Genomic DNA, 72,089 nt, shown 5'->3' on the forward strand with positions numbered 1-72,089 from the left:
ATCCAGTCCTTCACAATGGAGAACTCTATTACTGCTGACCTGAGTCAAAACATAATTCAGTCTTTGGTCCCTGCTCTCTGGAAGTTCACGTGCTGGAAGCGCAGGGCCTGCGTCTGTAGTTGCTATGGGGACTCCACAGAGAGGCTCCGCCAGCCACGAACACCCCAAATCCCGAGCTGCCGGTTGTTCTTCCCACTTTGAAATAACAGTAACGCTTAGGAGTAGTTTGGAAATTGCCCCCACTGACTGTGGTTAAGGCTGCACGGGCTGGTGCAGAGAAGCCAGAGGGCCACCACAGGTCCGAAGTTAACTTCAGTGTCCCTGAGACAGGGTGGGGGAGGGGCTAGTCTTTCCAGGCTTCCTGGGAGGTGACAGCCTGGCCTGGAATCCAGGAAGCAGATTGTCCATAGTTTGATGCCCAGAAGATGGAGAAAACCTCCACATCGCAGAGGCTTTAGGACGGGCAGCACTGTCAGAGGAGGTTAGTTCATTTGTTCCTTCATTCATGCAACAAATACGCACTGAGGACCTACTATGTGCAGGACTAGGGATGCAGGAATGATCAAAATAGGCAAAACCCCCTGCCTTCATGAAGCTTCTATTCAGGTGGTGGGACATAGACAATAAACAAAATGTTTATCTGAGGCTAAGTGCTATGGCAACAGGAGGCGGGGGTGGGGCAGGCTGTGCTGATGGAGTGCCTCTGTGTGTGTGTGTGTGTGTGTGTGTGTGTGTCTGTGTCTGTGTGTACCTCTTTAATTAGTGTGATCAAGGGATGTATGGGAAGATAAAGCATGACCATGGACTTGAAGGAGGACAGGGACGGAGCTGCACGGATATTCGGCAGCGAGGACAGCGAGTGCAAAGGCCCTGAGGCAGGGGCATGCTTGGAAGGCTTTCAGAACAACAATGGGATCTGTGTGGGCAGAACAGGAAAGCCTGCGCGTCTGAGCAGTCTTGTAGGGGGTGTGGAGGGGAAGACAAAGTAGCTCATGCAGGGTAGTGTGAGGATGTTGGAGAATCTGGGACGCAGGAGAGATTTGATCAAGTTCAGGTCTGAAAGAAATTACGGTGAGTCTATGCTGGGAACTCACCACCCAGCTTTAGAGGGAGTGTGGTAGGTCTGTGTGTTGCTGCGTGCTGGTTTGCTTAGTTGACTGATTCATTCCTGTTTTGTTTTGTTTTTTCTTTAACAAATATTTGTTTGCCCTCTCTGAATAAGGTCTTGTGCTAGTGGCTGAGGATGAAATGGTAATTGGAACATCTGTAAGCTCTGACCTCAAAGAGTTTACAATCTAGTAAAAGAGCCAAGTTAAAAATAAGGAGGCTATAGTAAACAAACGAACGGAAAATTCCACTCCTTGGCATCTACCCAAATGATTGAAAACAGGTGTTCCTACAAAACTCTGTACGTGAATGTTTATAGCAGCGCTATTCACAATAGCTAAAAGGTGGAAGCCACCCAGGTGTCTGTCAAATGGATAAAAAAGGGTGTATACATATGATGGAAAATTATGCTACAATGTGGATGAACCTTGAAAACATGATGCTACGTGAAAAAAGCCAGAATCAAAAGTCCACATAGTGTGTGATTCCACTGATATGAAATATTCAGAATAGGTACTTGTAAATCCATAGACAGAAAGCCAGTCAGCGGTTGCCAGGGGCCGGGGCAGAGGAAAGGGGGTGCGACTGCTTAAGGGTCGGGGGTTTTCTTTTGAGGTGATGACAATGCTTTGGAACTAGATAGAGGTGATGGATGCATAGCATTGTGAATGTACTAAATGCCACCGAACCACACACTTTCAAATGGTTCATTTTATGTTACAGAATTTCACCTCAGTTCAAGAGAACTGATAAATCATTGTGCCAAAAAGTAGAGATTTTGTAAAGTGCTGTGAAGGAAGAAAATAAGATGATGCGATAGTAAGAGGGATGGGGAGAGTGGGGAGGCTACGATGTATTGTCACTGAGAGAAGCAAAGGAAAAACTATATGTTAGTTTGTTTCCATTTGGAAGTCGATACACTCATTTATATACAAATGGAAGATGAATGGACCAGAAAGCACAGGCAGTTGTTATTGGGGAAGGGAGATAGGGATCTGATTTGGGGTCAGAGAAGGAAAATTTACTTTTTGTTCCTGTAGGTCTCTTTGTGTTATTTTTAGAGAAAAGTCTATTTTGGACAAATATTAAACCCACACAAAAGTAACAGAGTATCATTACTCAGCTTTGGCAACGTTCATTCATCTCCAAGCTTGTTTCATCCACGCATGTAACTTTGAAGCAAATCCTATTTTGTTTAGACATATTCTAGCATGTCTCTCTAAGAGACAAAGATTTGTTTTAAAAAATGTAATATGTGAAGTGTGAAAATACTGGGGTTAATACTAATAGTTTTACTTTTTATGGCGTATGTATCTGTAGTTTTAATATTTGATTAATATGATTTTTTAAAATGTTGTTTTGAAAGGGAGGTGGGATCCTTTTTGGGTCTTTGGCTCTTCTTTCTGACTGTAATCTGCTGAGGTGTCGAGTGCAGTGATCCATCTGGGTGCCTGCGCGCGACCCCCTTGGTGGGCGCTGTGGTTAAGAACATAGCGTGAGGTGTCAGAAAATGCTGCCTGCAAACCTCACCTCTCCCACTTGTCCTTCATCTGACCTTGGACACAATCTTGACCTTCTTTGAGCTGTACTTTCCTCATGTAACGGGAGCATAATAAGTATCTAGCTCATTGTGAGAACTGAATGAAATTTCGCAAGAAAGCCTTTCGCATGGTGGTGAGATAATGCACACTCTATACAGACTTAGTACTTTATTTTATAAATGGCTGTCCTGTACATTTTGGTTGCCAGTTTGGATTCTGGAGCCCATATCCTCATCCACCAGCTGGATAATATTTTTTTTTCCAAAGGGATGAAAAAGTGCATATAATGAGTTCAACTCAAAATATGGTAACTATAATTATTACTATGTGCTTAGTACATAACTGTTCTGTATCAAAAAGTGTCGATGGGTGCTAGTTGAGGATGGAAGAGCATAAAGCTCCCCAAAGATGTTGAGGTTCAGTTCCCACAAATAACACTGTCAGATTGAAAAATAACGACGCACATTCACTCTTGACTGGACTCTATGCTTGAACTCGTAGTGGAATAAGGGAAGAAAGGACCCGCCCGACTCCCACAACACCCTAACCGGCTCCCATTTTCCTCGGGGGGGAAGGGTCAGCTCAGGCAGTAAATGGAAGGACCTTTTTCTGTGGCTTTGATGTTCAAAGGATGGAGTGAAGCTATAACGGCTGGAACGTCTGGAATTCTGTTGAACAGTAAACTTCAGGAAAAAGTTTATCTTTTTCCTTTCTTCCAGCATCATCCCTTTTACATCCAACCAATCATGGGGGCTGCTTGTCAATTGGAGGATAATAAGATTACCCATTAGAGGCATGCCTGTAGTGAAAGGATGTGTAAAAGCACTGAACACTGATGCAGAGTGCTCACGTAGAGAAAAATTACTTGCTGTTTTAACTGTTGCTGCAATCATGGTAGGTACGTGGGTATCTATGACACAAGGCAGTGAGCAATAAGCATCTTATGAAAATACAAATGAGCCGGGGTGGGAGCTTAGAGAGGAAAGGGTTTGCTTCCAACTTGAACGTGAATGGCAAAGGTCTTGAGGAAAGGAAATAAGAAACGATGCTAAGAGGAGGTGGAATTAGAAATGACCCCAGAGTGGAAGTGTCGACATGTGATGTAAGGAAAAGGGGGAAGAAACCAGTGTGAGCAGAGGTATTGTGGGGTGTGTGTAAGAAGTTTGGCTTAGCTGGAGTGTGGGTTCCATGAAGAGGGGTTTGTGGCATTAAAGTGGGAATTACAGATCATGGCTAAGTCACCGAGGGCCTTGAAGGTAAGGCTGAGAGGTGTAGGATTTAATCTCTGGGTCAGTGGCTCATAAACTCCTGTCTTGACACACCTGATGGATGGTGCTCATATACACAGCTCTTCCCTACGGAAGAGCCAGGGTGTTGTGTCCTCCAATGTAATTTCCTTCCTTCCTCTTCCACTCAAGGGAACGTACCAGAAAGCAAATGAGCGAGAATGATACTTTCATAGGGATGGATCCCATCTGATTCATTTTGAACGAATTAGTCGTTCCCAGGTTTGGGGATTCTAATTATAATTTAGAGACAGTCGATTCTATGGCAGTTAAGAAGATGATCTCAGGGGCCAGATTGCATAGGTTTGAGCCCTGACGCTTCTCCCGAATACCTGGTGACCTCGGGCATGTTACTTAATCCCTCTGTGCGTCTAGGTCCCCATCTGTCAACTGGGGAAAACCATACCACTCATGTCACAGGGTTGTCTGGAGGATTAAATGAAGTACTGCACGTGACATGCTCGGCACAGAGGAAGTGCTACGGAAGTATTAGGTGTGAGAGCTGGTAAGTGACTGACCCCTCACAGGCAGTGGAAGCCATTGCGCTCAGCGGGAGGGTTAGGGGCAGGACGCAGGGAAGGTGAAAGGCGCAGCATGACTCAGCAGCACGTGGGACACTGAGTCTGGGCTTGGGATTCAGCAGTGTTCCAGCCCTGACGACCACTCCGGGCTGTGTGTCTTTGGGTAAGCGGCATAAAACCGCAAAGCGTTGGGTCCCTTCTGTATGGATGAACTCATACAACAGCAATACTGCCTACTGCACAGACTTGGTGATGGCTTAGTGAAATGATGCGTGTGAAGCACTTGTCACAGTCCTCGGTGAGTCTATCAGGGGTCCACTGCTATGGAACAAATTTCCACAAACTGGGGAACGTCAAACAGCAGACAGTCATTATCTCACGGTGTCTGCAGGGACTGCCTGGCTCGGGCCTCTGCAAGGCTGCAATCAAGGTGTCGGTCAGGGCTGGGTTTCCATCTGAAAGCTTGACTGGGGAAGGGCACACTTCCCAACCTGCATGGCTGTGGGCAGGACTCAGGTTCTTGCTGGCTGTCGGCTAAGAGCACCGTCCGCTCCTAGCTGGCGGTTCACTGGAGGCCTCCCTCAGGGACTTGACACGTGGACCTCCCCTGAAATGACCCCACGCTTGATCAAAGTCAGCAAGGGACATCATCTTTTCCGAAGTGGGCGTTGCAATCTTACGTAATATAATTGTATCCATGCAGTCACCTCATTCTGTCACCTTTGCCAGACACTATTGGTTAAAAGCAAGTCACAGATCTTGCCTGCACACATAGGTAGTGAGCACACACTGGCTAAAAACGACGATGTAGTCAGTCTCAGATCTGGTTCTTTATGGGAAGATTCCTTGTTGAGAAATCTGTCACCCATGAGCTTCTCAGATTGTTTTTATCTTCTTGACGGTAATCTCTAACATTTTAATATCCGGACTCACTTTTCTGAGCTTGAAGTCAGTGGATAGAACCCCCAAGGTGAAAGTGGTGGTGTGGCCATTTGTGTGAGTGCCCCCATGTTTCCTCCTACCCTGCACGCGTGCCCTTTGCACCAACTTTGCAGCTCTTTCCTCTGAAGGAGCAGAACACATTCCCCTGCCTTGGACCTGGGGTCCGCCTGTGTGATTCACTTTGGCAAACGGAATGTTAGTGGGCAGGGTGAGATCAAAGGTCTGGGCAGTGCTTACGTGCTTTGACTGGCCCTCTTGCACCTCAGCCACAAAAATCCTATATCTGGGCGCCTGCGTGAAATGGAGTCAGACTGCCCTCATCGATTTCAGTCTTGTCCTGCTGAGTCCAGATGTGTGAGTGAGCTCAGCTGGGGTCAGCAGTCACCTGGCAAAGCCAGGACCCACGCACTGTGAGAATAAAAGATCAGTGGTTTGTTATGCAGAATCACAGTGGGTGCAGTGAACCAATCCAAGCGGTGATGAGAACCATTGGTATTTCAGTTTATTCCTCTATTCCCCCCACTAATAGGATTAGATGCATTCTCTGTGGGAAGCCCTGGCGTTTTGAAAAAGACATGTCGTGAATAAGCCAGCACAGGGTCCCTGACCTCCTGTCACTGTCTCAGCTCACTCACCACTGCCCAAACGTCAGCGTCTGGAACCAACGTGGAGCAGACCTAGTCTTGAGTTAGACTGCCTCAGGTCATCTCTTTGTGGCTGTGTTTAGTCAGGATGTTTCCGATGGCAATGGAAGAAACCCCGTGAAATGGACGTCAGCAAAAGAAACAAAAGGACTTGCTGGCTCATGTAACTGAGAAGACTAACAAGGCACCGCTGGAGTCAGGTGTCACGGAGACTAACCGTCTGTGCGCACAGGTCCGGGCCGCTGCTGCTCAGCTGTCAGCCGTTCTCCGCCTGGCTCAGGTTGCAGGGTGCCTTTGGCAGAAGCTCCTACAATAGTCTTGTCATGAGGCAGACAGGTATGATCGGCTCATCCTGGAACCAATCAGAGAGGCCGGTGGCAGAGTCTAGAATGTGTGTTGATTTCTAGAGCCCGGGCAGGGTGGGGTCAGCCCAGCAAACCGCACTGCCTAAGAGTAGGCCAGAGGGGTTCCAAAACGGGGTGGGGTGGGGGAGGAAAAGGAAGGTGCGGGTGCTGTAAAAGAGAGAAGGCGCCCAAGAGCCGCAAAGCCCATGACATCCACCTGATTGGAACATCTCGCCAATTTAATTATGCAAATGTATGCATTTCTCTTTAGCATATTTGTCTCTCCCACTAGACTACAGTCCTCCCAAATGGCAGAACGTGCACCTATTTGCTCACTTCTAAATTTCCAGTGTCCTGTACAGGCTGATATGTAGGACGAGAGCCATTAGTATTCCTTGAGTGAATAAATGAAGCTTATATTCTGTTGGGGGAAGATTAAGGTAAAACATGGTCAAGCTCAATGAGTGAACTCAGATTGTGGATGGCGAGAAAGGCAGGAAGTTCTGTTTACAGCATGAAAGCACGATAGTGGGATGAGATTTATGTGTGACCGTTTAAGAATCTATAAACTTTGGCAACAAGTATAGCAGAACCAAAAGCGACTCCCCTCCGTCTCTCCCTCTTCATTTTGGTATTACAGCTCGTGAGGGCCACCAAATTAGTGTCCTGTGACCTTGGAGGTTTGTGTGGTGTGCATGTACACAAACCTGTGCACACGCGGACACAAGTGGTGAGGAGAGTGTAGAACCACCTGGGGGGAAATCACTGAGTTCATTTTGCATCTATCCTTTCAGCCATTGTGATGTGTCAATAGTGTACGTTTTCAGAAGAGTGGGCAGTCATTGTAAATAGCACAAAAACTGGCTGTCAGCGATCCTAGAGAGCTGATGGCCTCAAGGGCGTGGAGAGGAAAATGTGCTGGAAAGAGCTGAGATTTGGAGGAAAAGTCTGTTCTTTGCATCGGAAAGACTTTGGTGTGTGAAAATCGGAGCTCTTGTCCCGAGGGTGGAGGGGGGAGAAAGCTTTAAAATTACAGTATGTGGACAGATTATCTCCAAAACAAACAACAACAACAACAAAAAACAAACCCCAAGGCATCATATATCGTCTCCCCATCTTCACTCCTGGTAGCTTTCTTGATAGATTCAAACCAGTCAGGGCAGAACACAAGCCATGTTTTGAATGAATTGACTGGAAATAATCCCCTAAAGGGAAATTATATTGACTGCTTATGCTCTTAAAAAATAATATTCTGTTTTAACAATAGCTTTTTTCCCCCTTGAAGATGTGCAATGTCACATCATGTATGCACTCTCTCAACAATATCAGGCATGTTGCTGGCCAATAAGCTGCCCTGACGGAACTCTACGTGAGGAGGAGGTAAGGGATGCTTTAAGGCGGCAGCTGGAGCTGGAGTTGAATCCAGCGGAGGCTCCCTCTCACTCAGTGCGAGATCTTGGGCAGCTGCTTGATCTCTCATGCCTCCGTTTTCTTATCTGCAAAATGGGAGGAATACTGCTGCCTGTAACACAGCATCCTCGGGAGGATTAAAGCAGTGAATAAAGCTGAGCACTTCCAGTAACACTTGGCACGGAGAGTTCTGTGTGGTAGCCGTTAGGTCAGGTCAATACATGTGATAAGAGGAAAAATGTTTATGCTTCTCCACCTTTCACTGTTGGTCAAATTTAGCCATCTGTCCTTTGAATGCGAGACTAGATGGGAAAGTGGGTCAAAGTGAGGACGGAGAAGGACGCCACCGTGAACATTATTTGCGCAGAGAATGAGTGAGTTCGTCTCTCTGTTTCTCATTCTCTTCCTTCATGGTCTGGGCAGGTGTCTCTCTCCCAGTTTGTGGCAGTGGTCACCTAACGAGTCCCCCCGCTTCCACTCTTAGCCTCTTACTTATATCTTTTCAGTTTCCATCTTGGCTTTATTTGCCAAATATTGTGATTATGTTGCGTCCCTGCATTAAAAACCTCCAAAGCGTCTCCAGTGCCCATCAGTTGAAATTCAAACTCCATAGCCCGGCAGCCAATAATCTTGGCGGGATGGTCCCAGTTCTCTTTCTGGTCCCGTCTCCCACCATCCTTCTCCCTGGTTCTCACGCCCGCGCTGTGCGAGAGATGCTAGCCCCTTCCTGCCATTCTTCTGGTTTTTTTTTGTCCTTGCTGGTTTTTTTGTTTTGTTTTGTTCTGTTTGTTTTGTGATTTTTTTTTGTGTGTGGCTAGAATGCCATTTCCAACCCCATCCCCAAATCCAACAAACAGCAATGACAATAAAAAAAAAATTCTTGTAATTTAAAAATCTTCTGAGATTAGCCTCAACCCTGCCATTTTTTCTTTGCCTTTACCCGAAAGAATTTTGTTAGAAAAACTTCATATGCCTAATATCTAAATAGAGGTGCCAATTATCACGAGCAATTGGTTCCTATTTATGCGAGGAAAACAATTAAAATACATAACGATGACGAACACGCTAGCTCCCCCGAATGTTTACTCTATGCCAGGAACTATACGAACTGTTTCTCCGGTATAATCCCAAAGCCCACGGCCTCATGCGACAGGTACCGTGTGGTCTCCTCCTATTCACAGCTCACCTGTGAGAATTCACCTGTAAGTGTCCCATGGGGAGGGGACAGGAGGGGAGAGAGAGAGAGAATTGAAACTGGGTCACTGATACAGCCTGAGATTCTAATGGATGCATTTCCACCAGGAATAAGCATGTATTAGAAGTTTGTCTCCTTTACTCCGTCCGTTTTATCATCTTCAAGTATTACATACAATCATTCTAGGATTTAATAATTTATATATTTTGTACAGCAGGGCCTCTAAGTGTAAACTACTTTTCCTGGGGGCTCTACCGAAGGAGAAGCAGCTTATCCTAACACTGGAGGGAAAAATCCACATCGGATTTGGTGATAGATGTTCTTCATATGTGGGGGATCATATGATTTTTCGTCCAAACCAAGACACTTCTGATAGTGAAAGAGGATCCTTTGGATCATTACAGAACAAGTTCTCTCCCCAAAACAGGTCTGCAGCAGCCAGCTAGGTCTCATACATAGTAAAGTATCTATACCTTCATTAGAACTAAAATCAGAAGGGAAGGTGACCTCTCCACTCCAGCCCCTCGGCCTCTTTGCTCTGTCATGAACACGTGGGCTTGCTGCCCCAGGACCTTTGCACCTGTTGTTTCTTCTGTGTAACACGCTTCCCTCTGATACCAAGATGACTTGTTTCCTCACCCATGTCCGACCTTAGCCCTGGAGCTTTTCCTGACGACCTGTAACCTGTGATGGCAGGTACCAGCTATGCTTTCTCCAAAGGAGGGAGCCTGAGAGAGATTGAATTCCAGCCCACACTCTGCCGTTCATGCACTCCTAGTGACGGGCGATGGAGGGTGGGACACTTTTCTAATTGATCCACCTAGAGAGGCCCCTCCTTTTACATGATTCAAAGCAGCTCTTTGTGCTGGCGGCAGCTTTGTGGCTCGCCTTCACCTACATACTGACATGCTGCCCTTGCTGCTTGCATGTTGTCTTTCCCTGCAGAGTGTAAACTTCTGGATGGCAGAGAGTGTTGTGTTTTGCTCAGCATTGTGGGTAGGACCTGACACACCGTAGGTGCTCCAAGAATACTGGCTGGATGAGTGAACAAATTCACGTTTTTAAAAAAGCCACAAAAACAAAGCCAAGCATTAGTGCTTGGGTTTCTGGTCTTCTTTCTCCTGATTTAGTTTTATTGTGATGTGTAGTTTAGCCGCTCAGCCCTTGAAGTCAGTTCACCAGGGTCCTGGGAGTTTTTCACAGCCTTACAGTTTTCATCCCACTCCAGTTTCATTTAGAGATATGAGTCAGCTGCTGTTTTTTTCCAGTTCTTCTTTTGAGGCATCCCATTTAATGGAAACCCTAATAATGGGATGAAAATATTGCCAAGTTATACAATGAAGGCATAAGCAGCACAAAAGCCCCACATCTCCGTATCACTTAGATAAACCTGAAATTTCATCGCAGTGCCTCACATGGAAAATCCTTCCTTCTCTGGGCTTCCCAGGGAGCTCAGGACCATCATGGCTTGAGAATAAATATTTCCCAAGCAGCTCTTGGCGTCTGGCTTGGTTGACTTTTCCAAATCTGCACTACCATTAGAAAACCAAAATCTTTATGCAACATTTTCAATGTGGCATCAGCGTTTTCGTTTTTGCATACTTTATAGGAACGCACGTGTTGAAATGTCTCAGTGTCCACCAGTGTGGGGAACTTGCATTCCCCTTTCATTACTGAGAGTCGCCTCCCTGAGACTGATACAACTATTAAGACTGAAATTCAATGCCAGCCCAGAATGATGCTACTGAAATGGAAAGATATAATTCCCTAGTCTGTCGGCCTCACTATCTCTACTAAATTTCCTCCCGATGAAGAAAGGCGTAATTCTCAAACCCAGATAACTGGAGACTTAACGATTGCCTTGCAAACCAGACCTGGAGCCCGTGTGGACTAAATCCCCCTAAACTGATTACCTTGGTGTCTTTTAAGGTTTCGAAACTACCGGTAATTTAATTGACGGCTGTGTGCAACCCTAGGATAGGGGGTAAGAAATCCATTCAATTCCTTACTGCTGAATAAAACCCTCCAGCAAATACTGGCAGCTGAGGGGTTTGCAGAGCAGGGATTATCAGCAGAGATCTCATTCAAAAGAGCTGCACCCCATCCCCTTGATAAAATGAGCACGTTTAGCCCCCGCCCCAGTAGGTAGGCCAGTTATCATGTTTGGCCATAAAACAGTCACAGGGGTTTCTATGTTTTATTTCAAAACCGTGTTTTGCAGCAGTCAGATCCGTAACATGTTTGTCTGCGGCCGCCTTTAAGGGACTAAGTCAATGCCATCGATTTCCCTTTAAATGCAAAGATTGCACAGTTCAGCTTTAATTGCGCGTCTGGTTGCCAGGGCCGTCTCTTGGAGGCAGGTTGTTCTATTTTTCTCCCGATAAATCACCTTTTCCTGATGAACATTGGCTGGGTTGGCCCTTCCTTTGTTAGCACGTCCTCCTTGGTGTGGGGCACAGAGGCCTGTGAACCTGCAAGGGAGAAAGCGTACACCGTGTACAGAAGCAGTGGACTGAAGGAAGCATTTTTGCAAAGCTTTAGTATTTGGGTTTGGTGTTTTATTATGTCTTAGAAAAGGAGCTAAAGAGAAGGTGAATTTGTCATATAAAGAGAAGGTGAAAATGTCATATAAAACCACCATCTTAAGGGCCGGGGGTGTCCTGGGGCCATCAATATTTTCGGCTCATTAACAGAGACCCCCTCCCCCTCAGGGCCTCCCCTCAGTTTACCACTGTGTGACTTTATTGGGGTCTTTTCGTTCACTGACTTGCTGATTCATTGATCTGAAGCCAGAACCAAGTGACTTTAAATCCAGGCTCTGAAACTTGTTCGCTGAGTGACTTTAGGCAAGTCTTTTCAAGTGTATCCCTCATTTATCAATTGGGAGTCATAATAACTATCTCCTACGACTTCACCAGGTTTCAATCAATAATGCACGTAAAAGGCTTAGGCTGATGCCTGGCTATCAGGGGCGACATAATAAGTAGCCACTGTTACTATGTGGTATCAGTGGAAAGGGGAGAAGATCTGTGTAGGTTCTCTAAGAAGCCATGCTCTGATAAAGAAAATTCTAGACAGAGGGGATATTGTCTGCAAAAAGGACAGAGCTGGGTGAGGACTTGGAATATCCTGGGGGAGAGGAGGAGATTGGGATGGCAGGGATGCAGGAATAAAGCGTATGTATGTCCCGGAAGATGCGCTCAGATAGGGAGGTGAGCTCGGGCCGAGGAGTATGGTTTCGTCCTGTGAGACCAGAGACCTTCAGTAAGGATGGATCCGCTCTGTAAGTCAGGAAGGGAACTCAGGTAGCAAGGGAACCAAAGGAAAGTTAGGGTTTACCAGCGGTTGGTCAACTTTTCCTGAAAAGGGTCAGCTAATAAATATTGTAAGCTTTGCGGGCCATTTGGTTTCTGCCTCTACTCACGTCTGCCACTGTAGCACAAAAGCAGCCACAGGCAGCCAGAGAAGAACAGGCATGCTGGGCTCCAGGAAAAACTTATTTCCAAAAATGGGCAGTGGGCTGGATTTGGTCAGTGGGCTGGATTTGAGCACCCCTGGTATTCCAATAGAATATTTAAGCATGATCATTTGTTATGATAATTACATTGGTCTGAAATAAACAAAAATAGGAAACAAAAGATTTAAGGTTGTTCTTCATCCTTTACTCTTACCAAAGATGCATTCATAAACTGAATCTTGGAGTCCCTCAACTCTGAATTAAATAATAGTATTTGGCAGGGCTGACTCATGACAAAATTGTCAAGAATTGGAACAATCTCTGTCATTTTTCTTTCTCTGCTCCTTCTCTCCTGATTCCTAGGTTTTTGGTGCTCTTGAATTTCCTCCAGTTTGGGGTAGCTGGGTTACCTAGAGAAAAGGATCTAGGAGTTTCTATATACCACGTTTCCCCGAAAATAAGACCTAGCCGGATAATCAGCTCTAATGTGTCTTTTGGAGCAAAAATTAATATAAGACCCGGTCTTATATTATATAAGACCGAGTTTTATATTAGAGTAAAATAAGACCAGGTCTTATATTAGTTTTTGCTTCAAAAGACGCATTAGACCTGATTGTCCAGCTAGGTCTTATTTTCGGGGAAACATAATAGGAGGGACTTAGGAGGAAGAGTTTGCTTCAAAAAGAGCTTGAGGTGACTTGTCCGGAAGCTACATCCATATAGGAAGCATATCATTTTATTTACATTATAAGTTTGGGGAGGCTTCAAGGGGCCAATTGAGAAGCCCCTGCAAGTCAACTTTCAACTGAGGAGGCAGCATTACTGCTATGGCAGCTGTCAAGGCCTGTGAAGGAGCTGAGATGTTTCCCCACTTGCCACAGTTGTACAGGTGTTGAAGACATGAGACTCCTGGGTCAGAGGCAAAGGATGGTTTACCCCTCACAGCAATGGCGGAAACCAGAGGCTCAGCCTTTGTGCGGACTCTGAGCCCAGCGTCCCTCAGGGTAACACTGGGACGGCCAGGAAATGCCTGCACATGAAGCCGGGTGTGGGTTGTGTTACAAAGGAGGAACCCCTTTTGGTTTAGAAAACCCACATCTTGTATCGTGGGCAATAGCTGCCCTTGGTCCAGAGGGAGACATTAGTTTTATTATTTTGAACGGTAAACAAACCTGCCCATTGCTCTGTAAGGAAACACCATCTCTCTCTTCCAAAGCTGTTTGCTAAACAAAGTGTTTGAAAGGAAAGCCTGTTAGAAAGGCCGTCAGTGGCTCTGTTCACAAGACGTGAAGAAATGTAAGAGACTCATGGAGAATTGTCCCTCAACAGCAGCCTTCATATTTTGCACTTAAATTAGGCTCGAACCAGGGAAAACGGTCATGGTGCTGTAAGGGTGGAATTTTCAGCAGCCGTGAGCAAGTAGGCAACGTGCCTCTTTGAAGAATGCAATGAGCCCTGGAGCCCTGGCATGAGCCCCTCCACGTTCGCTTGGTCTGCTGTGACCTGTGGTCGACTGTCCAGCGTCTCTGTCTGCTTGCTTTGGTGGTTAGAATGATTTCTACTGTGTGAAGGGCTGTTTTTATACATCCTCCATTTGGAGAGAGACCTTCGTTGTAAACACACTTGATAAACGATCCCCAAACATGCCAAAGAGTTTCCACCAAGAATGAATCACTTTTGAAGAATGCTTCTGCAACATGTTTCAGGGAAATAGCCTTTTTTTTCAGACCCGGTGTTAAACCATTGCAGAGTTATCATGAGTTATTGGGACCTTGGACTGGGCACAAGGCAGTTGTGTTGTTGCAGTCACATGGTTTCTAGAGTTTCGGTGACATGGGCTATAGTGGTTTATCATGAGCCATGAACAAATCGTGATTTCTGGATGAGCATAAAAGCTACAGCTCGATGAAAGGGGAAAACAGATTCTCTTCAAGTCAAGAGAGTTCTCGCTTGAAATTTTAACAGATTCTTGAGTTGGAAATAAGTTAGACTTGGAATATTTGAAGGCATAGAATGAACCTGGTTATTTTTATATCTATTGAGTCCTTCCTTACGCTTTCCCTGGTAATATACTCTGCTTTAATTGTACCAGATCCTGTAATTCTCATAAAATCCCTATGGAGGGGGTGGTACTTGTATTGTATTTTACAGATGGGAGAACTGGGGCCAGAGGGGTTCATGGATGACCAAACGACCAGAACTAGTTATTGAAGAAGGCTGGATTTAAACCATACCAGCTGCCTCCAGCGTCAGGCTGCTTCCCTGTAACTCAAGTTTTTACGTTAGTACTAAAACATGGTGTGTGAAAAATGCAACAGATATTCCTTAAAAAATGGGACAATGGTAAAAGAAACAAATTTCATCATAATAGATCCCAGTGGTGTTCAGCATTGTCGGAATTGTCCCAATTATGGTGACTGAAGGCATACAGTACCTTCCTGAGAGCCTTGTTTTAAAATTCAGTGTATTAATAGAAAATTGGAGGTGGAGTAAAGGCTAACAGATCAGGAGATGATTGCCATTGAAAATACAGTTTGTTACAGTTCTTAAGAGGAGAGGGCCACACCATGCCATGGGGGTGGGGGGTGGCACACAGGGAGCATGGGGGCTGGTTCAGAAGCAGAAGAGGTAGGAGCTGCCGCCAGAGTCTTTATTGTGGTCTCTGAAAGAAGGACCAGGTCAGGCAGGATGAACAGGTGAGGACTGGCTAGTCTGAATAGCGTCAGCTGTCTCTGGAGGCGTGGGGACTGTCCCTACTTGTCTAGCACCTGGCCCTGGACTGATTAGGGCAGATGGATAGCGGCCTAGAGTGCGTGCGAGAGCTTAATAAGGGCCAGGGCTGGAAGCTGGACTCTGCTGGGGGTAGTTTGCATTTGAAAAGCGCCCTGGTGGGTGGTGGTAATGGGGGAAGCTGGAGGCCAAGGCAAGGCTCAGGCATGTGGTGGGGTTGTCTAGCACAAAGTGTGTCCGATATTTGCATGTAGGGCAGATATGAAAGCATGAAATTCACGGAAGCTAGAAATATGGTCAATATAGCCCTTAAGAAGAGACGCGTAGTACTGTGAAACAGAGGGGCGGGGTGTAGAGTGAGGAAACAGGAAGCAGGGCCAGGGGCTTGGCTCTTCTACTGGTTTATGTATAGGATTGTATGCAAGTCCTTCTATTTTGCTTTGCTAAGACTCAATCTCTCCATTTGTAAAGTTGGGACATTTTCCTCAATCCCTACTTCCCAAGATGTGGGACAGATCACGAGTGTTCCATTAGATGCCTTCAGGCAGTAAAGAGACATGGCATCAAATAATATTGAATCAGAAAATATTATTTACTTTTTAATTTCTTTCTGTCTTTCTAAATGCCCCAAAGAGAAAGTCTCAATTTGGTGCTGTTTTGCCATTACAGCTCTTTAACTCCTGCTACTTTCATTTGAATAAAAAAATAGGGATCTCAGCCTTAGTCACCTTGACAGGCATTTCAACCTGGTTTTTGGTTGCAAGCAACAGAAGTCACATAAGGAAATAAATTGGAAAGTGACAGCACAAGACCAGAAAACGTTAACTACCAACAGGGTGAATAGATGTTTTTTTGTTTGTTTTTAAACAGGACTTTTATTGGGTAACAGTGTGTACTTCCAGGCCTTTTTTTCAAGTCAAGTTGTTGTCCTTTCAATCTTAGTTGTGGAGGGTGCTGTTCAGCTTCAAGTTGTTGTCCTTTCAGTCTTAGTTGTGGAGGGTGCAGCTCAGCTCCAGGTCCAGTTGCCGTTTCTAGTTGCAGGGGGCGCAGCCCACCATCCCTTGCAGGAGTCGAACCGGCAACCTTGTGGTTGAGAGAACACACTCCAACCAACTGAGCCATCCGGGAGGTAGCTCAGCTCAAGGTGCCATATTCAATCTTAGTTGCAGGGGGCGGAGCCCACCATCCCCTGCGGGACTGGAGGAATTGAACTGGCAACCTTGTGGTTGAGAGCCCACTGGCCCATGTGGGAATCGAACCGGCAGCCTTCGGAGTTAGGAGCATGGAGCTCCAACCGCCTGAGCCACCGGGCCAGCCCCGTGAATAGATGTTTTGATCTAAGGCATAGCTCAGATTTATGGAAATCCATATAATCACAAGAGACATCCCTAAACCCAGCGTATTAGTTTCCTAGGGCTGCTGTAATAAATGACCACAAACTTGGTGGCTTAAAACAACAGAAATTTATTCTCTTACAATTGTGGAGGCTGGAATCTGAAGAGTGCCAGCAGGGTCACCCTCTCTCCTAAGCCTCTAGGGGGACAATCCTTTCTTGCCTCTTCCAACTTCTAGTGGCGTCTGGCACTCCTTGGCTTGTCGATGTATCAACCCTTCAGTCTCTGCCTCCATCTCACTTCTTCTGTCTTCTCCTCTCTGTGTCTCTATGTCTTTCTCTCTTATAAGATCATTAGATTTAGATCCCGCCCCAAATCCAGGATTTCATCTTGAGAGCCTTAACTAATAACATCTGCAAGGTCATAGTCCCAAATAATGACACATTCTGAGGTTCCGAGTAGACATGAGTTTTAGGGGGACACTTTCCAACCCCCTTTATCAGCAAGCAAAGAAAGCCTGAGGAATCTGAGAAACTAGGTAAGAGAATGTCCACCCTACACCTCTGCTTGGGTCCCTCCGTGTGAACTCATCATGACCTGCCCTTTGTCCTGATTCTTTTTAAGTTTTAAAGTCATGAGCCAGAGCATCTGATTGGCTAAGTCCAACTCACTTGCCAGGAGACGAGGCGAGAACTCTGTATCTTTCTTCAGCATCTGGTTTGGAAGTCAAGACTTTGCAGTGTGGCCTTTCCCATAAAGGAGGCTGGCTGTGCAAAAAAATGACAAATGTTTTCTACAACAGCCAATAGTCAGTTAAATTTCATGCTGTTCTCCCTATTAGCTTGATTTTTACCATTGTAATCTATTATAACAAGTTATGGTATTTTTTCACTTGTAGTAGCACTACTTTGTAACTTAAATTAAGTGAAAAAGGAAAACTCTCTTAATTTACAAAGAGATGAGGAATCCATAACAACATACAGTGTCTCTGTGGCTATGGATCAGTATGGAGTGGTACCCAGATATGGTAGGAGTCGTAAAGGGAGGAGGCAAATGTCCAAAACCCAGGCTGAACTGGAGTGTTTCCTGTGTATTTCCAGGCCCTATGGCTCTTTGCACTCGCAGCTATTTGTTCAGAAAGACTTAGGTGTCATGAGCCTTGGGGTTACATGTCTATAATTCAGCATCATGAAGAACTGAGAACAGATAATTCCTGGCTTCAGAGGCTTCCGCACAGGGTTTAGGTGAGTTTTTCAGCCCGTGCTGTTTTAACAAATACCAGGCACTCTATTTGGACACGTCTCCTATATCTCCAATAACCTACTGGGCATTTTCAGCTGCATATCCTGCTGTTACCTTCAATTTAGCAGATGGAGAAACAAATCCATCATTATGCCCTGCAAACCTGTGTCTCCTCCTGACTTTCCTGACATACACTCTCAGCCTGCCAAGCCTGCGTGCAGCCTTGGAGAATTTCTGACTTGCTCATCTCCATCATCTCCTAAATGTCTGTAGCTGCCACATCTTGTTGAATTCCACCCCCTGCCCCCAGGGTATCTTGTACCTTCCCTTTCTTTCCCACTATTATGCCCCGTATTCTAAGCTTTCACCTGCTCTTGTCCTCTGGCTGGGACTCCAGCCTTCCCTTCACACCACTCCAATGTGCATCTTCAGTTTGGTTACACCTGTCTCTTACCTCTCCATCATCAGTAGTGCCAAGAGGTGGCTGGGGTGAAATTTAGCCCCTTCTGTAATTTCTAACCTTCTCACAACCCTAAATGGGCAAGTGATCTGGGTCACAAACAGTGTACTCGCCACGCAGACACAGCTTAAGATCAGTTCTCTTATACGACCTTGCCACTCTCCCAGTGTTACGGTATGGAAATTTTGGAGGCATCCTTGTTCCTTCTTGTCTTTCGAGCACACCAGACTTAGGGCTTTCTTCCTCAGTCCAGATTTTGTCCCTCTCTTTATTTGGATTGTCCCATCAATTTCTTGATCTATGCCTTTAATAGTCACATGAAGGTCTAGTATGAAAAGAACATTAGCTGTGAACTCAGAATAGATAGGAAACATTTGAATTCCTCTTTCATTTGTTCCTGCGTAGTATTTTTAAGATAGCAAATGTGGCTAAACATTTGCATTTCTGATTTGTTAATTTTATTCCCGTCCCTTCATTCGCATTAGGGTACATCTGTTAAGCAAACATGCCCAAGGCCTTAGGCCAGTTACAGCCCTAGGTAAGCAAGGTGGGAAAGGTGAAGGGCATCTGTTTGCCTCTAGCTGGTAAGAGTTCTGATGCTTAGTGTGGGCCACCAGCTGTCTTGCAAAATCCCGATTTGTCATTGCTGTGGAAAGACAGTAATAATCCCCAAGTGACTAGAGCTGGCAAGGACAAAATGGGAGAGGGGAACCCTTTGGACAAAAGGCAGAGATGGTAGCAACCTGTTTCTCAGGAAAGGTTTCCTTCCCTCTCTGCAGTCTCAAGAAAATACAAGCGAGTCAAGGACTGGGTTGGGAAGGGGAGGGATAGGCAGCATGGACTTGGGCGTCTGCTAACTTACACGTGGTGATGGTGTCTCATTCAAATTCCCAGTTGACCTGGGAAATTGTCAGAACTCTTTGGTATGGGTGATAATAGAGAAAGAATAAAATATCCTGCTTTTTGGCAGGCAAATGGGCTCTTTTTCCCATTACTCTAGGACCATATGGCCACAGCTCTAGGTGGCTTTGAGTAGTTTTAACTAACATGACCTGTCTTAGGTTGGTATACATTCAACCTCCTCCATAAAACTATTTCTGAATATCCCAGAGCTTGTCATTTCTTAGTTCTCCAGCTCCGGTGATGTTATCCCTTTCAGGCATAAGTAAACCATTTGCTTGGCTTGCCCCCCCAGAAGTCATCTGGTCAACTCAACATGCCCAAGAACATACATTTTAATGCTTAACTTGAAAACTCAAGCATACACTGGCTTATGCTTTATTGTGTAGATTCTGTCTCTTTAAATAAAATACATTGTCCTTAAGGGCAAAGATTATGGAGTGTAACTCCACGCCTTTTATAAAGTACTTCACCCCGCCTTCCCCATGAAAGAGTTGAGTACGTAGCACAGAACTCAATCAATGTGCTTCTGACTCATTTATCCTGAAAATAACGGTTTGTATCTCAGCTGTGTGTCAGGCCTTGAGGTTGGTAGTGGGTCTGCTGCTAAAACAAGACACAAAAGACTCTTGCTTGCATGGAGGAGACAGATAGTGAGCGAGGAAACGTATGGATCATATAATTAAAGTTTGTTGTTGGCGCTAGGAGGCAATAGGGTGGTGTTTCCAACAGGTGGGGCCCAACTTAGGGGTGGCCAAGGAAGGATCTATGTGGAGGGGCTAGTGAAGCCGAGACCCAAAAGGAAAACATATAAGGAGCCAGGGATGCAAATATCCAGGGGAAGGGAGATGTGGTGGGAAAGAGATTGTTTTCTAGGACCTTCTAGAAGGTCTGTGGGATGAAAGTGTGCTGATAACGGGGAGAGGACATATGATAAGGTTTGGGAGTTACACAGGCTCTAGTGCTGCTGGCGCTGGTAGAGAGTTGGGTTTTAATCAAATGTAACAGAAAGCCGTTTACGGGATTGAAAAGGGGAGTGACATTGTAAAAAAATAGGGGAGCAATGAAGAAATGGGGAGACTGGTGAGGAAGGTACTGTCACAGACCAGGTGAGAGGTGATGGTGGCTCACGTGAGCTGACAGTACCACAGATGAAGGAAAGTGGATGGATTTGAGAGAAATTTCAGAGGTCAAACCTATGAGCCTGTGAATATAGGGTAGGGATATGGGCCAATGAGGACCCAGAGATGACCCCCACACTGCTGCCTTTTGCATGTTGGGGTCACGTACTAAGGTGGGGGAAACTGGAGGAGAGATTTAGGAGGGAAAAATCAGTTTTCGTTTTGGAGACGTCAGGCTTGAGACGCAGGTGAGTCATCAAAGCAAAGACATCACAGGGCTGTTGGTTCTATGAATCCAGGGCTCAGAAAAAGAGAGCTGGGCCAAGGAAATCAATTGGTGTAGCCACAAGGTGGTATCTAAAGCCACAAGGAGGGGCCAAGTCAGCCAAGGGGGTTGAATAAACTACCATATGGGTGTGAAGCCACGTAAATGTCTGCAGACCGGTCTGTGTGCTTTGGGGCCCAGAGTGGGGTTCTGAGAGCTGAAGCTCCCAGGGTCCCAGGGGGGCTGGGGAGGCAGACGTTTCAGGGCAGAGGCAGCTAAAAGCACAGTCGGCGGGCTAAGCCAGGGGAACCTGTGGTCGTCTGTGGGGTGAGTCCCGCATCGTCATGTCTTGGATGCCACGTCCTAACTCATAAGGATGTTTCCACCATTAATGTCCCACTTCAAGTACTTTATGCAGACTCTGGATTTAGAGCTAAGGTATTAGATGAAAAACAACAGGACTCATCAGTGTCATTATGAAACACTTTCTTTGAAGAGAAAAGAAAGTTGATGATAATTTCCCAACAATATGCAACGATTGTGCCAAACCTGTTTTTTCATGTGGCAAGATCATTCAACTGAGTGATATTTTGAGGAAAGATAATTGCACTATGTATATAGGACACAGCCAGTTAAAAGAAAAAAAAAAAAATTAAGCAAAAAAAACAAAGGAAATTCAATCAATCAGCTTGTTTCTCACCCTTTTGTTTTATACCTCGGGAAGTGGTTGAATATGTCTTTTTCCTATTTGCCTGGTTATTTTTGTACTGCGTAGATCAAGCAGGTTACTTTTAGCTCGAAGCTGTTTGAGGTTACTTTCAACTGCCTCAAGTGTTTTCCTATCTTTAATTTTTAATTGCAACAGTAATTCATGACCAAATTTTCATTGTTAAAAATTAAAGCATAGTAGATACATAGCTAGGTTTGTTTTTGACCCCTGCACTCGATTCAGTACTTACACCATGGGTTTTGTGTCCGTCCTTGGGAGCCTCTTTTGAAGTTCATTTCCAAAGAGACATGTGTAGCTTTTGAAGATGTGTATTGTTTAAGTCTTTTACACATACAATTGTCACTCTTTTTTCCTGCTCAAATATAGGGAGGTCTGACAATTAAGTTCGCGAACTTGTTGCAATGATGTAGCTAACCTTTTTTGGTGTCAGAGGGACTATTCATTATGAATTTGCACCAACTGGACAAACAGTTAACCAAGGTTACTATTTGGAAGTGCTGAAAAGGCTGCATGAAAAAGTTAGATGACGTGAACTTTTCGCCAACAATTCATGGCTCTTGCATCACGACAATGCACCAGCTCCCACAGCACTGTCTGTGAGGGAGTTTTTAGCCAGGAAACAAACACCCTCCCTACTCACCTGATCTGGCCCCCAATGACTTCTTTCTTTACCGGAAGATAAAGGAAATATTGAAAGGAAGACATTTTGATGACATTCAGGACATCAAGGGTAATACGACGACAGCTCTAATGGCCATTCCAGAAAAAAGAGTTCTGAAATTGCTTTGAAGGGTAACGTCAGTGCATAGCTTCCCAAGGGGAGTATTTTGAAAGTGACTGTAGTGATACTCAGTAATGAGGTATGTAGCACTTTTTCTAGGATGAGTTCGTGAACTTCATTGTCAGACCTTGTATATCTTACAGATCTTGCTGTTTCAGGGCGTACTGAGTTGGGTGACTTTTTTAAATTGCCAGGTAGAGTCCTACGTCGAGGATACATGCTCTGCTTTGCCATGCCTCCCTATTAGAAGCTCTTCAGGTTGTTCCTGGTTTTGTGCCGATGCAGAGATGCTGCCTGGAACATCCCTGACAAGCCTCGAGTGTTCCACGCAGTCTTCCAGGAAAAACTGTCCCGTCAATACATTTTCTGGGAAGAGTTTGATTTGTGCCCACAGATTCCGACTTAACAAGCGTTAGGGAGGCTCTTCCTTTGTCCTGGGCTTCGTGTTAGATGTGCGTGAATCCATCATCTCATTTAAGCCGTTAGGAACCAGTGACGGGGGTGCGGTTGTCATGCTTATGTTAGGACTAAGGGACAAGAGAGTCCTAACAGGTAAACACTCGTCTCAAGAAGAGATGCTGAGCAAGTGGGTGGGCGGTGCTTGAAGCCAGAATCAAACCACTGCACCATGTCACCTCCACGCGTGGTCCTGGGACAACCACTGGTAGTTACGGAGAAAGAAAGACATACTTCCCAGATTCCGAGTTCAGATTCCTGCTCTGCCCTTAGGGGCACAGCATGAGACTTTGTCATGTCACTGCATCTCTTATGGCTTTGAATTTCTCATCTGAAAGTGGAGCTTTGAATAACACCTTGGTCAGCGGGAGTGTGACCTGTGGGTTAGTGCATGGATCCGACTGCATGAATGAGCTTTGAAAGATAAGAAGTGCCAAATCCACAAAGCTTTAGACTGTGACGGCGTGACTGAGCGAAGCGCCTGTCCTCAAGGAGGTTAGATCTGTGACGGCAATGGCTAGCCACCTCTCCAGGACAGAATGGCCTCCAGACTGTCCGGGTATGACCAAAAGGCCAAGGTCCTTTGATTCTTTTCATCCCTCCCCCACTCAGAATTGCTACTGCTATAAACACCTTGGGGCCTTTCTATTGGTTGAAAGAGGGGATCTAAATCAGGGACATCAGAAATGCATCTCCTTTCTATGGACCTCTGGATAAACTTGGCTTGAGAATTGGGGCTTTCAGGAAGAAGTAGTTTTTAAGTGCCTTCTATGTACCACAAACGATGTCAAGGCTTTTTTTCCAGTACCAGAACTCCTGAGGTTGCAATTTCCAAAGCCTTACCTAAACTTTCATAAGCAAAAAAGGTAATTTATTGGCTCGCGCAACAAATAGCTCCAGTACACTTCCGGTGTGGTTGGATCTAGGAGCCCAGACATGGTCATAAGGGTTTGCCTCTGTGACCCTCTGGTTGCCCCCTGCTTAGGTTAGGTTCTCCTCTGGTGGTGGACAGATGTGGCTTCCATCTGTTTTGACCTGATGGCCTCCTAGTCTTTCCCTAAAGAGTAAAATAAAGTAGCTTGAGTTGAGCCCTCTTTGGCCAATAGGCCTGAATTGGGTAATGCACCCATCCGTAAACTGATGAACTGTACTCAGGCCTGAGTTGTTTGAATTGGCCAAGCCCAGGTCCAGCGTCCGTCCTCGGAGCCAGAGACGGAGAGTCAGTCTGCATTGAAGTCCCTTGGACTGAGAGAAGAAGAAAAGCCAATTCCTTAGGAGAAAATCAGGGGACATGGGAACGGGTGTGGGGTTTGCAAAAGTCCTGCCTCCTGTAAGTGCCGTGTGACATGTAGGCCTCACAGTCATTCCGTAGAGGTTCTGAGAATCTGTGGTGAGAGGAAGAGGTGGGTGCTCTGAGTAGCCGCCCAGCTTGGAATTGGAGAAGCTGGGGTTTGAGTCTGGGTCCGACTCTATTCCTCACCGTCTCTCTCTAAGTGCCCCTTTCTAGCATCCCCACTCCACCCTCTCCCTCCTCACCCTCCCCAAGCACGGAGGGTGATCCGTGCTTACAGAATGGCTCCCGGACATCTCAGATCCCATTAGCATCACTCCTGCTCTGTCTGAATGGCGGGTCAGCGAGGTAGCAAAGGCTGGTTGGCTCATGGTCGGTTGCGTTAAGGGAAATCTCTACTAAACCAATCCGTGGAGTCCACAAAACTATTGGTCATTGCAGCTTCCCCCCAAGTGGCTTGTGCGCAGGACAAAGCAAGGCTTATAAATCATAGGAAAGCTCCCCCCACCCGACACATTTCCACAGCTGGAGTATGAACAAAGTGTTGTTTACTTTGTTCAACAGATTAGTGAAAATCAAAATGTCTGCAGATGCACTCACTGTAGTAAATTATTAGGTAATTAACCTTAATGCTCCCTGCTCTGAATCACCAACTCGCTTTTGCTTTGGAGCCATGGGGAGTATTTTTCAGACATCCTAACATATGATCGCAGCACAGCTTAATGTTGAACACAACAAAGTTTGAATACGGTGGAAGGGATTTAGGATGGAGCGAATTCCAAAATAGGAAGGGGGAAGAACCATTTTCCATTGGAGGGAAAATAGGGACTTCCAACATAAAGCCTAAGCTGACAACATGGGGAGGAGAGGAATTCTTTCTAAGCCGTCTCAAACCTGTGCTTTCTTTCTACCGGCAAGTGTAAGCCCTTACCACGTCATGCTTGGGCTGTATTAATAGAGGACGTCTAAACGGTCTGTTTCTCTCTCTCCCCTCTGGTGCATTGTACCAGATTAATCTTCTTGAAGGACAGAGTTTATAACATCACCTAATTCATAAGTCTTCAGCGGCCCCCCTTGCTAATAAACAACATCCAAACACCTTGGTGTAAACTCTTGATTCGTTCTCAGTCTAGCTTTCCAACCATCTCTGCTATTAGGCGTCGACATGGAGCTTTTGACCTCTGCCCACCCCTAGGGCTTCTTGCTCTGGCTTAATGTCCTTTCCCAGGGTTGGGAAGATGTGACATGGTGATGGTTAAGAGCAAAGGTTTGGAGGGATCGCGTGAATTTAAAGCTGCTTTCTAGTTCCTAATTCTGTCACCTTGGGCGTGTTATTTACCTCCCCATGATCAGTTTCCCCCAGGAATGCTACTAAAGGAAGTGACCTCAGAGGGCTGCTGTAAAGGCTGAGATAATGCATGAAAATACCGACACAATTACTCAGTGCTTTTTATATTTGAGCAAATCACTGATCCTCACGTTTTGATCTCACCATTGTTTTTCATGTCCTTTGAACCACATCCCCCTGGATTAGCAGCTTCCAGGAGCTATGCCAGGCATGGGTGCAAGAGCCCGGGAGTGGTACAGCGTGTGCAGACAGGTAGGGGGCAGGAGCTGGCATGAGCCATGGGGATGGGGTTGAGAGACACCCAGTCAGAGCAAGAGGCTTGGGAAGAGAGCAGCCGGGAAGAAGTGCTTGGAGAGGCTGCTAGAAAGCTGAGCACAGAACTAGGGGCTTTTTATGGCGCAGCTCTGCTTTCCCTGTTGAGAGCAAGGCTGCTGCTGACAGAGCGCAACAAGGCAGGCCTGTGGGGTCTTCACCCATTTGGTGCTTTTTAACAAGTGGTTTTAAGTGTTTAAGCAAGACATATATTCTCCATATAGCAAATAAAACATTACACGTGAGGCTAAAGTCTTCTTTTACCAGCTCTCCTGTTCCTTAGAGATAAACTTCTGTTATGAACACACTTCTGGATGTCCTCTGTTCATGCACATATGCACATCCATAGAAATGATACAGAACTTAAAGGTGCGTTTGTATACATGGAATCGTGCCCTTTACGTTGTCCTGGAACTTATTTTTTTCCCATTCAGTAATAGACCTAGGAGAATTAATAACATATATGAGTTATTTCTTCTCTGTGGTCTGTTATTACATAGACCTAGTATATATTTCCCATTTCTTTCACTAGCTACTCGGCATTCTGTACTGCGATCATGCCAGTTTATTCAGCCATTGCCTTCCTAATGGGTATTAGGGTTGATCCAGGTTTTCTTTTCTTTTCTTTGCATCTTAGCACTTAAGCCAAAGCATCCAGGCCAGGTATCGTGGTGTTTCCCTTGTCCTGGGTAGGTTCTGAAGCCACTAAGCAAAATAAAACTGCCCAAATCAGGCAGTGTCAGAATTACCTATGAACATCCTCTGAATTGTTTGTGAAGTACAGATGGTCCCTGACTTACGGTGGTTCTACTTACAATTTTTCGACTTTACGATGGTGTGAAAGCAATATGCATTCAACTGAAACCATCCTTGGCGTTTTGAGTTTTGCTGGGTCTCTTAGCACTAGGTGGTAGCATGTGCTCTCGGGTGCCGGACCGTGGCTGCGAGACGCCACCCCCAGTCAGCCCCCCACGACCATGAGGGGGAACAATGGATACTCCACAGTGTACTGTTACCGGCATTACGTGGAGACCGTATTGTGTGTTTCTGCATCCCATCATGTCTCCTGCTTCTGGTGAGAAGAGTGGGAAGGCCAACTGGGGGTAATGTCAGTGTTCTGAGTACGTGGAAGGTGGGCGGGTCTGAGCTCTGAACATCGGTAGATTCAGTGTATTAAATGCATTTCGACTTACAATCTTTTCAACTTCTGGTGAGTTTATTGGGATGTGACCCCATCATAAGTCGAGCGGCCCCTGTAGAGTGTGCAAGGGTTTTGCATGCAGTCCTCTACGATAAAGGAGGGGATGAATAGAGAATTCGAAAAGACTTCTGTCACCTTCAAGATTTCTTTCTTTTTTTTAAATGCTAGGCCTCCATAACCTTCATACAGGAGTGTGTGTGTATGTGTATGTGTGTGTGTGTAAGAAATCACGAGACCTTGGCAGGTGTTGAGGTGAGAGATGGTACATGGTAGCTTGTTATGTTGGTAGTCTGGCTAGAGCTTAGATTTGCCTACATAATATGATTCCACTTTATAGAAAATGATCATGGAAGCTAAGGAAAAGTTCAGAAACTTAGAGGGACACCCCATTAGTTACTGGAACCAGTACCCAGTTATTCCATGTGATGTTTCTTCTCGAAAACAGAGATTTTTAGTATTATTTTGGCTGTGAGTCTTTCAAATGAGGACTTTCTGTTTCTTGTTCCCAATAATAAAACTAATTTTCTGATGCCCAGAGATACAGCTTTCTCCCATGTCAATTTTTTTCAGACCGTGTCCTCTGACTTTTTGGAATTACTATAATTCATTAAACTGATATAAAAATAAGTAGGTAGAAATTGAGTTTTTATTCCAGAATGATTTGAACTCAATTATTTTATCCTTTTCTAATAGATCAATGGCTAAAAAGAAAAGACTTATTCTTGTTTCAAGATGTACACTGGCGAAGTTAGGTCTTCTGTAAATAAATGATTTATGGGGTCAATAATTTGCGCTTCAAGAGAAAACCAAGATGGGGAAATGTTTGGGCGAGAGAGATGTGTGTGTAATCCCAGGCAAAAGGTTTTGAGTTTTAAGTTTGAAAGGCTGAAGGCGGGAGGTTGCATGATATAACAGTGTTATGGCAGTGAAGTTACAGTAGGTCTCAGGTAGGATGACTTGTCACTGAATCGTGTGCAGGCATTGAGTTTCAAGGTTACTACTGCACATGGCTGGACTCTGTCTCTTAGCTAACTCCCGTTTTCCTTTGACTGCCAGTGGTGGTTGAGTACATGTCGAACGGGCATGGCATGTAAGCATCTAGATAGGACAAAATTGACGTCACTGCCACGAGGGCCGGCTCAGCCAGGGAAGGCAGTTATGGGGGTACCAGGTGTCTCCAGCCTCTGAGAGACTGGCGAACCAGTACAAAGCTATGTACTTGTGCCCTCAGCTGCCAGGTCGGGCCATGCCCCAGTCTGGCCTGCCATCCTTCTACATAAGCACCACTTCCATGTCTTACCAGTCCCCAGGGAGGACAAGCCTACCTGGAGAGATGTTCTAGTTACTCCAGGGCAGACGCAGTCATTTGAATGTTGGAGTAAATAAAAGCACAACAGCAGCAAATCTGGAATCAAGGTGCCCCAGTGAGCTCGCTGAAAACAGGAGAGCCTTGGCTTTTATTTGAACGTGAATCCTCCTCAAGTCTCAGCTTTTGTAGCTAGGCCAACATAACGGTAAGTTTTAAAGTGAGTAGAGAAGGTGATATTGGCGTGGAGTTCTAGTAATCAGAGCAAGGATGCAATGGGGATGTTAGAAAATTGGACGTAGGTCCAGACTGTTAAATATTTATGGATTATTTATGATATGCCAAATCTGCTCTAGGCATTCTCACCTGTGTTGTCTCAGTTCATCTTCACTGAGTCACCCCCTTGACTTCAAATGACGAATATCACCATTATTTTTCTGAAAAGCTTAACCCTCTTAGAGTCTTCTTTCCTATTCACTCATTATTATTTTGGGCAAAGGGAAAAGAAATTCTCTAACACTTTCTCCTATCGCAATTAATGTATTTACCTTACCATTGCATGTGAACGATTTGGTAAAAAATAAAGATAAAGGAAGGACTCGGAAAAGAAGAATCTTTAGCAACATGGCTTATACACCTAGAATTCTAGCTTGCGAATGCCATTAATTGTGCCTCATTTTAAAATTGTATCAGAGTTGCTTATTTGTAGTGTCACTAACAGGGCACAGTGCACATATCTGTGTATGCCCCTTTGTCAACATATTTAAATATTATTCTAGGGCAAATATCAAGTGATAGCTTTGCTGGGACATGGAATCTATACATTTTTAATTTTAATAGACACTGTCAAACTGCCCTTCTGTCTTAGCAGTCTGTGAAAGAACGTGCTTGCCCACAGTCTTACCAACGTGTTGTATTTCTAACTTTAACATAGTTTTCCAATCTGTGGGGTGTTATTGCTGTCTTATTGTTGTGGGATGAGTCAAGGAATGGTGGTTAAAATGATTTAGCCTCGTATACAACGTTTGAACTTTTAGAAGCAGGATGAACTCATGTATTACTTGTGAAATTTAAATTTCTGTTTAAAAAATACACTTAAAAATGCATCCATGCCATTGACGTTCAGTGTTGACCCTCGTGGTGTGGTGGTGACCCTCTGAGCTACCAGCACCACATCGGGGAGGGAGAAGCCAAGGGCAGGTCAAGGTCAGGAACGACAGCATTCTTAGGCTGGTGGCCAAAACCTGGCGCACGGATTGAAACTGGAGTCAGGGTCCTGCTGAGATGACCTACGAAGTCAACAGCAGACAAGATGCCAAACCAGAGAAGCTGAGTGAGGAAATAAGAGTCTGAAAGCACATCACCAAGTCACCAGCCCCAGTGTTGAATGAGACAGCATGGTAAGAAGTTAGAAAAGGTGCCAGAGGGGTCAGACAAATTCGTGTGGATGAAGCACCCTGGATGCAGTCGGGAGAAGAGAGAGGGAGAAAAAACATCTTTTGAAAGTCTGAAGTCTCCTTCTGGGAGATGCCCTCGCTGGCCTTAGAAACACAGATGTCGGCATTGAGCAAACACTATTACTGATATCTTGATTTCTCATGTTTCTTTTCATCCTCTTTATAGACCTGAGACTAGTTTGTAATTACACATTTATGTCCTCTCTTCTGAGCCTTATACGTCTAGTCTAGAGGTTGGGCAAACTGTCTATAAAGGGCCAGGTAGTAAATATTTTAGGCTTTGTGAGCCAGACGGTCTCTATCTCACCTGTTCAACTTTGCCATCAGACTGAGAGCGCAGTCACAGACAAGACCCAAATGAATGAGCATGGCTGTATTACAATAAAGCTTTATTAAAAAAAACAAAAACAGGGTGGTGAACACACAATGGGATTTATAGATGATGTGATACAGAATTGTACACCTGAAATCTGTAATTTTACTAACAGTTGTCACCCCAATAAATTTAAAAGATAAATTAAAAACAAAACAAAACAAAAACAAAGAAGACAAAAACAAAAAAACCAAAAAAACAGGTGGTGGACCAGAGTCGGACCATGGGCTGTGGCTTTCTGCCCCTTGGTCTAGTTTGTCAGCTGAGGATAATACTAGCACCATCTCCTCTGTGGATTTAAGGATTGAGTGAGAACATGCAGATCAACTGCTTAGTTCCGTGCTCGGCGCAGAGCTTTGATTTTTCCGTTTTCTTAATTTAGATGTTCAACAAATATCATGTAGTCATGGTTGCTCTAATTATCCTTCGTAAGCCTGTTTAATAGATCTTCTCTGAGAATGGCGGTTGGGTCAGGGGCCTTGTCATGAATTCTAACTGTGCAGGCCACTCATTCTTAGGGAATTCTAAGTATTAGGTTGGTGCAAAAGTCATTGCGGTTTAAAAGGTTAAAACTAATTGCAAAAACCGCAATGACTTTTGCACCAACCTAATACTTAGAATTCCCCCCGCCCCCTGAGGTGCCCAAGTGATTTTAATAAAGACGGAACAAATCCCTGAAAGCAAACCAATGGTTCTTTCTGATAAAAAGAGGTGCAGAAGAGCTGAGTTTGCTAATTGTTCTTGGTTGAGGACTTTACCTGGCATTTGATCTTTAGACAGGCCTCGTGCAGTAAATGCGTTTCAAATTCGATTGGAAGCATAATAAAAGCACTGCTTGCTCAGAACCCCTGAGGTTAGAGTGCCCCAGAACTGATTAAAAGCTATTTCACTGAGTGCTACTCTTCAAAGTGGATGAATATTCTGATGAGCGTGGCTGTTTGAACTGAACTATTTTTTAAGCAGTAGCTTGATTTGCTGTTTTGATAAATCTGACGCAGTGTGTTTGAACATTAGCAGAGATTTAGCAGACACTCCAACATGTTTGTATAGTGTCTCCCAGTCGTAGGAATTATCCTCTTATTAATACTGTTGTTTGCTATTTGGTTTAAGGCAGGTAGCGAGTGCATTGTAATTAGGATAAAACTGGAAACAAATGAACAGATTAGTTAATTGTCACAGGAAAATTTGCTCCAGAGTCATTTTATGTCACGTTAAGACGTCGAGAAGCAGTTGAGGGTAACTGGGTACTGTGCTCATGTCTAATTACATGTGACTTTGATATTTTATTATGACAAATCTATATTTGCAGTGTTTGTTATCTTCTGAGAACACAGCAGGGTCATGCCGTTGGCCCTGAAGAAGCGGGGCTTAGAATCACAGGAAAGGATATAATAAACCGTCTAGTGCAAAGAAATGTCCAAATCTTTTAAATTCCAAAGTGAAAAGTTGGGAAACTTCCCCAGTGGTGGTTCTCCTCTGGAAAAGAAGATTCAATGTCTAATTAGGTTGAAGGTCAGGAGCTCAAGCTTTGGAGACTCCACTAAGGGGGTTCAGGACGGACAACCCCAGAATGTACCAGTTTGGAGTATGGATTATTTAGAGATGAAGACAATCAAGGCCCAGCAGCAGACTCAGAAAGAGCTGTTTACCTCCTCCTTAACTGCCTGAAAGAATTGAGATAGGAAACCTGCACCAGGAGAGAGCTACTACTCAAAATAACTTTTTATACCTGAAACACTTATCTGCATGGCAGGGCAAGCATTTGTTTAGCAAACACCACCCTGCCAGGCTTCAGGAAGTAAGAGGGATTGGGGAACAGGCTAAATGTCACCACCCGGAGGCAACCAGCCAAATCCAGAATGTGGCACAGTCTGTAGGACAAATGACCGAGTCTGGCTCTCTAACAAATCAATGACTCATAACAAAAAGTAGGGGAGAAATTGATATAGAATAAAAGAGTCTGACGTATCATAACAACCAAATGCAATGCATGGACTTTGTTATTCAAACAAACCAACTGTAGAAAGACATCTTTGAGTCAATCAAGGGGAAACATGAGCATGGACTCATAGATGATATTAAGACATTTTTTATACTGAGAGGCATGAAGATGGCAATGGTGGTTATATTTTTATAATTCCTTATTAAAAATTCAAGCTGATGTATTATGACAAATGACATGACATTGGAGATTTGCTTTAAAATTCTCTGGCAAAAAAGACATGCAGGAGATTGAGGTTATAGACAAAATAAACTTGGCAAATGGTTATAATTTCTGAAACTGGGTGATAGATTTATGGCAGTTCATTATATTATTTCCTCTACCTTGTATATGTTTGAATATTACCATAGTAAAAAGTTAGGGTTAGAAATGGTGATAGAGAGATGGTAACATGATCAGATCTGTATTTAAAAAAATTCTCTAGCCCAGTTTTTAAAGAATATGTTGGTTGAAATGAGTAGATTTGACTGAATGCAAGAGGACTCATTCTAAGGAAAGGAATAGCTGAATAGAGATGGAAACACTTTTATTTAATTACAAGGCAGGGAGAGAGGAGTAGAAATGGGGACAAATTCAGGTTAGTTGGTTTTTCATCCAGGGAGATTTTGGCATTTAGTCATTTCTTCCTGTTTCTTTTGGAAGCAACAGCTCAATTTTGCTTTAGGAATCTCACCCCCTACATATTAGTTCGTGACTCCACCCTACCTCCAGAGGAAGGCGTGTACCTCAGACTTGGCCAATGAGAGTACAGCATTGTCCTGATTAACACAGAGATTGGTTCAGGGAAAGCAATTTATTTCCTTTGAACCAATGAGATTGAGGCTTGGGACTTTTGCTGAAGCTCTTGGGAAAGAAGCACTCATCTTCCCCTGGGCTTCCTCAGCTTTGAGGATGTGAGTCTAGTGTGGTGGGCAACCATTTTCCACCTTGTGGACAGTGCCAGGCTGAGAAAAAAGTAACCATAGGGGAAAGCAGGGTTGAGGCTGGAGAGAGCAAGAAATTAAACCCTGATGATAATATTTCAGATTCAGTACCCAGCCACGCCTGAAGTGAAGTTATACTTAAACTTTTTTGGATTTATGAATCAATAAGTCTCTCTCTCTCTCTCTCTCTCTCTCTCTCTCACTCTCTCGCTCTTGCTCTCTCACTCTCTTGCTCTGTCCCTCTCTCCCCTTTGGCCAATTTGGGTATGTTTCTTTCACTTGCAAAAGGACAAGTTCTAGTAATATAAACTTCTAGAAAGTTCTGTCGCTTTGCCACATTCACAGCTATGTGTACCCTTCCCCATAAGTATTTCACAACATGTTTTAAAACTTTCTCAGTTTCTGCCAGTGGCTCAATTTCTGCTTGATGATCAGCCAGTGTTACCCTTTTCCTCACTATAAATCTCTCACAATTTCCAACTTATATGTTCATAAACTGCTTTTTAATGGCAACCTGGGTATTCTATTGAAATCATTGTATATGGTAATTAGTAATCTGCAAGATAATTTTAGTTAATTTTAAATTTAAAATCCATCATGCAAAACAAGTTGGATCAGAATGGAGCTACCAACAAAAGAAATGAATCAGAGTGTGAGAGAAGCTGCACACAACCTGGAAATAAAAATGTGCAGATTTCTCAGGGAATAATCATTGTCTCTTTTTTTACTTATAATTATAATTTAATTATGAACTACTTTTGCAACATTTTAAAAGTACATAGTTAGCATTTGAGTACTTTCCATGTAATTACCTATTATTGAACCTGTTCATTATGGAGTGGTTGCTGCATAAATTACTGTGCTTTGTGTAAAAATATTTTTCATTTCAGGTTGACTTGAACTGAAATAAGACAAATTATTTGGATGGTCCCTAGTGGCTCCCCAATGTTGCAGAGCAGCTTTGAACTTGACCATCTTAAAGAATGGAGTATAGCTGAACTCTGGCTGGGTTTGCCAATATCAGTAAAGACCATTTCTGGAGACCCAGATTTTTCCTCTTTTTTTTTCTTCCTAAGAATTTGCTTCTTTCCTCATTGTTTCTCTTGAGACATTCCTGAAAATCTAGAGAATTCCTGAAAATCCTGCTTCAGACACTTCACTAGAGCCTTCAGCGTTGTGGAAGAGACGCAGTGGCTATTTGATTGAGAGTCTACTGTGTCTTTCACAACCTGTTCTAGGCTCCAAAGACATACAGAGGGGAAAGAGAAAGCGTGAACATTTGAGCACTGTCCTTCCATAGCTCTTCGAATTCAAACCTCCTGTCAACCCGGAAGGGATGCAACAGCAAAGTATGCTCTAATACTGCCCCATTCGGCACAGAGAGGTTGGCAAGTCACACGAGGCTGCATGGTCGGGGGAAGCCAGACCAGGAGCTGAGAAGTGAGACTCCAGAGACCACACACCTAACAGCTGTGGAGCCCGGCCCAGGGGGTTGATGGGAGATGGAAGGTTCAGGGGCCACTGCAGGGAATGGAAGGCACTGAGCATTCCAGGAGAAGTTCTCCAACTTGGCACATGAAAGGCCTTTTAGTACCTGTACTCTAAAATGGATTGTGGCCAAGTGAGGGAGTTGGCCCCGGAGGGCATCTGGGCCCCAGGGCTCACAGACGTCCTTCCGCTCTCCTGGGAGACCAGGCAGTAGCTAGGACATGTCTTGCAAATAGTGCTGTAGGAGAGCATGGGGTTAGTGGTGTCACTGCCACCTGTGTTTGTATGCGCCGTTTTCCCAAATCCCAGGGCCTGAGAATATGCCCACGTATTGATATTCAGTTAAGTCCAAACTGCTTTTACTGTTTAACTTCATTTATTCACGCCCATAGATCAGTTAAAATCAAATGCTGCCATAGTATTTAAACATTATCCTATAAAGGATAATCGCATCTTGAGTTCTAAAAGGAAAGGACGCCTCTTTCACTCAACGTTCAGGCCTGTGTAGTCTCTGCAGCTTCTCGGCGCTGCTGTAAAGGCTGTGGAAATATGAAAAGGAAATAAGCACTAACATTTATGGAGTGCCTGCTGTATGCCAGGCATTGTGAGGGCTGCTCCCCAAATGTGACCTTGTTTGGAGTAGACAGTTGAGGATTAGTTTTTATTTCCATTTAGCAGGAGGACGCAGGCTTCACTAACTTGCCCAGCTCATTGCTGGAGTTGGGTCCTAGGGAGGACGTCAGATTCCAGAGCCGGCTTCGCAATCAGTGTGGAGAAGTACAGGACTGGGCCTGTACGTGTGGGCTGGGTCGGATGGCAGCTTGGGTCCTCTGCTTGCTGAGACATGAGGTCTGCCCCCTTCTGGTCCACAAAAGACACAGGTGAGGCTGAGACCAAGCAAACGGACACCCCAGGCTTTTCATTTTGCAATCGATACCACAAGAAGGGCTCTCATCAGGTGAGTAGTGATGGTCTTATGAGTCCAGATAGATCAGGGAGGAAATAACTATGAGAGCTGGAAGACCTGGTGATGGATGACAGGGGCCAGGTACCAAAGGTGGAATGGGACAAAAAGCAAAGCCAGGAGCCAGGTGAAAGGAATCCCAAATCCAGACTGAGAGCGGCCATGATGAGGTGAAGCCCGTGCTCTGCAGCATGAAGATGCCACCTTCCCCTTCCTCCCACTGGGTCCCCCTTCCTGATCCTCAACCCCAGACACGAGTGCACCTCCTCTCCTCTCTGAAACCTTTCCTGTCCTCCTTTATCCCTTCACTGTCTTCTCCCAAAGATTCCCATTCAGACGTTTAGTATGGTCCCCCCAGAATCCTATCACAACTGTGCGTCCGAGCTTTCCCAGGGGAAACACCGCACCACGTTATTAATGGTAATATTACAGTTACCAGTGGAATCTAGAAACATTAAGTCTGACATGTAGGACTTTTGTGTGTTCACTTTCAGTGCTGTGGGTTTAAATATGCAAGTCCTGAGCATAAGAAAGATAAGTGCTGTTCCTTCTCCACGCGTGTCTACCCAGCACTGGTGAGGTGCCTGCACGTGGCAAATATCCAAGAGGGTTGAGCAAATGAATCGCCATCTTGCCCAGCGTGTTCATTTCCTGTCTGCACCCTCCCCACACTGCTAGAATGGAACATCCCTGAGAGTAGGGGCTTGGTTTTATTTATTATCGTCTCCAACAGGGCCTAACACAGAGCCGGAAAACCGACATCCATTAGGTGCTTTGTAATATGTGTTGAATAAAAGAATGAATTACTACTTTACTTCAGACATGGGTCAGGCTGGAGAGTTTTAATATGTTTTTACCATGAAGGGGCTCAGTTGACACAATCGCATCCAGGGGACAAACTCCCAATAAGAACCAAAGGGAAGTGAAAGCAATCCAAATGTCCATCAACTGATGAATGGATAAGCAAATATGGTGTATCGATACAGTGGACTACGATTCAACCATTAAAAGGAATGCCAACCTTGAAGACATGCTAAGTGAAAGAAGTCAAACACAAAAGACCGTTTATAGAAAATATAGTTGCATTTATATGAAGTGTTCAGAAATGGCAAATCTGGAGAGACAGAGAGTAGATGAGTGGTTGCCAGGGAGTTTCTTTGTGGGTGATGAAAACTTTCCGGAACTAGACAGTGGTGAGGGTTGCAGAGCCTTGTGGGTACACTAAAAACTGTGGGACTGTACCCTGTAAAAGGATGAATGTTATGTGAATTACATCTCAATAAAGCTATTGCTAAAAAAAATACAAGAAGAAGAATCAAAGGAAAGACCATGCTTGACCTGAGCCTGTGACATTCTGTTCCTGGAAGCTGTGCCCTGGGACTCCGCCGTAGGTCCTGGAGCAACTTATGCCACCGCTCTGAGGACACACGACCTTCGACCCCTGAAGAATGATGGTGGGGGTCTGTGCTACTGCCAAGGGGAAGGATAAATGAGGAACAGGGCAGGTTAGAGGAAGGAAGCTCTTGATTACCTCTTGGGGAACGATTCTAGAACTTCAAAAAAATAGGACTTGATTACAAAGATGATACTTTGGAAAACATAGGGTTAAACCCCCAGTCCTGTTCGTTCCACCTTACACACCTATGCATTCTGTTCAGTTTTCTCTAGCTTAGAAGCTCTCAACCCGGGAAATTGTGCCTCCAGAGGATATTTGGCAATGTCTGGAGACAGTTTTGGTTGTCATGCTTCGAGTGAGATGCTACTGGCAGCTAGGGAGTGTAGGACGGGAAAGCTGCTAAACTCACCCTGCAATGTATGGGACAGTCCCCAACAATGACAACAACACAATTCTGGTTAAAATGTCAGCAGCGCCAACATTTTGAGGAAGCCTGCTCCAAGCCCATTACCCAATTCCTGGTCCAAACCACCATCAGTTGTCAACCGAGCTACTTCAGGACTCTCCCAAGTCTCTGCTTCCACTCCAAACCATTGCTGGAAAATCTTCCCCAAACGCAAATCGGATCATTTGTCATTCTCCACTGTCATCGTTTCCTATTGCTGCTGTGTCAAATTACCACAAACGTGGTGGCTTTAAAGACTACAATTTTGTGATTTACAATGTATCCACCCACATCATAGAGCATTTGAAAGACAACAACATAGTGCCAGAAATGCAAATTGTTTGGCTGGGAGAGTCACCTCCTCATTTTCAGATGTGGACAGTGTAGGGCATGAGCCAGGTCCAAGTAGCTCTCCACCAATGCCGTGTTAAGGGTGCTAGGTACCAGTGACATGCAGAAACATTCAGTCTGACCTGTCAGACTTTTACGTATTTATTTTCAGTCATGTGGGTTTAAATGTGCAAGTCCTGACAGTGGTTGCATTTTTCAACTTTATGGACAAGCAAGGTTTTACTGCAGATGGATGTTTGGAAGAATCAGTATCTGTTGGTGGTATGAGAAAAAGGCTGAATTCTGTCTCTGTCTCGTCTCTGTCTCTGTCTCTGTCTCTCGCTCTCTCCCCTTCTCCCCATTATTCTAAGAAGGAGAAAAGTCTTAGGCAAAGATAAATGGAAATTATTCAGTAACTTCAAATTTATTACTCCCCAGATCTCCTGTCTGGGTAAATCAGAGATACTCACAACTATAGATAATGAGATAATTAAAAACTAGTAAATATACATGTGAGGTGCCTTCTAACATTAAGTCCAGGAAATGTATCTGATTATGAAACACTGACTCTGTATTTTGAAATGTCATATCAATTATAAAAGACACTTTTACAGATCTCCCTGAGAAATATTTACATAAAACTATATTTTTATATACTATGTAAAGTACCAAAGGATAGATTTAATCAAAACTGTAAATAAGACTAAAGCATGCTGTAAGTGTGAAATACGCAAGCATAAAAAATTTTAGCCAAATTTTAAATCAATTTCCTCGAATTATATGGCTTCCCTATTGCTTGCAACTCCTACAACCCCCATCCTCTTCTTTCCTCTTTTCAACTTAATATTCTTTAATTGGAGAAAAGACATTGGTGGTGGTGGGGGGGGCAGGGAATCAGTGTTTTTATGTTTCTGTGTTTGTTGGGAAAGGGATGTGAATTTAGAGAGTGTATTTCTGTCTACATTTTGAATTACGTCTTTCAGTCCCTCCTGCTCCCAGGAGGCCATGTGGTGACTGCACTAACTCAGGTTTTGGTCCTGGGCTGGGACTTGGGTTTGAATCCTGCCTCTGACCCCCGCTGTGTGCCCTGGGCAAGTGATTTCATCTTTCTGAGTCTGAGTTTCCTCCTTTGCAAAATGGGATTAATGGTACCCACCTCTTGGCGGGTGGTCAGGGTGAAAGGAGAGGATGCAGGCCAGTCTATGGCACAGGCTATGCATTCAGTTCTCCCCCCACTGTCCTGCTCCCCTCTCCTTCGGTCTTGGTGTATTGGAGGTACTGACCCCCTGTCCACAGTATGGCTGGATGAGATGGATGGTGTGTGAGGGACATCGAATAACCAGTGCTGGCATTGCTTCCCAGTGACTTCACTGGGTCAACCAGTTGTTTTAGAATCCAAAGGGGCTTCACTGCTGTATCTCTTCAAACCAGAACGCGTTACAGACCTTAATTTCTGGGGGTGGGGGTCTCCTTGTGTAAGATGCATTCACCGTGACTCACCAAACAGGTTACTCCAGGAGGCAGAGGTCAAATGAAACACAGTGAGGAAGGGAGACTGGGAAAGCTGCTTTATGGAGAACACTACTGCTGAGTGACCAACTTGTCCTTGTTCCCCGGGGCTGTCCTGGTGTCAGCACTGAGCATGCTGTGTCCCTGGATATTCCCCAGTCCCGGGTACACCGCGATGGTGACTCCCAACATTACAGTCAGCGATTTCACCTCTGGGACAGCAGTCAGAGACAGGGAGCTTCGTGATGACACGGGACTGGGGGTGGGGGTGGGGGCTGGCTGTTCATGGGGTTTCTTTTAAGAGTGATGGAAATGTTCTGAAATTAGATGATGCTGGTGGCTGACACTCTGTAAATACATCCAAATTCATCGACTTGCACTCTGAAAAGAGGAGAATTTTATGCTATGTAAATTGTATCTCTATAAAGCTGTTCTAAATGGATTATGAAATTCTATTTTCATGAAAAAGCATTGGATTGTTTTGATAGAAAAATAATAATACTTTGTCCACCAAATGATGTATGCATTGAGAATTCGAACCAAATTGCCCATCAAATTGGAAAAGATTTATAAAGATTGGCAAAGCGCAGATTTGACAAAGATAAGGGGAAACATTCTCATGTTCAATTGGTCAAAAGTGTGAACTACTAAAATGTTTCAGTGAAAAATTCTGGGCGTACGGACCAAAATGTAAACTGTACATACCTCTGACTCAGCAACTTCATTGCCAGAAATGTATCCCAAGCAGATAATTGTCAGTGTACAAAGATATATGTGCAAGAATGTGCATCACAGATGGTTTATAATAGAAACAATGGCTTATAATTAGAAGGCATTTAAGTTTTCATTAATGATGGACTATTTCGATGAATTATGGCAAATCCATCCAATGAAACACTTTTACTATGACAGCCCTGAGATGGTAACATAAATCCATATACATATCTCAGGTGACTGACATCCCAGTTTGCCTGGGGCAGTCCTTGTTTTTTAAGCGCTGAAAGTCTGGGTCCAGGGAAATCCCTCAGTCCCCGATGAAAAGAGATGGCTGATCATCCACAAATCTATAGAAAAACAGCCAACAGGATGCCAACGAAAAGTTAACAGGGCTGGTCTTGGGATGGTGGGATTTCCAATCAGCTCAACTTGGTTGGTTATGAATTTTGTTTGGATCTTTTTGGAGGGTATTATTTGCATTTTTTTCTTAAATAATTTTACATTTGAGAAATAAAACAAACAACTAGCATTCAACAAAGAATCTCCGCTGACACATTAACAAAAATGGAGGCATGTTAACTATGTCATTTGCTTATTTTATGTGGTTTGATGGCCATTTGCGGGAGACGGGTCTCCTTACGTATCTACGTATGTGGTACACGTGCACACATTCACACAAGGCATGTACACAGATGCCCCACAGTCACGTCTGCTTGTTTTCCCTTGTAACGTGGTGGCCAGCACCGTGCTTGGCACACAAGATGAATAGAGAAACACGCGCTTGTTAACATGTGATGAAAACAACCCACCAAAATTGCAATGGGAAGTCCAAGTCACACCTTTAAAACATTTGGTCCAATCAGTGACCAGGTTATTACTGGAAAGTGGCATCCGCTGGTTTGGCAGTTGTAACCTCCCTTGATGACAAATGGGCTGACAGCTGGATTGGATTGACTTACTGCTCCCCTAAGGTGTGTTTCATTTTTACTTTTTCCCTTCTTATGACACAGCGCAAGTCAGGAATTGTTGTCAAGCAAAAACACTTTTAGAAAGCCTCTCTGGAGATAGCCCCTGTTAATGCCTTTACCGCACTCACTTCCCAACCCTTTTGTGCACATACAAGCAATGCATATACATGTATATATTTATGTGTGTAAAACATGTAACAAAAATGAAGTTACATGTTGTAATCTCGTTTCATTCAGCCGTGTGTTGTAGTTTCCACCCACATAGAAGCACATACAGTTTTCACCATGTTTTTGATGGCTCCGTTGGAGACCACTGACTGTACAAACAGATCGTGACTGAACTGGATTGATTCACTTTAAAAACGTTACTCTTTGCCGAAAGCCCTTTCCAGAGGCCCTTTATTTGGTCTCACCATCAAAGAAGCATACGTAACATGCACAGGAGAGTGCTTGGCATAAAGTAGGTGCCCCATAAATGTGAATCCCTTCCTCACACCCTCTAGGGATCAATAGTTTTTCAGGAGCTGAAAATATTACAATACACAAAGGTTAGATAGTGAGAATTGTCTGAGATCCTGTGGACAATGGAACCTAGGTGAACTGAATCTATTCAAAAAGAGAACCTCTATCCAAGTGGGGAATTGAAACACTTTCCCTCACTGCTGTCAGTCAAACCATCAGCTAGACCCATGGCCGCCACTTCCAGAATTATCCAGAATTGATCCTGAAACCTCTCATCTCCCCGAATCTGAGCTGTAGTGGTCACTGGCCAGTGTTTCCCCACTACAAAGGGCTTAGTCTTTGTCAGTTTTGTATAGTGCATGCTTAGTGCTGAAGAAAAATAAAGGTGTTTATCTCTACGAGTTAACATTACATTAGCTGTTTTCTGACATAATATGAATTTGCAAACATCTTTTTGTAATATCCCTATCCAAGCACCCAATAGTTAATGGATTGCTATAAAGTGTGCCTAAGAGGGAAGGAATTTCAGAGAATAATTTGCACATATTTCCAATTTCCTACACAACCTCTATAATTATAGTTTAATAGAATTAGTTGTAGCTATTTATGTGTGCATACATTTTCAAATGTAGTTCAATCTCATCACTCTATTTGCTTGATATGTTTTGCTTTGAAGTAACTCTCTTATGTAATTTTATAAGCTATTCTTGGATATTTCTTATTAATGGATTGAGAATCTATAGTTCTCAGAATTGTCTTAGCAGTAATGCCAAATGACTGGATGCATTTATCAACTCATTTGTTTATTTACACGCTGTTCATTTAGTCTTTGAATACCTACTATGAACCAGACATGATTCTGGGCCCGGGAGGTGCGACAGTGATGCATATTTTGTTTTATGTAGCCAGTAGTCTGATGGACCCGACTATCTTCAAGTATTACTCTTTTTAAAAAATGTAATAGATTTCTGTAGGCAAGTTTACAAAAAAATGGAGCACACAATGAGTTTCATCTACTCCCTCTCTCTGCCTCAGTTTCCCTATTATTAACATCTTACTACATTTGTTACACATGATGGAACAATACTGATACATTATTATTAACTCAAGTCCATAGTTTACATGAGGGTTCCCTCTTGGTGTTGTATATTCTATGGGTTTTGACAATTGTAAAGTGTTATGTATCCAACATTACAGTATCACACAGAATAAATCGTTTCACTGCCCTAAAAATCCTTTATGCTCTGCCTATTCAGCCTTTTCTCGCTCTGTCCTTTCCTACCTCCTGGCAACCAATGATCGTTTTACTCCCTCTACAGTTTTGCTTTTCCAGAATGTCCATAGTTGGAATCCTACAGTATATAGCCTTCTCAGAAGGACTTCTTCCCTTAGCGATATGCGTTTAAGATTCCGCCATGTCTTTTTGTGGCTTGATACCTCATTTCTCTTTTTCTCTAAATAATACTGCGCAGTGTGACTATACGACAGTTTGTCTATCCATTCACCTACGGAAGGACTTCTTGGTTGCTTGCAAGTTTTGGTGATTATGAATAAAGTGGAGTAAGCATTCACATGCAGATTTTTGTGTGGACATGAGTTTTCAACACATCTGCGTAAATACCAAGGAATGTGATTGCTCGATCCTATGGTGAGACTATGCGTAGCTTCGTGAGAAGCTGCCAGCTGTCTTCCCAAATGGCTGCACCATTTTGCATCCCCATCAGCATGAATGAGAGTTCCTATGGCTCCTCGTCCTCCTCGGCACTTGGTGTTGTTGGCCATTCTAATAGCTCCTTAACGGCATCTCATTGTTTTGGTTTGCAATTTCCTAAAGGCAGATGAGGCTGAGTATCTTTTCATGTGTTTATTTGCTGTCTGTATGTCCTCTTTGGTGAGGTACTACACATTTTGTGTGCAAGTGTCTGAAAGAAAACAAATTTTTTTCAAGGGCATAGGCTAAAAAGAAACCCTTGCTCCAGAATAACCAGAGTATGCGTGCGACTTGTGACCTCTTTTGTCTGTGGTGGGCATGTGCTTTTGTCTGCCTGGCACCTGGCTCTCCTTCTCCTGGTAACTGTCTCCATCGTCATTTAAGGAACCTCCCTCTGGCATCTGTGACATCTTGGTGCTGTCATTTGAAGTGTGACATGCATGTTAACAAACTCAGCCAATTCCAAAGAGATTCTTGGAATTTGAGTCTTAAGCAGGTAAAGGCAAGGACCAGGAAAACAGTTGAGTTTCATTCCCTGTAATCACAGCTCCCCACAATGGTTTCCCCCAAATGACTGACAACTGGTTTCTCCCTGAGCTTTCCTGCTGTCTGTCCTTTCTGAGGACTGCTTGTTTAGCTTTGCCATTAGTTTAGCTCCCCCTATGTCCTAGGAGAGTCCTCCTGCTGGTCACCCAGGCTGGATTTATATGGATGGCACCCCAGGAATCCATGCCACAGGTCTGTTTAAGACCAAAGTCATAGTTTATGTTTTCCTATTTTCACAATTTCAAGCGTAGTGTCTGAGACCTGGCAAGCTCTCAGGGGACTAAAATTCATTGAACATTTCCTGGGTGCGAGGCATTTAATAAAGTTTATCTCGCTAAATACTCAGAAGGGACCCTTTGAGGCTGGCACCATGTTTCCCTGAAAATACGACCTAGCCGGACCAGGGTCTTATATTAATATTTGCTCCAAAAGACGCATTAGAGCTGATGGTCCAGCTAGGTCTTATTTTCGGGACAACATGGCATTACTGCCTTCACTTTCCATGAAACAAAAGATAAATAAAAATAGGACAGAGGACAAATATCTGTCCCTGTGTCATATGGCGTTAAGTGGTACAGTTCAACTTGTTTGCGACTAGAGCTTTCCATAAGCCACACAGCACTTACAACTTACTATAGCTGTTGAATTAATCCATGGACGAATAAATGTGTGGGTAAAAAATGAAAGCTAGGAAAACCAGGATGGAAGAGACTCCATGAAAGGGAAATTCTTATTAAGATGGTTTATAACGGTCAGCTGCCACCAGTATAACGTTTGTTCCAAATTCAGTCCACTGTATTAGTCTCTTGGGGTCATTGGTTAAAAATGTAGGTTTAAGAATTTCACTTCAGACCTAATGAACAAATCCCAATGGCTCAGGAATCTGTATCTTCAACTCCATGTCTAATTGATCTACTCTGTAGGTGGCGACCACAATGATTATAAGTTTGTGGGTGGGGAGAACTTGCAGTGAAGTAGGATATGACTTTTATATCTTTCTTTGAGCAGGGTAACCTTAGCTGGAAGGTGGATATACACCCTTAGACTTTGAACTTTCACTTGGAGGGTGCATTTTCTCCCTGTGGTCCTTAGAGAGTTTTGTGTTGGGACCACCCTGCTCCCTGAAAGGTCCCAAGACTTCCTGACACTGCTTGTCCTATACCACCTTCCATACTACCCCTGTCCAAAGGAAAAAATTCCAGTAAGTCCAAAGTTGTTCTTCCTCTTGCATTAGAAACAGAATTTCCTAGTTCACGAATCTCTCAAAGGCAAAGATGTAATTATCTATCTATCTATCTATCTATCTATCTATCTATCTATCTATCTACCTATCTATCATCATCTCCAGCAGTTATGATAGAGCTGGCAAATAATAGAACAGCAGATGCTCACAGAATCTATTTCATCCACTGCGAGGAAGCGAGTTCCATAGTTTAGGGAAGGTGCACTTAACAGTGATTTAAACTGTATTTGAGGTCATTATCATCAGGGAAACTGCAATTCTTAGTTTCCTCCACTTTGGTGACTCTTTCTACAGAAACTATAAAACTCTGAACTCCTAGATGGGGCAGGTGGGGGTCCGGCAGGGACTCTCTTTGACTGAGAGGCTTTATTTATTTTCATTGTTTTCTAATAAAACAACAATGGGGCAAAACACTTAGAGGAAACTCAGCCAGGCAGACGTGGGTTCAAATCCTGGTTTTCCCTCTTGATTTTTTATTGCATGCCCTTGAACAGATGTGTGAACCTCTCTAAGCATTTGTTTTCTTATCTCTTAAATGGAGAAAATAATATCTGATTTCCAGGGTTATGGTGTAGATTCCATGATGTGACAATATGTATAAAGCTCTCAGAAAGTGCCTGCCACAATTCTGAACTGCTAAATTATGTTTTCTACCATCCTTCTTACATCCCATTTTGTCCAGGCAAATAAAAACTTATTTGAAAACATCAAAATCTTTATCATGTTTTAATACACATAAACCCATCAGTAGGTGATAAGGCTTGTAAGAACAAAATCTGTTTCCAGTTTGGAGATTGCTTTATTTTTGCCATAGCTTGATTCACCTGGGTAGAGAGACAAGGCATGACAAAACAGTTTTAAAATATGTTGTCGGTGAACCTCTGCTGGTTTTCACAGAAAGGAAACTTGTATTAATGAAACAGCACTCCAGTGCCTTAGAAATCTACATCAGAAAGGCCTCAATGATTACACAGAGTGTCTGCCCTGTTGTATTTTGGACCAAAAGTAGACAGGCAGTTCAGTTACAGCACTGGGGTGCTGGGCTTCCAAATTACATGTTTGCTGTTTGGCACTCACAGCACAAATAATCTACCATTCAAGGCTTTTCTATGGGTCCCAAGCTTTCTATCATCTTACAGATGGTCCAGCTCTCAACTCAGGTCTCGGCGACCAGTGTGATCAATCCATCCCAGAGAGCCTGCCATTGTTTCTGAAGAGCTTTATTTCTTTTTACTGCTTTGTAGGCAAATATCGGAGGATAAAAGTGCCGTCACCAATGCTTTCATTTATCCATCCTTTTTTCTGCCTATCGCCCTTCCTTCCCTCTATCCTTCCATGTTTCAAGTAATGTTCCCCGTGTCCCCACCAGGTGATTCTTCCATGTATTCAGCCAATTTTTATGAAGTGCCTACTATACGCATATGTTTAGGATGTTGAGTGCTGAAAAGACTGGTGAGAAAACAGTTATTGTTCTCAATCTCATAGGGCTTATGTTCAAGAAGGGCCGAGACAGTAACAAAATAGGCCTATGTATATATGCATAGGAATGTATATTACGACAAATTTGATAAATGCAGTGGAAGAAAGGCCACATCCATGAGAGCTTATAATGGTAATTGGGGAAAGGTAATTGAATCAGCTGGGCCCTAGAAGCTTTCCCCAAGCGAATGGAGAGTGTGCTGAGGACTACAGAATAAGTAAGTGTTAAGGAGGAAAAGAAAGGCGGCGCGAGTGTTAAGGGAAAGGGGGACACATGTCCTGTCCCAGGATGGGGACCAATGGCGGGGAGCACCACTGAAAATCTTGAGTGTGACTAGAGCAGAGAGAGAAGGCAGAAGAGGGGTGGGAAAGGCAGGGGAGAGCTGGGTAGAGACCCTGTAGAGCTTTGTAGACCATTTTAAGGAGTTTGGATACAATCCTCAGAGCATCCAAAACGTATGCAAGGCTTTCCAGCAGTGCTGACTACCAGCTGAAGAGAAGAACATGTTAAAGGGGCAGTGTGGACATGGGTAATTCAGTCGGGAAGCTTTATTAATACTCCCAATGAGAGATGCTGGAGGCTTGAGCTGAACAGTGTGTTAAAACCTTGGGGACTGATGAAGAAATGCCAAGATATAGGAACCCGTAAGGCAGCTGGGGACAGAACTTGTGGACAGATGAACTGGCAAATAAACAACAGAAGATGGTGTAACAACAACACGTGGTGTGGTAGACATTTGAAACAGGGGTTAGAGCAAATCGAAATGGCTTCCTGAGGTTGGGGTTTAACCTCACGGGCTGTGAAAGAGAGAAGGAAGGAGGAACTCCGAGGGCGAAACTCACATGGGTGGGAGCAAGTGAAAAAAGCCAAAGAGAAGGGAATTTGCATCGTTTGTGTAAAGGAAGCAGAGGTGGCACAAGAAACAAAATGCTGAGGATGACAGTGACAGCAGCTGCGACAGCCTTTGCAGACAAAATGATGAGTCACGTCTCTTTTGATTTCACAGCAGAAAACCAGCTCAAGCTGGCTGAACGCAAAAAGTAAATTTATTTGATGATGTCGCTGAAAATTACATATCTAAATGGCTTCAGGTAAAGCTGGATCCAGGTGCTCAACTAACGGGGCCAAGATGTGTTCTCTCTCCATCCTTTGACTCTTCTTTTCTTTGAATTGGCTTCACTCCCAGGCAGGCTCCTTCTTCTTGGTAGAAAGATGTGCCAGCTGATCTAGGCTTACCTATTAGTTAGATAACCCAAGTGGTAGAACATCCATTTACCATCAGTTTTGAAAAGGTTGCAGATGTCTGTGTTATTGGCCTAGCTGATGTCACATGTCCATCCTAGGACCAATCACTGAGGCCATGAGATCCAACGCTCTGATCCTGGGTCATATATTTTTTTCCTTTGGAACTGGGGGTGGGGTCATTTTCCCCTCCCACAAGCCAAATGGATTGAGAGAAGGGAGGGAAGTTTCTCCACTGAAAAGTAGACTGCTGCTATCAGAAGAAGAGAAAATGTAGACTGGGGAGGTGAATTAACAAACAAATAATGCAGATGTTTACAGTATCACGTGATGCTAAAATGGGTAATTTGGTGAACTTGGGAGGAATACCTTCATTTTAGGAGATTCCCTCTTGACTCAAGAGAAATGAGTTACAGTAATATCGTGGCACACATACGAGTTTCATTTTAAAGACATGAAGAGGCTCTCCTTTATGGAACAACCACATCTGCATTTTATCTTTGATATTGGTGGTGCTTCCTAGAAGTTAGAGAATCTTCAAATGTCCGACTCTTCCCAAGACTGGTCCAATACCAGGCTCAGACCTACGCTCTCTGTGTATAAGTGGACGTCCGTTTGTTCATCTGGTTCATTAGAGAAGCATGAAAGTTGTCAGAGGGAGTTGAGTCATACCTGAAAGGTGAAATAGAACTTGAGTCATTCTTTCCTATTTTTCTCGTAGAGGGAGATTGACATGGGTTTTTGATCATAATTCAAGTAAGATACCTCCTTGACAATGATTCAAGAGAGGTATGTAATTTAGAGCCTTTAGTCTCCCGTAAGTTATTTTTTTCATGTTCTTCTCTGAATTCTTTCATCTTTTAGCAGATTTTTTTTTAAAATTTAATTTTATGTTCGTTTCATTTTATCTTGATTAAGCTTTGAAAGACCTTTCTGAGGATCTTATTCTGACTAATAATTCATTTTAACGTATTCTTCCCTGGTTCGTAATAGCCTTTGTTATTGTATAATTAAAAACAAAATTAAAATATTTCTGCCCCCTCACTTTTGTGAAGCCGATAATCCAGCCCCTGGTGACGAGTGGGACGTCATGATTGGAAGCAGAGCATGGAGACATCCCTATCTGTTGCAATGAAATGAAAACCCCTGTAAGAAGAATCAAAGTAAATATTAAATCATTTCACAGGAATGATGAAATTTGATTGTAAACGAATCCCCCCCACCATTCAACACCTTATTGCGTCCCCAGTCAACTGCCCTGAAGATATGAAGATTATTCGAGTGGGTCTGGCCAATCAGGTGAGCCCTCTAAAATTAGAGTGTTTTCATTGGCTGGTGGCAGGATGGGAAGTCAGAGATTTTCAAAAATCTTCTAGGATTGGAGGCATCAAGACAATCCTGTTTGGAAGATGGAGGGGCCACGTGCAAGGACCAAGAGCCCCCTTTGGATGCTGAGAGCTGCTCCCAGCTGCCAGTCAGCAAGGAGACGGAACCTCGGTCCTTCAGTCACGGGGAACTGAATTCCAGCAACCACCTGAACGAGCCTGGAAGCAGCTTCTCACCCAGAGCCTCTGGACGAGAGTGCAGCTGGGTCCGCAGCTGGACGTCAGCGTGAGGGCACCTCAGCAGGGAGCACGTCAAGCCTGTCCAGACTTCTGACCTCCAGACCTGCAAAACTGAGCTAAAAGTGCATGTTGCTTTAAGCGGCTAAGTTTGTAGCACTTTGTTCCACGGGATGGAAAAGTGATTCAGGAGTTTAAAAGACAGATACATAAGGTCACACAGAAATAACTGGCCACCAAGGTTTGCACGGAGATCTCTCAGACTTCGCAATGAGCCTCCTGGTGTGGTGCCAGGATGACCGAGCCGTCAGAGGTGCGTGAAACCGGAGTGCAATTGATGTCTCATGTCTCAGTGCTTGTTCAGCAAGAGTTTCAAAAACGTATATTTTTTTCTAATGAGGAGATAAAAGAAAAAGCAAAACCCAGTAGTACTCTGTTCAAATAATCTGTCACCTATCTCTAAATATTTTAGTGACTCTATATCCATAAGATCAAGAGCGGAGTAGTGGGAGAAAGAAAATGTGAAGTCTGGAATGCAGGTTCCATGGTGGTAAGGATGTGTCTATCTAATTCTTTTTATATCCCCAGTGAAAAATGTTCACCAAATGAATGAACAAAAGGGAGGGAGATATTTGTCAATATCTGGAGACATTAAAAAATTTTTTTTAATCATTAAAAAAAACTTCAATTATTCATTCAACAAATTTTTTAATTTATTATTTTGGAGACATTTTTGATAATCACAACCAACGGGGTTGATACTGGCGTCTAGTGGGTGGAGACTAGGGAAGCTGATAAACGCTGTGGTGCATAAGACAGCACCCCTCCCCCCAACACGCACAACAAAGGGTTTTCTGGCTGCAAATGTCAGTAGTGCTGTGGTTGAGGAATCCTCAACCAGAGGGTCTTTACTTCTAAGTGGGATGGACTCCTTTTCTGCTACTTCTCCGTCATAGTCCTTCTGGGTTTTATCCATACCAAGTTCTGAATGGTTTTCTAGAATATTTGATCATCTGCCTCAGTTTCAGTCTTTGAAACCCATCTGCTTTCTTGGCTTCTGTCCACTTACTAGGACATTTGACCCACTCACTCCCGACCTGGAGGCTTGTAACTGCTCATGTGGGTGTGCACTAACTTTGTGCTGGGAGCCATACTGAACCACTGGCGTTTGCGTCCTCGCAGTGATTTTGCAGTACCAATTCTATTGTCCCATTTCACAGATGGGGAAGCTGGAAGGCCAGAGCATATGGAATGGGCCTACAATCTTAAAGCTAGTGAATGGCAGAGCTGTGTCCTGACCCCAAACCCCACAATTCTAGTAGCAGTGCTTTATGCCTTTCTCTTTGCCCATTCTGACCGTCCGTGCTGCAACTTGTGGTTTTAGAACATGCCGTGATGTTTGTGCCTTTGATTCGCTTCCTGTCAGCATCGCCTGTCTGCTCACATTCATGCCTTTCCCCCCATTATTTCCAATCTCCCACCATCATAGCATATCTTGGAAGTATCTGACTATGTTGCCACTTCCTGATACGATATCGTCCAGGGCCAACCAGGCAAAATAAAAAGGAAAACTGGAGGAATTTATCACTCTCCATGCAGCAACCAGAACAATCTTTTTAAAATACACATTTGATCATGTCTCATCACCTTGCATAAACCCCTCAGTGGTTCCCCATTCCTTAGCGTAAACTGCAACATCTCGAATGTGACCCACCAGGCCTGCACAAGCTTGCCATTCTCTCTTAGGATAGGACAGGCTGAAGAAATACATGTATTCAAAAATATATGAGTCAAGCACAATGGAAGTTTATTTCTCACTCACACAAAAGCTCAAACAAACATTACAGCCTTCTTCCACCTTTTGGCCTCTCTTTCTCCTGAGACCTCATCATCATCTTGGCCCTGAAGGCCAAATGGGAAACAGAATTGGAGGAAGGACAGCTGCTGCTTTAGAGCAGGGGGTGCCTCCCCCACTTGCTTCATATTCCATTGGCTGGATCTCAGTCCATGGCCACACCCACCTGCAAGGAAAGCTGGGAAATGTAGTCTGGCTGTGCCTTTCTAACTCAATCTATCATCACTTTATCTCCTCTCCATGTGCTACAGCTAGGCTCCCCTTGTCTTTAAAGGCACCGTGCTAATTTTTTCACAGGGCCTTTGCATGAACTTCCTGTAGACATACAGACGGAGCCCAGGCCCCTGATTTAGTGAACTCTCACTTTTTCTTTAGCGCTGAGCCTGTGTGTCACTTCCCTAAGAAAGAATTCCCTGATAATCCCCCAGACACGCTCCTATCAACCACTTATCAAAAGATTCTTCTTTATATGCTCTCACAGAACCACGTTCACATCCTTCATACCACTTACCTCCATTTAAAAAAATGCCCTCATTTGTGTGATAGTTTTCATTAATGTTTGACTCACCCCTTAGGCCACACGTTCCAAGACAGAAGGGGCAGTGCCTGCTTTGCTCATTTGGTATCCCAAGTAGCTACCACAATTCCTGTAGCCACTCAATAAATATTTGTCAAATAGTAATAAAAAAAAGGAGCTAGAGTCCCATCAATAGATTCAAACAATGTTTCTTTGATCACATTTTATCCTGGGACTGCTGCAAGTCACTGAGTTACTCGGGATAATTGACAAGTGGAGGTTGTGAATTGCAACACATAAAGCGCATTGCATTTTGTAGATCTCGCTCATTTCGTGCCTTTGCTGCTATTTATTTATTCATCAAATCTGTACTGAGTCTCATCAGCCTTCATACTGGGTCCTGAATAGAAGTAAATAAAAGGCCACATTTTCTGTCCTCAAGGAGTTGTGGGAACCAGGAAACTGACACACACAACAGAGTAGATCATGGTATTATTCTCATGTCATACAAGTATGAATGAAAGGTGATGTCTCAAGCCTGGATGGTAGAAAACGATTGTTCCTGGAACAAATACTTCAAATTGTCTTTGCCCACAGACTCTAAGTGCAAAAAAAAAAAAAAAAAAAAAGAAGAAGAATGAAAAAATGATGATAATTACGTTGGCCTAGAGCTTTGTATTTTGCAGAGTGCCTTACCTCCTTTAATGCTCCACCAAACCCAAGGCCAGGTGGGACAGGGATTACTGCAATGTTTCACTGACATGTAAAGAGAAATTCAGGGACGTGTTGAGCTTTGCTAAGAAATTACAGTTGGGAATCTTGAGGAGTTCGGCGTTGGGTGGGGGGCGCTGTGGGGAGCAAGCATGGCCAGGCTGACAGGGCTTCAGAGCAACAGTTATTTATCAATAGGTGTAGCTATATTTCAACATTGAAATAACTGGCTTGGCTGTCTGGGCTGGGGTAGCAGGTGACCATCAGCCCAACTTTCAACTTGTGTTATGTTACTAACCCCTGCTACCTCATTCCATAAATACTATTAATTTTCTTTCAAAAATATCTTTGTATTGTTAAAAATTATAGATACATATGGTAAAAAAAATCAACAGCACAAAAACTATAAAAGGGAAATGGCTTTTTCTCTATTTCCCCAACAAGCCAATTCCTTAGCCCCCTCCCTAGGGTCAATGCGAGCTTCTTCTGCATCATATACAAAACATTGCAAAAAAAAACACCAAACCTCTAAACCATTCAATACACATGACAGTGTGCTATTCTCACGGGTCTGCTATTTGCATTTTTTGCTTAATATATCTTGATGGTTTTCTGTATCATAATACGTAGATTACCTTATTCTTTTTTACAGTTATAGAGTATTATCTTTTAGGGATTATTTATTTAATTGTATATTACATAATAAATATATTCTGTAACATATATTACATAGTATATATACAATTTAATATATATTATATAAGCTATTGCAGAATATCTATTTGTAAACAAATGCATAAATAATCTGTATATTCCTATGTCCATAAACAAATACAGGTTATTTATTTATCCATAAATAAATCCATTAAATCAGGGATAGGGAAACTATAACCCAAGAGTCACATCCAGTCTACCATCTGGTTTTCTGACTAAGATTTTTTGGGAACACAGGCTTGTCTATTTGTTTATGTAGCGGCAGAATTTAGTTGTTGTGATAGAGACCATGTTGCATGGAAAGCCTAAAATATTTATTATCTGGCATTTTACAGCAAAAGTTTGGCAACCCCTGGTTTATTTAATTCCTGAAACCCTTTCTGTCTTGATTAAATAAATAAACCTCCTATAGATTATTCATGGTTTAACTATTTTCTTACTGGGGGGCATTTAGATTGTTCAGTGTTTTACAATCAGTGCTGCAATGAGCACCCTTGTGCATAAGTTTTTTTGGCAGAAAAGGGGTGGTGTCCATCAGACAAATACTTAGCAGTGAATTGCGGGAATCATCACTAAGTGCATTTTACATTCTTACAGATGTTTTTGAGTTTCCCTTCAGAGAACTTGCCCGCACATAATAGGATTTGGAAATATCTGTTCATTCTAGGCTCACGCAGCACTGAGCATTTTCTTTAAAATGAAGAGTGTGGCTGGATGTCTTCATACATGTTCAAAAGTCAGTGTCCCTCCAATAAACAACAAGTTAAAAGTTTTTTGTCTCTTTTATAAGTTGGGATGATGATCTTTTAAATAGTGTTTTTTGCAGTATTTTGTCATACGGATTTTAAATACTTTCACTCTGGTAGTCATTTGTCTTTTGATAATAAAAGCAAAAAATTTTTTTTTTAAATAATCAGCTCTATAACTCATTTCTTAGGAAGATTGTCCCTATTTCAAGATAAAGATCTTGCTTAGGAAATAACATATTTTTTTAAACTCCCATGTTTTCTTCTAGTGCTTTTAATGTTTCATTTCTTACTGTTCATATCATTGGCCTATTTGAGATAATTTTTGATGAAAGAAATGAAATCGAGATTCAATTCTCGAATTTGTTGGTATATAATTGTTCGATTTTATTTTATTTTATATTTAGAAAACTTCACAGGTGTCCCAAATCCACCCATTGAATAATCCATCTTTCTCCCACTGATTTAAAATGCAAACTTTATTGGAAATTAAATCTCCATTTGTATTTGTGTCTGTTTTTTTTTTTTTTTTTTTTTTCCCATTCAATTTTGTGCCATTAATCTCTCTCTCCATTCTTGTGTCAGGCATTGTGCTAAGCAGTTTACATCCGTTATCTCATTAGTTACTCTAACTTTATAATGTTTTGTCTTTCAAGGCTAATCCTACCACCTACTCTGCCTTTTCAGGGTTTTTCTGGTTATTTTTGTATCATTATTTTTCCCTGAGATCTTGATTAACTTGCTTCTTTCCTAAAAAAATTTCAACCAGGTAATGAGATTCACTTCTGGGATTTTTATAGGGATCATGTTACATTTATACTTTAATTTAGGGAGATTTGACTTCTTAATAATCAGATTAAGCTATTTTAGAAAAGAGTGGCAAATATCTTTCTGTTTATTAATACCTTCTATATACTAGTCGTTATGCTTTATAGATTTTCAAAGATTCCATATATTTCTTATTATAAATTTATTTGCTGGTATTTAAAAATCATTTTTCTTGCTGACCACCTAATAGGGTAAATTATGCCAACAGGTTGTGAACCTAATTTGAGCTTGGTGAATCAGTCTTTCAATATGCTAATTTTTGGGTATTGTTAATATTCTCTTTTAAACTTTTGAATTAATATTTATTTGTCGGACTGATTGGTTGTTTTCTTGTGCTTTGTCAGAGGCTGACATCAGTGGTGGCAGGGCATGACACAGAGTGATTGCAGACGTGTGGTTTCTTTTTCCTTCTGTCTGTTCTGGAACAGTCTAAGTTTGGCGTGATCTATTCATTGAAAGTTCATTGAATTCATTTGACAAAGTCTCAGGTCATGAGTAGCCCTGTTGGGGGGTGAGGCAATGGGGACATGTTGGGTTGGTTGTATTCCTTAGACGCAGAGCTTGAGACAAGGATTCTTGTGAAAGTGATTTATTGAGGAAATATGCCCAGGAAAAGGGAAAGAAGGGAAGTAGGACAGGGGAGGGGGGAGATTTAAGCAAGGATGTGGCCTCAGCTGCAGTTGAGCCTCAGCCTGATCCCAAGGAGAGCACTGAAGCATCACAGAGTTAGTCCTCTAGAGACCAGGGGACCGGCCATTCCAAGCCCCCGGCAGTCAGGCCTTGGCTGCTGGCTGGTCCGCTAGCAGCTCCTATCCCTTCAGGGGGTGGGGCGTGGTTACCACCTCCCTAGAAAGGCAGGAGACTCCCACTGGGAGGAGAGCACTTCTCTGGAGAAGGGAGAGACCGAGAGCTATCAGCCAGCCTCTTAGCCTCAGCAGATGGTGTGTTGGCTGGTGAGGGGCCTTTGCTGGAACACCAACAGCACCCTGACGGGTGAGAAGCTCTTTGATGACTGCACTACGTAGATTTACAACACGTGGAGCATATGCAATCAAACCCTCTGACCAAATCCTTATTCTCCATACCACTGATTACCACTAATTATTCTACTTTATTAAAATGACTTGAAAACATAGGAATATTCGCTATAGGAAAGAAGGGTTAGTGTTCAGGGTAAAAGGCAAAAAATATCTCTTTACCTCTCTGGTCTTCACCATCCTGTTCTCTCTTCCCCATCTCACTGTTCTCCTAGAAATTAGTACTGTTGCCAGGTGTGTGTGTGTGTGTGTGTGTGTGTGTGTGTGTGTGTGTGTGAAGAATATGTATATATGTATGTATATATACATGTATAAATATACGGACATATATAATTTCATAGATCTGTGTCAGTGAAGTATTTGCATAACAGCTTATTTTTAGGAGAGCTGGGAAAGGGGTTTAAAAAGATAACCCAACCAGCAAAATCACTGTCACTTCCCCTATGCGGCCTTTCCCTCTCCAGTGAGGTGGGATGAGCTCTTTGGCTGAGGCTCACGGTCTAACTGTGGGAAACACGAGTTTGGATGTTTGAAAAGAAGACGTGAATTAACACCCAGGTTGTGAAGCCGAGGACACACAGAAAGGGTGTGAAGAGGCTGGAGATGAAGTTGAACAGCAAATCTCTCCGGTCTCAATGGCTGAAATGGTCTCTTCTAAGTTCAGATGCATCCTGGTGTTTTGGTCCTATTCTTTGTGGCTCTCATGTATTACATTAATCCAGTGAGCGTCTTCTCCTTGGTTTCAGAGTTACATAACCTGCTTTCTCAGCACATTCTCAGTGTCACCTTGGGTAGGTCACTTAACAATCTCTCCGAACCCTAGTTTCCTCACCTATCATTTAATATTAAGAATATATACCTTATAGAGCTGCTGCAGGTTTAATGCGAGGATGCTTATGTGGCACTTGGAATAGTTTCTACCACGTAATAAGCACTTGGTGAATTATTGTCGATTTACATATGTATATATGATTACATGTATATTTTCCTATCCTCCCAACTGCCCAGGCATAACTTTATACTTCACCCAATATTTCCCCCTCAGACATTACAGGAGGCTCCCTGGTTCACATTGACAAATACTAACCCATCTCACCCCAAAATAAAGTGTAAAAAACAAACACTGTCTGCTAAAACGCAAGTGTCCCCGTGTGGTGCTGGCAGACCACCCAGGTCTTGGTGAAGCAGTTTCTTAGTGTAAATGAATAACCCACATAGTCAGCAGGATCTCGTGCCATTCCTGCGTTCTGGACACATGAACGGTGAGTATTGATGGACAGATTATGTGCCAAGATGGCAAATGAAATATCTGCGCCAATGGTAGCCCAATCAGTTTCTTGATTAAAAGACAAACAGGCAAACAAAACCCTTAAAGCAGCTAAACAGGGTTTGAAATGGTTTCCTCTCTGCCCACTTTATCATCCCTCTCTGGGGTGCGAGTGCGGTGGGGAGCCATGGATTGGGGAGTTAATTCTCTTTTCAGCCTGTTTTCTTCGTGAGTTCCTTTGAGTCAGGTGATTTGCCTGCAGGAGAAGGTTCCATCTGTGGGGACAAATGCCCCTGGCACCCAATTCCAGCTTCTGCTCATATGCAATTCCTTCTCTGGTCTTTTTGAAGAGGAGGCCTTTGCAGGGCTTATTTTCTCAAGACTTAATTTGTGCGCCCTCCTTGGAAAGACACCTGCAGACAGGGTTCTCCTGCCGCTTCTCAGTGCAGGGGAAAGCCTAAGGGGAGTGTCGAATGAGGGGTCCGTCTCTGGGTTCAGGGTAAGTGAAATATATCCCCTCCTTCCTGTGGTTCTAAAGGGAAAACTCCAAAAGTGCATTCGGTAACTGTTGGTGGCTGTGTCATTTGCGGGGACCTCAAAATGCGTCCCAGGAGTGTGCCTGTTGCCACTGACACAGGCTTTGCATAGAGCTGGTGGTCTTGACTTGAATTACAATTGTGCCTCTGTACGGTGTCTGGCGTCTGAACCTCCTAGAAGATCTTTTGATGTGTGTGCATTTTCCCAGCTTGGAGAGTTTGCTGGCAAAGGGCATGGTTGGTGGGAGGGAGGCACAGCGCGGGCCCTCTGCCGAGCTGGCAGGGAATAGGGTAATGTGCCCAGCACCCGCAGAGCCCAAAGTCACTTGAAAGAGACAATGACGGTCTCTAGATGAAGTTGGCGAGAAGATGAAAAGGACACAGGGCTCAGTCTTGGCCACACTGTGTGGTTGCAGTTGATGGTCCCAATAAACATTTAATCAGTTTTCCGTCTTAGAGATGAAAATATCTTTCCCAGTCCATGGGCACAAAGATGTGGGAAAGCACGTGGTAGGGGCCAGAGGCAGGGAAGAACAGAGAGACATGCACATTTACAGACTGCTGTGGTCTGAATGTTTGTGCCTCCCCGTTCAGATTCATATGTTGAAATATTAATGCCTGACATGCTGGTGTTTGGAGGTGGGGCCTTTGTGGGGGGAGGGTGGAACCCTCATGAATGGGATTCATGTTCTTATAAAAAAGACCCCCCAGATTGCCCTTGCTCCTGCCACCATGTGAGGACACAGCTAGAAGGTGCTGGCTGTCAACCAGGAGCAGGAAGGACCCTTACCAGATGGCACTGGTAACCGTGATCTGGGACTCCAGCCTTCAGACTGTGAGAGACACGTCTCTGTTGTCGATAAGCCACCCAGTCCATGATATTTTGTCTCAGCAGCCCAAACAGACTCAGGCACCGACCTTCCAACCTCCCACCTACCACAGGGATTGCCATTCTGTAAACCTGAGAGCACTTTGCTCGAGTACTTTCAGTGATTGCAAGCTTAGTCTTTGCAGGGTCATCTCCAGTTGTTAGCCAACCAACAGTTGTGTTCAACAGCTTTCCATTGAGCTTCTCTTTTCTCTTCCTTGTGGAGTCAGCATTCCCCTGACTTGCAATGATGGCCATAGTCTCTGGAAAAGGAACCACAGTCTGATTAGTTCACCCCCTACAGTACCCGCCACGACCCATCATGTCTCCTTGGTTTTATGATCGCCTCAGCAAGTTATTATTTTGTTAAAGAGGAAGCTGCATTTTTTCCCTTCATTCTGAGTGTCTAGTGTGGGGCTGGGTGTATTCACTAATCAATATAGTAAAAGTAGCTGACAGGTTCGAGCTCTTAGTATCGGCTTGGTGCTGTGCTAAGAACTTTATGTAGGTTATCTAAATTATCCTCAAAACAACCCCATGAGGTGGATCTTGTGCTTGTTCCAAGTTTGCACCTGAGGAAACTGAGGGACACGGAGATTAAGAAATGTGTTTGCGAACACATACCTAAGCAAATAGGGAAGTCCTATGGTTTTAGATTCTCACACTTAGATAATCACAACAAAATTTAATTGTCTAGAATCTGAGTGCTTAAAAAAACTGCAATGGATCTATGATTCTCCCAGAACTGAACTATATTACTAGTTCTTACATTTGGGGTTGGTTGTACAATTTAAATGGAACAATGGAAAATGGAACAATCAGTTCCATTACTGGTGCCATTAATTCGATGACTTGGTTAAGCCAGTGTCCTGCAGGTTTCTCCATTGTGGTGCCCATTTTCCTTTGCCATCAATAATCGTGTGGCAAGATCCTCTGTATCCATATACGTGTAAGCATCCCACTCCTCATCATTCTTTTGTCCTATTATTATTATTACTATTAGTAGTAATAATAGTACTACTGCTAATAATACTAATTATTATTATTAAATTGGGATATAATCCACATGCCACAAAATTCACCCTTTACCATGTACTGTTCAGTGGTTTTTTTTATTATTATATTCAAGATTGTGCTGTCATCATTGCTATCTAATTCCAGAACATTTCATCACCCGTGCCAAAAGAAACCTATACCCATTAGCGGTCACTGTCTATCCCTCCTTCCCCACAGTCTCCGGCAACCACTGATCCAGTTTCTGCTTCTATGGGTTGGCCTACTCTGTTGCCCACTGGCTTTAGCATCCATTGGTAATTCTCGCCTGCAACAACATTTACTCTGGGGTTGGTCAAATGGTGGTGTTTCTAAGCCATACGCTTGAAAGGAGAAGTTATGGTGACCCATCCAAGGGATTAAATTATATCTATGATTATCTTGTCTGCCCTGGAGAGTCCTGCTGTCCACTGACATTTATCATTTGTCTCAGGTGAAAGCATCCTGTTCAATGATACAGTATATGGTTCCTGCAGTTATCGGTCACCCGTGTTATTTATGATAATGTTGAACAGGGTAAACCCACTTATGTGACCCTATGTGGGTCTGCACATAGAAAGATTTGTAGGGAACTTATTCCCCCTCCCCCATTTTTTTTTTATCAGATTGAATAGAAATTGTTGCTGCCCCAAAATACTCTCTTATGTAATCAAGAAGCAGCGTGCTCTTCATATTTCCGTGTGTGTGTGTGTGTGTGTGTGTGTGTATGACAGTAAGGTGTATCTCTTACTGCTTTACTTCAACAAATGATACGCTTCCCTACACCATGCCAGATGACCCACCAAGCTTGTTTCTATACGAGATCAGGCAATTAAGTTCGGAAACTCATCCTAGAAAAAGTGCCACATACCTCATTGCCTAATATCACTACGGTCACCTTTGACGTACTCCCCTTGGGAAGCTATGCACCGATGCCAGTGCCTAGTCCACCCTTCAAAGCAATTTGGGAACTCTTTTTCTGGAATGGCCATCAGAGATGTCATCGTATTACACTTGATGTCCTGAATATCATCAAAATGTCTTCCTTTCAATATTTCCTTTATCTTTGGGTAAAGAAAGAAGTCATTGGGGGCCAGATCAGGTGAGTAGGGAGGGTGTTCCAATACAGTTATTTGTTGACTGGCTAAAAACTCCCTCACAGACAGTGCCGTGTGAGCTGGGGCATTGTCATGATGCAAGATAGGCAAAACTACGCTGGAATCTTGGGCTCGTGTGACTTACAATGGAGGGGTCATAATTGTAACAACTTATATTTGTACATTATCTCTCACTCTAGCTCTCTTACGTTGTCTTCCATGTTGTTCTGGAAGCATATTTGTGGTTTGTGTTTACTTTGAACTCAGTCTGCACAGCTGGCGACCCTTGGCCTGAGTTACAGCTTTTAAGGAACCAAGTTACACTGAACTCAGCAAGGATCCTCTTGCTATTTTGGGATCTCTGCCTACTCACACTGTGTCAGCGAACTCCACTTGAAGAACACAGTACTTCAAAAAACCTAACATGCGTGTGCCTCACTCACATCTTCCCTCTGGGACACAGGAACCACTCATGCATATCTGGACGGAGAGGCAGCAGAGAAAGCCAAACGGGCTTAGAAATATTAGCATAAGTTATGTAGCAAAACCTTTTTATGGTCAGAGATAGAACCATAAATCTCTGTTAGTTATTCACATGCAAATGTTGAAAATCTCTCCTACTTCTATAATGGATGACAGGTCATAATGACTTGCATCCTATTCAAGTTTAATGGAGGAGAAATAAACACACACATACCACCAGAGTTTCTTCAGGGCTGATTACAGTGTACATGTATATATGCACAAAACAGAGTCTACTCGAAAGGTTTAATAGCAAAATAATTATTTAGAGTCAACAGTTCTCAATTATTTATGGACTGTGCCGTGCTGATGTCAACCATTCAATGATTTTACTACTTACATCCATTGGACAGTGGACAGGGAACATGGCAGACAATCATTTCTGTTTGCACCTTTGTTTTTGTACAGCATGCTCATACCTTTCAAATCACTTGGAGACTTTTCTTAGTTATTTCTCTCAGCAACCTTGGTAATAAATTAGTTTTTATGTGACTGCCAAGACTGTAAGTGGCTTACTCCATTTCAAGTAAATTAAAGAAACAGGACCCAAAACTGGTCATTTACTTCTCAGTCCTCGGTCCTCAGTCCTCGTTCAGTTGTTGGCGACTGACCAAAGCTCAGGACGCCAGCTTTTTTCTCTGACTTTTCTGTGCACCTCTAAGCTGGCTCCATTTTCAAGCGGGCTCTCCCTCGTGGTGGCAGGATGGAACTAACAGCTCCACACCTGCGTCCTAATTCTCATTAAACCTAGAGTGGGGGGGGGGCGGGGGGGAGGTGCTTCTCTCCTTGGTCTTTCCAGCAAAAGTCTCAGGCTCAGTTAGGATTGAGTCACGTGCTCATCCCTGAGCCAATCATAATGGCTGGGAAAAAGGGGTGCTCTGGTTAGATAGGCCTGCATCACAGGTGCACGTTGAGAGTTGGTGGGGTGCGGGGTGGGGGTGCTGGTGGAGGCGCGGGCGGGGGCACAGGGAGAGAAAACTTAACTCAACCTGGACCCTGCGGACAGAGAGCTGGAGACCAGTGGTTCCCCAGGAACATGAGGAATCATAATCAGAAGATGAGAGAGTGAGAGCTGATCAGGCAAGTCACAATTGCCCGCTTCCCTGGATCAGTCGGTGGGAGGGTGGGCGTGTGACGTCACCATCTGAAAGAAGTTGTGAGGGAGACGAGCTTCTCACTGAGTCCCAGAGAGCTAACTCCATACATCCCCCGATTTTCTTCTACGCACCCTCTGTATTATTTTCCTTGTAGTCCCCACAGTCTTAAAGATAATCCTCAAACAGATTGCATTTCTTAGGTAGCAGCTGACTTTCCTATTTTTATTAACTGCTGACTGAGTAATGTAATTTGGATCACACAGAGTGGCTGTAAAGTCACTAAAACCAGGCAGTGAATATATCATCGACCATGCAACATTCTACCCCTATGTAACATTTCTGAAAGGATCTTTGAAATATTAAAAGTAGTTCCCACAAATCAGTGTTCTCTTAGGCATCCAGGAACCCAAGCTTGGAAGGCCTGGTCAAGGTAACGTGGGCACCTCCGGGGGTCTTTCTGTTGTGGCTGCTGACTGTATCCGCGGCTTCTTGTAACTATATTCTTACATAGTTTTGATGAAAGTGTTGTTGGGCTTTCAACCTCAAGAAGAGTTTGAACATAACCTCACTGATATCATTGGAGGACCTGACTTGATTTTAATTTTCCAAGCCTTTTCTTGCCCTGTTATAAATAATCTAGTAAATTGTTCAAATGATCTTGAAAATGAGTCTCTCAGGGAGACGACTTCGGCTGCCTGGGGTTTAGGATTACAGAAAGTGGGACAGGGAGAGGCAACACTGTGGGTAGGAGCCCTCCTTGGATAACTTTCATTCTTACAGATGTCAGACAATTCTGTCGGCTCTACCTTGAAAACAGATTCCAGCGTCAGCTGCCCCCTCCTGGATGAAGGTCCAAACCCTGGTCATTTCTTGCCTAAACCATTGCAGTTATTTCCCAGCTGTCTCACTGCTGCTGTATCTGGCAGAGTAAGCCTCTTACAATATAAATTCAGTCGTGCCATATCTCTGAAAGCCCTTCAATGATTCCCCGCCTCACTCAGGGTAAAAGGCAGAGCCCTCATAAACCATCCAGCCTAAGGGATCTGCCTCCAGGCACAGAAACTGCAAGTGCAAATGCCCTGAGGCAGGTGCACTGGTGAGTTGGAGGAATATGGGACAACTACCGTGTTTCCCCCAAAATAAGACCTAGCCGGACCATCAGCTCTAATGTGACTTTTGGAGCAAAAATTAATATAAGACCCAGTCTTATTTTACTATAAAACCTGGTCTTTAATATAATGTAATATAATATGATATAATATGATATGATATGATATGATATAATATAATATGTAATACCGGGTGATATATTAATTTTTGCTTCAAAAGTCGCATTAGAGCTGCTTGTCCAGCTAGGTCTTATTTTCGAGGAAACACGCTATGTGCTGGGTAGTCAGGGGAAGGGTGATAATAATAGCAGGTGAAAATAGAGGTGGAAGGCAGAGAGGAGGGAGGCAGATCAAGACGTCATTCCTCTCCCCAAATAAACAGTATAAAAGACAATTTCACAAGCTTCCTATTTTGGGTTCCTGTAAATGCTGACGACCAAAATTTCAATGCCATTACTCACCTGACATTCCACTTTTCTGCTTAATACAGACAATGGGGAGGGAGAGAACTGGGTGTCACATAGCTGAGTGTCACTGCTGCAGCCCTGCTGTGCACAGTTGGACTTGGAGGTTCACTATAAACCATCTGACACTTGTCTCATTATACCCTCCATCTGTGATATGATTTCTGTACCTAGAAGTGAAAATCAGTTTTAAAAGAGCAATTTATTATTAGCCTTTGAAACAAAACCTGGGCTTTGTACTTCATGATTATAATTAAAACTTATCTTAAATTATTTTTTGATTGTTATTATTTGCTCTAGAGAGAACAACCTATAATGAGACTTCTGAATTTGGCCATTTAAAGACATATGTGAGTTTGTCATCCTAGCAGCCTCTCATGAAAAATGGGAAACTCCTTCCGAACCTTCCAATGCAGATTACATACACAGTGAAAAATTATTACTTAAAAGTATTTTTAAACCTGTCGTCATTTTAATTTTTGAATAAGCAATACAGGCACACTGCACAAAATTTAAAAGGTCAAAAGCGTATATTGCAGCCTCTTACCCAGTGCTATTCAACAGAACTTCCTACAGTTCTGGAAATGTTCTAGTTTTACACTGTCTGGTACACTAACCATAAGCCACATGACCCAAATGAACACTTGGACTGTGGTCAGTGCAACCAAATTTTTAATTTTATTTTAAAAACTTCGTATGGCTATAGTATTGGACAAGCCCTCTCATTTCCCAAGCTCCTTCTGTTTCCAGGTGTGGTGTATTTTCCCGTAGGTAATCTATACACTTTATACCCTTGTACACATATGTTTGTGAAAAGCTGGTGTTTCTGTTTTTCTTTTGTTTTCCATGGTGTGACCTTGGTGCATGGAAGCTAAGTAATGGGGGTCAACTGGGGATGGTCCTGCCCCTGTGACTGACCCCATCGACCTAGCTGGTGCTCGTGGAAGGTCACTGACAGAGTGAAGGGATATGAAACCCTGAATAGTGGTCAGTTCCCTTGCTGTCACGGGGCAGGAAATGCCAGTCCTTCTTGGTCAGTCTTTTCCCTAATGCTTTTCTGGACCCATCCTAAGAAAGCTTCCAAATGGAGTTCAAAGCAGAAAGAGACAGTTGGGGGGTGGGGGCGCCGGGGGAGGCATTTCATCGTCACATGAACTATAATGAATTGCTTCACGTACATCAGCACAACACTGCCGACGTTTCTCCATGACTCTTGGTGGAGCCTATGGATTTTTCCTATGTCATCAGATTACATTGCATGTTACTGCTTGTGAATAGTTGGTTAGTGGTAGGATGCAGTTTGACAACAACCTAAAGAGGAACTGCTGTCCCCTCATTTTTCTTGTTTAAGTTTCTCCAGCTATCTAGTAGCAAAGGTTCTCTAAGAGGTCATTTGAAATGGGTATAAACTTCTCTTAGGTCTCAAAGACATGCTTCAAAAGACAGTTGTATGACAGCACAGGAATGGTGAGACAGTTTCCTCTGTGCCCCGATGGTCAGGGAAACCATTCCTTTGTATCGTTTACCGTTGGAAGGGGTCTCCAAAGATAAATTTCTCCTGAAGTCCTTTGCTTCCTAAGCTCTTTTCCCATTAAGACTTCAGCCTCATCTATGGAATAGGGGGATAAATGTGAAAACCTTGTCTGGTGAATATTGATTTTATGTGCAACGTAATAGTTTCTGTAAGATGACATATAGGAAACAAAATACAGAGCAAAGAATACACACTAGGTGTTTCATGGCATGGACATAAAAATTGTTTTCATCTTCAGAGCCTCCTTCTGGGGTTGGGTGCACAGAGTCCTGTAGGAAGCCTGCAGGGGACGCGTGTAAGTGAGATCATAGTTGATATGTGTTCTGCAAACTGATTTAAACAACCAGCCATATCATGGATATATTTCTAACTCAAAAATTATCATGATAAGAACAAACATCCATTAAGTATTTATTCATTCACATAATATATTTGTTGAACAACTATCAGGCTGTATGAAAAGCCTTTTAAGTGCATTATCTTATGTAATTTCTATAACTCTTTACGATGATTACTTACGGAGACGTAAAATAACTTGCCCAAAGCAGCATAGCTAATAAATGGTTGGAGGGGGCCCTGAACCCTGGTTTATCCATACCAATCTCTGTGACCTCAAACATTGTGTTTTACTGTCTACGTGGTGATTTTTAATGACTGGTTTCCAATCCATTGTGTTATGTCTCATAATTTATTTAGCACAGCTGATAAAATCTTTACTACATTCAATTATCTATCTCTGGAGACAGGATACCATCCAAATAGACAACTGGTCTATTCCTTGGAGTCCAGTTTCTCTGTTTCATCTCAGAGTTGTCAAGTTTTAAACTTTCTAACTTTTCTCTTGCACCAAGAATTTGATAGAAATACTCTTGTGATAGGAAGGAGAATAATTACCTTGAGCTGAGACAGGATTTTCCCATGCCTCTGGCATTTGTCTTTACATCTGTGGAATTAAAATTAATAATAGCGATAATAATACCCTTAACACAATGTAAGGAAGCAAAATTTGCCACCCCAAAATATGTCTCTTTGTCCTAAGGATTATTTTAGGCTGATTATTTTTAAGAAACAGAAGACTCAGGAAGTTTTCCTTTTTACCAGTCCCTAAACTGCATAAAAGAATTTAGATAGAGGCCCCATAGCAAGGAGGGAACTGTTATCAGAGTTAACTACAAAGAATGTGGGCTAGACGTGGTGGGTGGGGGGAGCTAGACAGGGCTTGGCTTTCAGAGCCTTCTGTGTCCCCTTGTCTCTGCATGGCATGACAAACATTTGTTTACCAAACATTTGCCCTTCTCATCTCCCTGCGGATTATCTTTCTTCCCTTTGAAGCCTAGACCCCTACTCTCTTCTCTTTAGATCAGAAAGACATATAAGCCTTAATTGTCTGACTGTCTTGGACCCTTTCATGTCCACGTAGGCCCCGTGTATACGTATTTGATTTTCTCCTGTTAATCTGTCTTATGTTGATTTAATTATTAGACCAGCCAGAAGAACCTAGAAGGGTAGAATACAAATTTTTCCTCCCTGCCAACAATAACTTACAGTTCTCCATACTTCCCCCACTCTGAGTATTCAAAACAAGCTTCTCAAAGAAAGGAATCGCCAACTCATAATTTAGAGATGAGCAAATCTTCTTTGTCTTCAGATAAAGCTGTTAAACATCCATTTTTCATTCTCCAGTAGTAACCAATTGTTTTATTAGTGGACAGGAGAAAATGCCAGTTTATTTCTTATTAAAATACAGGGCCAGTATTAAATTCCACACTTTTACTCAGGGAACACATTAGTCTGTTGTTTTATGGATAACGTCTTGCATATTAAAACAACATTTCTGCCTCACTGTCCTCTGTCCCTTAATCCTGGTAAATATAACAGAAGGATAAAATTATGCTATGGTGATCTCTCTATTAAACAACCAAAGATTTCACATTGTGGTTAGTACATATGGAAGATTTTGAAGGTACAATTATGTATGCACTATTGAATACTTGTCAAGATTTCATCCCAACACCACCATAAAGTAATTTCATTTTTAACTTGATATTTTGTATAATATCTAAAAATGCTTTGTGTGTATTTTTACCAGTGTTTTACAATTGAAGGATGAGTTTATTGCATTTCCCCTGAATTGAGCCCAAAATCTAAAGACCTTATGAGAGACTAAAAAAATACATAATTGTATTTCAAAGGAGGTCACACATTCCTACGGGAAAAACGTTAATACAATTCAAGTTCATAAGAATGAGAAAAGTAGGAGTTTATTTATATGTGTTTATCTTGGTTAGAAAATAAATTGACCTCAATGTAAGTATAATGGGTCTTGATTAAAGCCTAAAGTTAACATGCCCTTACACTTTCAATGACTAGTCAATGAATCTCCTTCCAGGTGAATACTTGGTTCTAGTACTTCTTAGCTACAGGTTTGAAGGCTAGTTAGACATCAGCAACACATTTACTGCAATGGCCAAAGATGAAAATGACTTGAAAGAAGAGTCTAAACTTGGACTTAAGTAATCTTGGTCTCTCTCTCTCTTTTTTTTTTTTTTTTTGCTTTTTTCACTCCTCCAAGCTTCTTATCTGATCATCTTCCCTTTCTCCAGAGATTTGTTAGAGAGAGAAAAGCAAACCAAAAACGAAACAACAGATACAAATATGAGACACCTATGACTTTTTTTTTAACCTAGAATTCTCTAGAGCCTGGAGCAGTCACTTTGGTGCTGTCTCTAGCACTTGGAGTTTGAAATGAACTTGCAAAAAAAGGGGGGGCAATCTACAACAGGAGGGATGTGCAAACTGGAGATGGGTTCTTGAGGGAGACGTAGCTGGTCTGTTGCTATGGCTGCTGTGCAGTTACCTACCGCCTGTTGCTCTTGGGTGATTTCCTCCCAGCTTCTCCACAAAACTAGTCGTGGGATCCCTTGAAAACTCGTTTCTGGCTAGGTTGGCCACTGAGAGGCACGCATGGAAAATTGGAGGGCAGAGGGGTGAAGCTAATGTGTTTTCTCTCCCTCTCTTCCTGCTCAAGGGGGTATTTTCCTACAGTGGTTGTATAGAAAAATTATATACTACGTATGCCTATATACGTATGCATAATAAATCTGTATATTTTGCATGTCCTTTTCATACTTTTGCTATGTTTCTGAGATAGATTCCCAGATGTGGGATTTCGGGGTGAAAGGGTAAATTTGTATGTATCCTTGTGTGGTACTGCACATTTCCTTTCTGCAGGGGTTGAATCATGTTGTAATTTCACCATCAGCATTTGAAAACGCTTCTGTCTCACAGCTTCACCGATAGGATATTCTGTCCAACGTTGGAATTTTTACCTCGTGGGAGCTCCTTTTCATGAGCACAGGAGACCTTTTATTCCCCTCATCTTTAAGGAGCATTTGCATTCTTTTCAGTGAAATATGTACTTTGATCTCTTAGTACAACTACAAAAATTCGGTAAATTATTATTGTTTGTAGACAGAAAGTGGTCCACCTGGAGAACTTCAAAGGATTAGCTGAAAAATATATTGGAAGAATTAGGGGCATTTAGTAAAAAAGGATTACATATAAAATAATTGCACATAAATCAGTATCTTGATATATAACAGTACTATGTGATAAAATTTGCATTAGCAATATCCCCCCCAAAAAAAACAACAACCCTAAAAGAAACGTGTACTTTTAAAATAAAGAAAATGGAAGACTTTATGGAGACATAAATACTGAACTCTGATAAAGCAAACCATATTTCTGAATGGTAAATTTTATTATTCTAAAGATGTGAGTGAAGTCTCCCCAAATTAATTTGTAGCTTAAAAGTCATCTAAATCAAAATCCCAGAGGAATTCATCTTTCCCTGTAGTTGACAAAGTGGGAGCTGACACTCATTTGAAAGAATAAATGATGCAGAAGCTTGATGAGATTTTTTTTAAAAAGAAGCATAATTTAGACTTTGTTACCAGTTATTTAAGTGTTTATAGAATTATAGCCATATACACAGTGTGATTGTGAACTGAGAAGATGTATCTAAATCAAGGGGCAAGAAAATAAATCAGTGAACTAGATCCAGGTGTCCCATATGTGACAAAGGGGCCTTTTCAAATCAAGGGACAATTTTTTCGTTGTGCTCTTTTAAGTGGGATTCTTTTTTCCAATTTTAGTTTTGTTGGAAAGTATGAAAACAACCTGAAGCATCAGACTGAACGTATCTAGGACGTTAGGAGCATTCCCATATCATAGCAATCAGGTGTTGAAACATGTAGCTTTCTTTATGTCTTCACAAAGGATACTGATTCAGCCGTTAAGCCCTTATTTCTTTTGATAACAGAAAACTTTAATTTTCCAAATGTAAAGCAACCCGTATGATTCTTACCTTCTCTCTGGGACGATCTGAGGTCTGGATGTGTGTGGGAGGGGACGTGACTCCCTAAGGAGGGGCATGGTCTCTCTTTGTCAGGACTCTCTCTTCACCCCAGCAATCTTCCAACTCTTGGTTCGTCACTATTGGGTCACCACCCAAGTCTATAGTTCTTTCTTGGTTTTGTGTTTGAACAGTCAGTGCTGCACCCTTTGAAAGTATCCACTTGTCATAACGGAAGGTCATGTTCTGGTTCACCCACTCCCTCATCCATTTCTCCCCCCATCCTTGGGTAATGGAAGTTTCCAGATGTTCTACCCTGCCGTGTTGGGGTCTGTATCATACCTTGGGACACCGTGGCTCTCTGGCCACAGTTCTGATCTGGCCTGTGAGTTAAGAATGTGTTTATATTTTTAAGTGGTTGAAAAAGAATGAAAAGAAGCATATTTATGACATAGAAAATGATATGAAATTCAAATGTCTGTGTCCATAAATAGTTATTAGAACATAACCATCATGTTGTCTGTGGCCACTTTCCTGTCCCAAAGGCACAGGTGAGTAGCAACAGAGACCATAGTCTAAGCTGTTTACTATTTGGCCCTTTGCAGGAAAAGTGTGCCAACCCCTGTTCTGCAGGGCCGTGTGAGAACACGCTCAGGCTGTCTGCCTTCGGCATCTGTGCCATCTGTGCCCTGCTGGATGACAGTAGGGGGAAATATGATGAGTTTTACAGGCTCTTTGGGCTCTACCATGGGAGCAGAGACCACATCTCCCTATTTCGTGTAATTTCTCTGACTTCTGCATCGTCCTTACATGGCTCTGTCCTGTTTGGAATCTGGGAAATGAACAAGAGGTGGGAACCCACCCACTTGCCTCTAAGATCTCGTTTCTTCTCCATCTCTCTCTAAGTTTCACTTCACCACAGCCCGGAAAGAGTTGTCATTTCCACCCCGTGTGGGGGAAAAATTCTATTACCTGTTATAAACCCTTCTTTGAAATATAACTAAACCTTTGAAATTTAAAAAAAAAAAAAGAGAGAGAAAAAGAAAGAAACTTTTTCTAGTGCTCAGTTCTTGCAATCAAAAGACAAGGTTTTCCGGACGTCATTTTTGTTGGGTTCTTTTATGTCTTTCCTTTTATCGGGACGTCTACTCCAGACTGGGTCCAATTTTAATGGTGGGAGGGCCTTCAAGTTCAAAAAAATATTGAAAAGGGGAAATGCAACAATTACTGGTTCAAAGTATTTTCCTGATATGTATTGATAGTATACTTTCGTATTTATATCCTATAGATAGTAGTAAACCCTGTTGTACTAATAAAAATCTTGAACTATCCTGGTCACAGTTGCAGCGTAAGCATGTGACATTTTGTTAGTATTTGAAGATTATGCAGATGAGTTTCAAGGGGCAACCTCTAAAAATGTATTTAGGAAGAAGGCATTTTTTTTCTAAGAAAAATATGTTGCTGTTTTTAAATTAAAAATGTATTGTAATGCATCTAAAAGGGGCATGACAGTAAATCAGGTTAAGATCTGTCTGCAACTGGTACTCATCAGGAAAAGTATCAGTTACCTGTGTACTGACACAGATACGTATTACACAACTGCTCCCAACCTCTTCTCACATGAGAAAATGACAGGATGTATTGGTGAGAGAAGGTTGTGCCATACAATAGCAAGAAATAATAAAAAGGAAACTTGATTAGCAAAACCATGAGTTTATTTCCTTTTATCACATACTAAGTAAATTCCAGATGGTTTAAAGAGTTAACGTAAAAAGCAAAACAAACAAGAACAACAGAAAAACCTGAAAACAACGCCATAGAAAACCCAGAAGGAAGATTTGATACCTGCTTAGCTAAAGATACATAGGTGTACCTACATAAGCCCCCAGAACTTCTGTAGCACAAGGAATAAACACCTCAAAATTAAAACAAACAGTTGCCTGGGAAATGTATTTTCAGCTAAGGAGTAATTTAATATAGAAAGAATTCTTACAAATGAGTAAAGCAAATGAAATCTTAATGAAAACGCTGGGCAAAGGTTATAAAAAGAAATCCAAGTTTACCAAGAAATATACATAATGACCAGAAAATATATAAAAACCTCCTCTTCGCTAGCAATCAAAGACATTCTAACTTAAAGAGCAACACGTACCATTTATTGCTTATCAAATCAGGGCAGAATTTAAGAAAGATCATACACTGCTTAAGGAAATAAAAGTTATTTTTCTGACAGACTGTTTGCTGGCACGGGTGAGAATTTTATAAAGGCTGATATCAGTTTCTCAAGAAGGAGCTATGAATCATCCACATAAGAACTGCCTGTGGTGCTTCTCTCCCCCCCCAACGCATATTTTCTGTCCCCACCTAATGAATCAAAACACACGAAGGACAGTGGCAGGTGGCTCTGGGATTTGTAGGTGTTTACAGAAAGTAGCACTGGAGTTACTGGGTTCCCCAAGCCCCGTCATTGTATATAACAGTGATTACAGGCACAGACACACGCAGACATTCTTATATTTTTACATTTGCTATATTCTTACAAAAGTGAAAAATCGAGGTTACTTAAATGTACAAAGATGGGTATAGTTAAATAAAATTATAGATGGGTATATAAGAGATATATATGTATACATATTCTGAAATATATATATATATACATATTCTGAAATATATATATATATACACATATTCTGATATATATATATATATATATATATATATATATATATATAACACAACAGAACTGTGTATCTCAAAATATATGATGATACAGGAAGAGGCCACGATATAAATTTATTTTTAAAACAGGTATAAAACTTCATGTATTGTGTTTAACCCAAATTCATAAAGCATGCATTTACACAGAGAAGGGAATTAGCTAAAATATCCACATTGTATCAATACCTTTTCCCAACTTTTTTTCTAATTTTCCTGCCTTCAAAAGCATGGTTTTCAATATAAAAATATAAATGAGCAGTTTCACAAGAAGCATTACTTAAAACAGAGTAGAGCTCTCCTTCCAGGTAAAATGGGATGTGGGATCTTTTAGCTGACGCTGC

The sequence above is a fragment of the Rhinolophus sinicus genome, linkage group LG13 (assembly GCF_036562045.2).
Source record: "Rhinolophus sinicus isolate RSC01 linkage group LG13, ASM3656204v1, whole genome shotgun sequence".
In the NCBI taxonomy this organism is placed as follows: domain Eukaryota; kingdom Metazoa; phylum Chordata; class Mammalia; order Chiroptera; family Rhinolophidae; genus Rhinolophus; species Rhinolophus sinicus.